Raw genomic sequence first — 72089 nt, 5'->3', positions numbered from 1 at the left:
GTCGGGAAGCCTGAGGCAGGAGCTACAGCTGATGCCAGCCCAGTTGCTGACCGGTGCGAACCAGCGGACAAGTGACAACACACGTGATCTACAATGGCCCCTCACTAAATGTAAAGAGCATAAAAAGTAAGATACCTGTTGTCCCACTTTTGCCTTCCAAACCTTATACAAAATATCTCTCCTGACTCATGATAACCCAAAACCATACAGGAAAAGGATTTCTAGAAAACACAATTTCAGGTTAGCTAAATCAACCTAATAACAATCTACACAGGCCATAGACAAATGGCCTCCTTGTTACCTTCCTTCTGAGTCTTTTAAGTCCAATGGTCCATCTTTAAGCAGTTCCTATCATTCTCATTTCATGGAGGAATGGCTGAGGATCAAAAGGACAATTGAAACCACTAGCCGCATTATTTCAGGGGTCCCTAGGAGCACCCCCAGTTTCAGTGATTCTCTAGGAGGGCTCACAGGTCTCAGCATAGTCATGTTCACAGCTAAGAGTGAATACAGTGAAAGGATACAAAGCAAAATCAGCAAAGGAAAAGTATGGGAATGTGGAAAAACAGATACAAACTTCCAAGAGTCCTCTTCGAGTGAAGTCCCACAGGATGCACTCAATTATCCCAGCAATAAGTTGTGTCAACACATATGAAGGCTTGTGTGCCAGGGAAGCTCATTAGGGGCTCGAGGCCCTGAGTTCTTCTTGGAGGCTGGTCTTGTAGGCCCTCTCTGCCTAGATGTACCAAAATTTCAGACTCCCAGAAGGAAGGCAGGTGTTCAACAACAACCACATTGTACTGTTTAGGCACAGGGAACAACTCTTATCAGTTGTAGGCATGAACCCTCTCAACACCCAGGTTGCCAGAGGGTAACCAGAGGCCAGTCTTGCAAGCAGACCTTTTCAAGGAGAGCAGTCTCAGTGCTGCTATGTTAACTGCTTTCTGTGCATATTTCTTGACATGGCAATAATCATGGCTCCATTACAACCAACGTGTTGTTCTCTTTGAGTTTTGGCATACTACACTCCCCTGGGGTTTTGGGTTTGTTGTTGTTGTTGTTTGTTTTTCTTTTTTTACTTGTAAAAAAAAAAAAAACACCCTTTCTTCTCACATTTACCATAAGGAAGATTTTTCTCTAAACTCCCCTGTTCACTTCCTCCCTTTTCCCTTTACTCACACTGGTTGTGGAGAGGTGGAGTGCTTGGCCAGGACAGTGCAGCTCCTCTGACGTATCATGGGATATATCCCCTTCCTGGGAGGCCTCTTCCATCTAAGACTGCTGGTTTATCTGCCTAATTCTGGGGTTCAATATTAGCAAACCCAGGTGGTAGACCTAGAGTCCCTATGCCAGCAATACAGGTAATTTTTGGACCTCTTCTGCCTCACTTTTTGTTGTAATTTACTAACCTGATCAGAACCAAGTAGAGATGAGGATTTCTGTGTGTTGGACTCCCCTGGGAAACCTCAACAAAGAGAAGGAATGAGTATTTTGAAAATGGTACACATAAGTTGTTAGAGTGGTATTTTTTTCCTGTCTTTATATCCTTAATCTTCAAAAATGTGATCCTATTATTTTGTAACTATAAAATATCATTTTCACAATAAGTAAATGAAAATTTTATGCTCAGAAAAAGTTCCGGATGTCTTTAAGTCAGAGGGGAACTATGGCTAATCTTCAGTAAGCAGGGCAAAAATCACAAGAATAACATCAAATACTCCTTAAATCGTAATTTCATAAGATCTAGGATATATGTGCTTAACTGAATAACTGAATTACAAAGTTTTATGCAGGATGCCTGGGTGGCTCAGTTGGTTAAGGGTCCTACTCTTGATTTTGATTCAGGTCATGATCTCAGGGTTGTAAGATCGAGCCCCACTGTGAGCTCCACACTCAGCAGAGTCTGCTTGAGTTTCTCTCCCTCTCCCTATACTCCTCCACCCTGTTCCTGCATGCACACACATGTGCACTCTCAATCTGCCTCTCTAAAATAAATATATAAATCTTTAAAAAATAATTTAAGTGTTGTGTACCCTGAGGTTGAAGCAGATTTTAAAACATTTGTGCCCACTTTCATTGGCTTCGAATTCCTGTTTACCTCCTTACGCGAGAGATCGGAAAGCAAGAAGCCTCTGTAGAAATGTGTTGTTTTCAATCAATTCATCTTTGTGATTTAATTTTGTAGCCAAAAGTCCCGCTAACATTTTATCCAATACTTGTTTATTCAGCTTAGTATTTTGTAGAAAACCTCATATCATGTTTTGTTAAGGTTCTCTCTTCTTTATGTGGAACCATGTTTTATGAAAAGTATGGATTATTGAACATTGGAATCAGATTCATTGTGGTGAGGTTCCCAGGCTACGAGAGCACAAAGGAATAGATCTCCCCATCCTTTCCCATTACAGGTAAAGAAGTCTTATGGGTATTGTTATGTGGAATCATCCAAAGCCCTTCCACCCAATATTTCTCTTTCTCTTGGTTAGATTTGCATTAGCTAAATATTGTATGATGCTATTTCCTTAATAGAGAAAGCAATAGGGAAAACAAACTGCTTTTTTTTTAATATTTGATTTATTTATTTGACAGAGAGAGTGCACAAGCAGGCAGAGAGGCAGGCAGAGAGAGGGGGGGAAGCAGGCTCCCTGCAGAGCAGAAAGCCCAACATGGGGCTCTATCCCAGGAACCTAAGATCATGACCTGAGCCAAAGGCAGAGGCTTAACCCACTGAGCCACCCAGGCACCCCAACAAACTGTTTTCTTATTGGAACTTTCATGCATATTGCTGGCATCACACCCACTTCATACTTTCTCCATTTTCTTTTGCATTGACACAGAATGAAAGACATATGTTGATGGGCACTCATGGTTACTATAAAAGAAACTGGCTTAAGCAGAGGGTGATATAGCTTTAGGCAGGGATGGATTGAATTGCTGATGGAACACTTCATCAGGACTTTATCTTCTCCATCTTCCTGCTCTGCTCCTTCTTGCTTTGGCTTCATTCTCAGCATGCTTTCTTCCATTCACTGGCAATGATAGCCACCAGCAGATCCTGGTTTAAATGGTAATATCAACATACAAATTCAGAGAAAAGCTAAGTAACCTCTTTCTCCCAGAATCCATATTAAAATTTTAAAAGATGGTTGACTAACATTGCTTGAAAGTCATGTCTGGACTCCATCCTGAGCCAAGCTCACAGCCTGGAGGAAGGATTAAGTGTGGTCACAAAATATATAGTTCCTTAACATCACTTGGTATGAGAGAAGAAGTTACCAAAATACAGGAATACTGAAAAATTTTTTTAAAAAATTTTTAAGATGCTTATTAAAACATGGAATGGATATCCCTTCTCACCTTCCTCTTCACCAGATACGAAATGTTAACATACTAGACACCTCTTGGCTGGCTACCTATGGAGGTGGGTACCCAGTCATCTGACTGCTCCTTGTAGCTCTACTACCCAGCTATTTATACGCATGCTGGAGTGATCAACCAACACAAGCTGGGCCACTCAAATATTTGGAAATTTGGACTTAAAGACAAAGAGACATGGAGCACTTGGTTGACTCAGCCTGTTTAACACCGGACTCTTAATTTTGGCTCAGGTCATGACCTCTGGTTCGTGGGATCAAGCTTTGTGGTAAGCTCTGTGCTGAGTGTGGAACCTGAATGGGACTCCCTCTCCCTCTCCCACTGTACCTCCCCCCTGGTGGCGCACACACTCTCACTCTTTCTGTGTGTGTCCCTCTATCTCTCAAAAAAAAAAAAAAAAGACAAAGACAGTTGTTGGAATGGAATCATAGTAATGGCAATACACAAGAGAAGAATAATTAGCCAACTCCAGAACCTCTAGACCTCTTGTTACTTGAGATAATGAATGTCCATATTGGGTTAAGCCAGAAGTAGCTGGATTCTGTCTTACTTTCATGTTAAATCAAACTAAGCAATATCTAAGGCAATCTGAGTTCATTTCTGCTACTTGCAATGAAAGACCATAAACCCATAGACTATGTGTTCTGCATGTTTCCAGCCTCACCAGCCCGAAATGAGGTCAGCTCTATATTAATGCCCTAAATACTATTGCTCTGTTCCCACACGTGTTTGACTAGCAGGATACCCATCTTTTCCTGGCGTTTCCTCCCTTCAGTGTTTTCTAAAATCCCACTGGAGCTCTTAGACCTATTTTAAAAATTTTTACTAGTTTTTTCACCTGCAAGGAGGTAATTTCAACAATGATTTTCTCATTGGTCTTAGACGATAGGGTCTTTGATGATAAAAAGGTGTGTACATTTTGGGAAATTTGGAAAATAGAGTAAAATACAAAGACAAAAAACAACTATCATTTTACCTTTAAGAAATAATACTTTTATGAGTAGTTTATTTCCAATATTCCTAATATTTTTATTGTGAAATATAATACCTGTGTAGAAGGGCAAAATGTAGACTTTTGAGAAATAACTACAAAACAAACATCTAGTAACCATCATCCTGGTCAAGGAATAAAAAATTACCATCACTTCAGAATCTCCCAAACATCTTTGCCCAGTTATAACCCCCTTCCTCCCTTGTAAGTAACAACCAACTTAACTTCTGTGATTATTTCTGTTGCTTTTCATTATAATTTTATCACCCAAGTATATATCACCAAAAATTTGATTTTAATTTTGTCTGCTTTTAAGCTTTATATAAATTAAATCATATTTTTAATTTGATTTTTTCATTCAACAATACGTATGCCAGATTAATCCACATTCTTGAATGTAGCTGGAGTTTGTTTATTTTCATTGCTGTATAATCCACTGCATGACACAGAAAAATTTAATTTATCCATTCTACTCTAGATAGACATATTGGTTACATCCAGTATAGTTCTTGAGTACTTTCTTTCTATGGTAGAATTATACTAAGTCTAGAAATATATATTCTACTTTCATCATTTAAATTGTAGTGTATTTTCTCTTGATACTAGAAGTTATTTAGAAATATTATATCTAATTGCTATATCACATTTCATTATATGTACGTACTATAACTTATTTAACCATCCCTCTGGGGTTCTCACTTAGATTGTTTCCAATTATTTGTCACTACAAGTAATATTGTCGTTAACATTTTACACATAAGGATTTTTATCTGTACTTCAAAGCATTTCCTTAGGTCATTTCCCCAAAATAGAAATACTGTATCAAATAGTATAAATATTTTAAAGTCAAAATTCTCTCCAGAAGGGTGGTATTAATCAAGGTAGGAGTTTCACCTCCTCCTTGCCAGCATTAAATATGTGCTCACGTTCTCATGCATGCTTGCACTCCCACTTGTTCTCTCTCTCTCACTCTCCCTCCCTTCTTCATTCCCTCCCTCACTCCTTCTCTTCCTACCACCCTTTAATCTCCTTCAAGGGTTGTGATGCAAACTTTGCCCTAGAGCCTAGTCAAGTACAAAAAAAGCTGATCACATACAAGAAATGTGAACAGATGAAAGTACAAAGTATCTCTGTTTTCCTTGTGGCAGCCCAAGCAAGCAACAAATGGAGAAGATGGTGCCTAATGACAGAAAATGGTCAGTGCACAGTTTGAGGCTGACTGAATGCACAATAGGAAGGGCAACCAGGAGGATAAGGAAGTGTTCAAAGAGGTGGCCCCGTCAGGGGACACATGGACAGCAACTTGCAGCTAAGTTTCCGGGAGAAGTTGTCACAAGTTTCCAGTGACACAGATGGTCCACAGTAACAGGGATTCTGAGAGATGGTGATTGCAGCGTGCTAGCCATGATTATCTGGGAGGTGTGCTGTGCTCTGGTTGACTCATGAGACTACCAATGGGCAAAGAGAAGAGGCCAACACAAGACCAAGTTGCTAGAAACAGAAAGAAAACCCAAGTGAAGTTGCAGGAGTCTGGGGCATGACTTCTCCTGAGTCCCAGGACAAGTCGTGTCTTCAGGACAAATATGGGACCCAGAGATCAGAACTAGGACTCCTGTTCATAGTCCCTCAGGGCAACTAAGATCATCGTCAGTGAGGGAGGTGCAAAGGCAGTTTAAATACTATAGTTGACCCTTGAACAATGTGGGGGCTCCCAGTGCTGACCCCTGTGCAGTCAAAATCCACATATTAACTTTTGACTCCCCCAAAACTTAACTACTGATAGCCTACTGTTGACCAGAGGACTTTACTCATAACAGTCGATTAAACATATTTCTGTATGTTTCATGAATTATAGATTGTATTCTTATAATAAAGTAAGCTAGAGAAAAGAAAATGTTAAGGAATTTTCTTATTTAAAAAATCATAAGCAAAAGAAAATACGTAAGCAGTACTGTACTGTATTCCTAGAAAAAAATGCACATGTAAGTGGGCCCATGCAGTTCACATCCATGTTGTTCCAGGGTCAACTATGTACTGGCCTGGTAATAGGAATAGTACTAGGGCTTCTGGAAAGAGGCACAGCAGTCGCACAAAGGGAAAAAATGATGAGCAGGGCATGAGGGATGAGGCAGGACTGGAAGAAAACACTATAAACACACCGTGAACAGCATGGGCACTCGAGAAGTCATTTTACATCATCTAGTTCAAGACGGCAGTCTGAGCAGTTATGAGCCCTGGACACTATTAAAATGAAAATCAAGGCATTAAAAATCTCACAATAAAGAGAATGACAGGGAACCCATAAGCACAAGAGAAACGTCATCAGATTTCTAGGAAATGGAAAGCTGAAGGAAGAGTGCTGGCAGGTGATGAAGCCCTAACTGAAAATACACAGCCAAGAGGCTGCAAGTGGAGAGAAAGGCAGTCATGTCTGTGGCGTCCCAGAAAAGCGTGTGACACAGATATCAGGTAGCATGGAGGTAGGGTGACATGCAGGACCTAAAACGGAAGAAGTCATTGAAAATCTGCATATGAAATAAGGCTCATATAAACACTATACCCTGGAGCTCAGAATCTCTCTCACCAACTTCTACCTCTACCGTTAGCCAGAAAGGAAGGAAGGAAGGACTGAGGGAGGGAGAGAGGGAGGAAGAAGGGGGGCCAAGAGGGAGGGAGGGACGGACGGACGGACAGAAGGCAGATAGGCAGACAGGCATTAGACCTAGAAAGAAAAGAGTCAAATCAAAGGATGGAGCCTCAGGAGAGAAAACTCAGGAGGAGAAATGCGGGGAAGATGTCACAGACTTCCCGGAATGCTTGTGTTGTTACAAACATGTAAGAAGCAATAAAGGCTGCTATCATAAGGGCAGGAAATACAAGTACAAAAGGAGGGAAATGAAATCATGGAAGGCAGGTAGGTTAGTGATAGTTTGAGAATCTGAACTTCTCAATTTCCAAATTTTAGAATCAATAGACTGACCAATACAGTGGCCTAATTGGGATTATAGAACAGAATGTAAACAATCAGTGCTAACAATTTGAAAAGCAAAATTACAGGTGACAGAATTGGAAGATGGAAAGGAGAGGAGAGAGAAGAAACATCGAGTCTCTGCACTCTAGCCTTTCAAAATGAGGAGTCTGAAGATTCTTTCTAAAATTGTTGGAACAAGAAATAAAAATGTAAACATCTTGCTTAAAGTTACACAGATAAATACAAAAAAACATCAAAAAGTAATGTAAGGGGTGCCTGGGTGGCTCAGTGGGTTAAAGCCTCTGCCTTTAGCTCAGGTCATGATCTCAGGGTCCTGGGATCGAGGCCCACATCGGGCTCTCTGCTCAGCGGGGAGCCTGCTTCCTCCTCTCTCTCTCTGCCTACTGTGATCTCTGTCTGTCAAATAAATACATAAAAATCTTTAAAAAAAAAAAAAAAGCAATGTAAGCATGCTGAGAGGAGGTAGAAGAGATGATGGAATAGAGTAAATGACCTTACATCGTCATCTATTAAACCTGGAAGCCAATAGAAAAACCTGAATAAAGAAGGGGTAGTAGTTTTTATATATAACACAAGAATATGGGTGGAACCACCTGGAAAAAAGTTAGGAATTAGACTTCAAAATACCTTGGGGCAACTGGGTGATGGGTATTAAGGATGACACATGTTGGGATGAGCACTGGGTGTTATATGCAATTAATGAATCGTTGAACACTACATCAAAAACTTATGATGTACTATATGCTGGTTAGCTGAACATTAGGGGAAAAAAAAAAGATCTTGGGACAAAGGACAAACCAGTGCTTGGAGTGGGGGGAGCCCTAAACCCAGGAAAACAGGATGATTCTAAACCAAGTGACAGAGAGGTAATTAAAAAGAGGATTAAGCAGTCGGATCCCGGCAGCAGCTGCAGCGGCTCTCATCTCTCCTGACTCTCCTTGCTATCTCCTTTTCGCTTCCGGAAACATGGCCTCCGGCGTGGCGGTCTCTGATGGCGTCATCAAAGTGTTCAATGACATGAAGGTGCGCAAGTCCTCGACACCAGAGGAAGTGAAGAAGCGCAAGAAGGCGGTGCTCTTCTGCCTGAGCGAGGACAAGAAGAACATCATCTTGGAGGAGGGCAAGGAGATCCTTGTGGGTGATGTGGGCCAGACTGTAGATGACCCCTACGCCACCTTTGTCAAGATGCTGCCAGACAAGGACTGCCGCTATGCCCTCTACGACGCAACCTATGAGACCAAGGAGAGCAAGAAGGAGGACCTGGTGTTTATCTTCTGGGCACCTGAGTCTGCACCCCTCAAGAGCAAAATGATTTATGCCAGCTCCAAGGATGCCATCAAGAAAAAGCTGACGGGGATCAAGCATGAATTACAAGCAAACTGCTACGAGGAGGTCAAGGACCGCTGCACCCTGGCAGAGAAACTGGGGGGCAGTGCTGTCATCTCCCTGGAGGGCAAGCCTTTGTGAGCCCCCTCCAGCCCCCTGCCTGGAGCATCTGGCAGCCCCAGACCCTGCCCATGGGGGTTGCAGGCTGCCCCCTTCCTGCCAGACCGGAGGGGCTGGGGGGATCCCAGCAGGGGGAGGGCAATCCCTTCACCCCAGTTGCCAAACAGCCCCCCTCACCCCCTGGACCTTCCTCTTCCCTCTATTCCCTGACGGTTCTGGCCTTCCCAAACCGCTTTTGATCTTCTGATTCCTCTTGGGTTGAAGCAGACCAAGTTCCCCCCAGGCACCCCAGTTTGGGGGGGGCCTGTATTTTTTTTAACGACGCCCCAATTTCCCACCTGTTCCTCCCTTTTCCCATGCTGCCAACTTCTAACCGCAATAGTGACTCCGTGCTTGTCTGTTTAGTTCTGTGTATAAATGGAATGTTGTGGAGATGACCCCTCCTTGCGCTGCCTGGTTCCCCTCCCCTTTTTTCCCCTGGTCTTGGCCACCCGTGGAAGCAGGACCAGTAAGGGACCTTCAATTAAAAAAAAAACAACACACACACAACAATAAAAAGGCTCACTAATGGGGAAAATAAAATAAAATAAAATAAAATAAAATAAAAATAAAAAGAGGATTAAAATTTTGATTGACTTTTTGCCTGTGTGTTACAGTGAGGATGATTTTATAGGAATGTCATCTGATGCTGAAAACTTTTAACTTTTGCTTTTAAGAAATAGAAACAGTTTGAACGTGATGAACCTAAGTTTATGCCAACAGCACCACCCACTGGGCATAAGATAGACTGCAGCAGGCTTGGCGTAAGAGACTGGACACACACAAACTGACAAATTGGTTCTTTTTAAAAAATATATATATATTTTTATCTATCTATTTATTTGTCAGAGGGAGAGAGAGTGCGCGCGAGCGAGAAAGAGCAGTGGGAGGCCCAGAGGGAGAAGCAGGCTCCCTGCTGAGCATGGAGCACTATGCGGGACTCAACCCCCAGGATCCCAGATCACCACCCGAGTAACCCACTGAGCTACCCAGGCTTTCTGATAAATTAATTTTTAAACTTCTTATGTGAAACACACACAAACACACATACAGGCATTATGAGGAAGGAAAAATTTGTCCCTGGGGGGTTTCGATGATTGAAATTAAATACAAGTCAAAAAATCAAGTAAAGAAATGCTTTTCCCCATTTATGTCCTCAGATTTAACCGAGGCGTACTATCAGAGGCAGTGCTGTGTATAGTATAATACAAATCACTTCCTGAAACCGTCTGTAAAATGTCCCCCACCCGAAAAATACACTGTCCTTGTCTTAATCCTCAGAATCTGTGACCTCTGTGACAAAAGGGAATTTGTAGATATGATCCTGAGATGGGAAGATTATCCCTGATTATCCGGGTGGGCCCAATGTAATTGGCAAGGATCCTTTAAAACGGGCCAGAGTCAGGGTAAGAGAAAGAGATGTGAGGACAGAAAGCAGAAATTAAAGTGAATCAACTGCTGGCTTTGAAGATGGAGGAAGGACCCAAGCGCTAAGGAAGGCAGGGGCCCTCTAGAAACTGAAATAGACAAGGAGATGGGGTTCTCCCCTACAGCCCTTTACTCTAAACAGATGAGACTTGTTTTAGACTTCTGACCTCCAGCACTATAGGATAATTTGTATTATTATTTAAAGCCACTAAGTTTGTGATCTCTATAGATACATATTTGATGTCTATATATTAAAAATTATATGAAACATTATATATTTAAAATTATATGAAACCAGAGAGGGAGATAAACCATAAGAGAATCTTAATCATAGGAAACAAGCTGAGGGTTGCTGGGGGGAGGGGAATGGGGTAACAGGGTAATGGACATTGGAGAGGGTATATGTTGTAATGAGCACTGGGTATTATACAAGACTTACGAATCACAGATCTGTACCCCTGAAACAAGTAATATTAATTAATTGGATTTAAATTTTTTAAAAAACACTGACATGATCAAAATTGTCTTTAACAGCTGGAAATAGAGTGCAGAACATTTTAAGGCATCTTATTTCTCAACTATTCTGCCAACACCAAATGATATGCAATGATTAATTTTGAGATATATATTTTAGGAAACATTTCATTTTAATTAAAAAATACATATGTGGGGCCCCTGGGTGGCTCAGTGGGTTAAAGCCTCTGCCTTCAGCACAGGTCATGATCCCAGGGTCCTGGGATGGAGCCCCTCATCAGGCTCTCTGCTCGGCAGGGAACCTGCTTCCTCCTCTCTCTCTGTCTACTTGTGTCCGTCAAATAAATAAATAAAATCTTTAAAAAGAAAAAAAATACATATGCACTTGATTTTTCAGTTTAAAACCTTCCAAAAAAAAAAAAATTCCAGGCCCAAAAGTCTTCACTGGAAAATCTACCGAACATATAAGAAAATTTTCACACAAGACAGAATAGGAAGAAACACTCTCCACTTATTTTATGAGGCTAGCATTACTCTAATACCAAAACTAGACAAAAATATTTCAAGAAAGGAAAACTACAAGCCAGTATGATGCATCAACACAGAAAAAGTTCTCAAAAATATAGTAACAAAACAAATCCAGCAATATTTTTAAATGATAATACATCACAGCAAAGTGGAATTTATCCTGAGAATGCAAGATAGATTGCATTGGATAGATTGTGAACTGGAAAATCAATTCACTTCATCAATAGAAAAAAGAAAACTCATCTCCTTCCACAGACACAGCAAATCAACTATATATGGAATAATTTCCTCAAAAAACCAAAACAAAAACAAAAACAATGGGCACCTGGAGGACTCAGTCAGTTGGGCATGGGATTCTTGATTTCAGCTCAGGTCATGATCTCAGGGTGAGGAGACTGAGCTCCAATCAGACTCAGCTCAGCATGGAGTCTACTCAAGATTCTCTTTCCTTTCTCCCTCTCCCTCTGTCCTGCCTCCCACTAGTGCTCTCTTTGTCTAAAACAAAAACAACACACAAAAAAACTAGCTGAGTGACAGCTACACATTGGGCAAACTAGAAAAAAAAACCTCTTGGGAATGGGTAGGAGAGGCCTGCACAGTTTCACCATAAACCACACCCCTAATGCAATAACCCATGTATGAAAGGGAACACACCACCCTGAGCTTCTCCCCAGGAAACAAAGGGTTTGGACCCCACATCTGGCATTTCAACTTTTAAGCCCTGCACCTGAAACATGAGCTCCTAAAACACCTAGCTGTGCAAGCCAACAGGGCTCGCAACCACAGGACCTACAAGGCTCTCAGGAACTGAGGCGGTTCTTTTCTTTTCTTTTTTTAAGATTTTATTCACTCATTTGACTGACAGAGATCCAAGTAGGCAGAGAGGTAGGCAGAAAGAGGAGGAAGCAGGCTTCCCGCTGAGCAGAGAGCCCTATGTGGGGCTCGATCCCATTCTGGGATCATGACCTGAGCTGAAGGCAGAGGATTTAATCCACTGAGCCACCCAGGCACCTCCAGAGATGCAGTTTTTAAAGGCTCCTGCGGACTCACCCACTCCGGGACTGGGCGCAGAGGCGGCCAACAGAAAATCACCCAGACTTTCCGTGCAACAGGCCAATTTGCTTATCTTAAAGCATCAGCATGGAGGGGCAGGCAGCTAATTTAACACACCTAAGGCAATCATCTCCGAAAATGTAGGCCTGCAGGCACCGCTTTTGTGCTCTTCCGGTGCCAGGACCCCGTAACTCCCGGAAAGGCACGCGTCCACCCTCAGTAAGTCTCGATGTGCGCGTCTGCCACCCAGGGCATACTGCGACATCACCTGGCTCTGGCAGCTAGCAGGGCTTTTATGTCTGGTCCCAAAGGACTGCAGGCAACAGAGGAGTTCTTAACTGGGTTCCACCAACCCCACCCCCGGGGGGCAGTAGAGAGGCAACAGGCCCGGGAGGCTCCTCTGTGAAAGAGGCCTATTAGTTTATTGTCACAGCTGCACCCTGAGGAGGCAGGCTTGTAACTAAACACCCATCCTAAGGGCTGATTATAATCCTCTCCAAAGCACTGGGTATTACAGAAGACTGAAGAATCACGGACCTGTACCCCTGAAACAAATAAAACATTATATGTTAATTGAGTTTACATAAAATATTTTTTAAAAATCCTCTCCAGAGACCTCAGAGGATTGGCACGGTCTTCTCATTAACACCCCCCAAACCCCCTCAGCCTCCCCCCATCACCCACCCCCACCCACCCCCACCCCACCCACCCCGCTCAGGATCTCCTGTGCCCTACCAGAGGGGACTTGCGCATAGGCTAGTGCCATATTCACAGCTGCCACCCAGAAGACACCCTTCGATCACCTGGCTCTGGAGACCAGCAGGGCTTGCCGTGGTGGGTCGCTCGGGAGTGTAACAAAGGAAGAGCTGGTGAATGGCGGGCTACCACGCCCAAGCATAGCGACAGTGGGCTGAAGCCCACCCTCAGTCTTTTTGTGAAAGAGGCCTATTTGCTTCTCTAGAGCTTCAGCCTAAGGGGTGGGTTTCTGGTTTAGCACCCCCAGGCCTACCCAGATGCTCTCTGCAGATAGAGGCCAATGGGCACTCTTTGCACCTCCCTGTGCCTTGTTCTGGTTCCCTGGTGCTCCTGGTTAGAAGCTTGTGCACCCATCTGATTGTTACAGCGGCCCCCCAAGGGATACCTTTTGATCACCTGGTCTGGTGGCCCTCATGGCTTGGGCTCACAGGGCCTGAAGGGCTGTTATGAATGGAGAAATAGTTTCAACTAGCTACCCACCTCAGGGCATAGCACAGAGCTAGCAGAGTCAAACACCGTGGGCTATCATTCTGTGAAAGAGGCCTATTAGCTTATCTTTATATCCAAGGTCCATGGGGTAGCTTCTAATCTCAAACAGACCCAAGAGGCTGACTACAATTCTCTCCTACCAATCAGGAAGGCTGGCTGGTGCCATCTTCATTCCCTCCCTCTGCCCCACTCCAAGTTAACACTCCAGTGTCTCTCCAAGAAAGGAGTTTGTGTAGACGCCTGGTGTACTTGCTTTTATGGCAGCTGCCAGAGAACAAATTCCTTGATAGCCTGTCTCTGGAGGCCAGAAGGGCTTTGTTCACCAGTTTAATGGGACAGTACCAAACTAAGAAATAGTTCTTAGCTGGTCATCACCCTAGGACTCAGTGCAAAGACAGCAAAGAGGCAAACAGAAATGTCCATCTCCCCATCTTCCCCTGACAAAGGTATTTTTTGCATACCTTAAAAGCTGCTGAGACTCTGGATCCCAATCAGCCTGAATCTAGGCTGAGACTGAGATCTCCCACTTTAGGCAACTAATGGATCTTGGTGCATCTTCGACTCCTGGGAGCCACTAGGAATGAAAGTTGGCTGCTTGGACAATCACAAAGGTTTGAGAGACAGCCCATGTTCACTGTAGCATTATTTACAAATAGCTGAGACATGAGAGCAACCTAATCGTCCACCAGTGGATGAATGGATAAAGAAAATGGGACATACAACAGAGTATTACTTAGCCATACAAAGGAAGGAAATCTTGTTATTTGCGACAACATGGGTGAGACTTTAGGACATTATGCCAAGTGAAATAAGTCAGAGAAAAGATACTCTATGATCTCATATGTGAAATCCAAAAAACATCAATAAACCAAAGTTACAAAAAAGAGATCAGATTTGTGGTTACCAGTGGTAGGGGTGGAGAATGGGGTAATTGGATGAAAGTTGTCAAAAGGTACAAGCTTCCAGTTTTAAGATAAGTGAGTACTAGGGATGTAATATACAAGTTGATGACTATAATTCACACTATAGTATAGTGCAGTATTTGTATTTGAGACAGAGCCTAAGAGTTCTTATCAGGGAAAAAACAGTTTTTTAGTTTTTATGAGATGATGGGTGTTAACTAAATATACTATGGTAATCATTTTGTGATATATGTAAGAATCAATTAATTATGCAGTCTAATTTAAACTTACACAGTGATATATGTCAATTATATCCTAATAAAACTGGAAAATATATATACACAATTAATTCTCTACTTGACTCTGCATCAGAATCACCTAGAAAGCTTTTCCAAACAAACAAAAAAAAAGTCGCATGTACACACACACATGACTTTTAAGGTTCCATTCTGATGAGTAGCCAAGGTTGTGATAAGAACATTATATTTGAAAATTTTCGAAGGGAGTAGTCCATTTATAAAAATGTCTTATTAGTAGCAATCACATGCTCTTAAAAATATGCATATCCAAGGGAGTCAGTGAAAAAAGGAAACTGACCCCAATTCAAAAAGCAGTTTAAATGCAGAAAACCAAAAGGTAAACATTAAGAGAAACTGCTTCTTTCTAACAGATATTGCCTGCTTTTTTATCCCAAAGAACACAACAGATGAAACTGGAAAAACAAGTTGATAATAGGGAAGAGAAAAGTAGCACTCTGACTTTTTAGGTTGTTTTATTTATTTTTTTCATTTTTAGTTATTTTAAGATAGCTTTTCTACTAAGCACCTAGCATTGTAAGCATTGCCTTAACTGATGCCCAAATAAATATGCTACAAATAAACCAGAGACCCCTTTAACATCTCCTCCCTCGTTCCACACTGCAGAGGAATACAGCTGTATTTCAAGTTTATCACCCAAAAGCCAACTATAAATTCAGTTGTTGGTTAACAGCACTGTCAATAGACTGCCTTGAAAAAAGGTATCATTATTAATGGTATTATGCTTCGTGAAGTAAGTCACAGAGAAAGACAAATACCAAATGATCTCACTCATGTGTAACCTAAAAAAGAAATGAACGAACAAACAAAAACAGCATCAGATGTGGAAGTACTGAGAATAAAGGTCATGGTTACCAGAGGAGAGTGGGATGGGGAGGATGGGCAAGCTAGGTGAAGGGGAGTGGGAGATACAGACCCGCGGTGATGGAATGAGAACATTGTAGGCATAAAATGCAGCATAAGGACTCTGGTCAAGGGGCGCCTGGGTGGCTCAGTGGTTTAAGCCTCTGCCTCCAGCTCAGGTCATGATCTCAGGGTCCTGGCATCGAGCCCCACATCGGGCTTTCTGCTCAGCAGGGAGCCTGCTTCCCCCTCTCTCTCTGCCTGCCTCTCTGCCTACTTGTGATCTCTCTCTATCAAATAAATAATTAAAAATATTTTAAGGACTCTGGTCAATGATACTGGAACAGTATTATATGCTGACAGCTGGTGGCACTTATGGAAAGCACAGCACAGAGAAACTAAATCACAGGAAACTAAAAGTAACCTTGTATCAAAGTCCAATAAAAATAATTTTTAAAAAACGTTTTCTGAACACACACCCACACATGATTCAGCGGGAAGGAAATGTTTATTTCTCATTAATCTTTTGAATGCAACCACTGTTAACATTTCAGGTTTAGTTTAGTAGCAAACTTGATTAATCACACTTCCAGAGCTCATCATTTTAAAGCTAAGGTTCCGATTAAGGAAATACAGTTATCAATTTAATATAAATGAAGTTTTCATAAAAAGGCTAATAGCAGTCAGATCTTTTAAAAGAAAATCTAAATGACCCAGACTTTAGACTTTAGTAACATTAAGTACACTTCAGTACTACAACAGACGAAGAGAAAGAGCTTTACTGAACATCAGCAAGAAGCACCACTATTTTTCTTCTGTGACATGTATGTTTTGGTCATTAGCATGCTAGTATGAATAAGGCAATGCGTCAGGCACTGGCATACACGAAGTGCAGTGATATGCGAAGGAAGGTCATGGCGGCGGGACGGGCACCACGGCGCAGGATCCCCCCGCAGCTGCACCCTCAGTCGTCCTCTCCTCCACAGAGCCTCAAGAGGGCCTTCTTATAGTCCCCAGACGTATCACCCTGAAATCCAAATGTACTCCATTAACTTCCATGAGTCACAGAAGCCGCAGAAAATTAAAAAAAAAAAAGAAAGAAAGAAAGAAAGAAAGAAAACCTAAGAGTCTGGCAACAAGTTCTATTCGTGTGACTTTTCTCCCAAGTGGATAAGACTTTCACATCAGGAATGTTACACAAGGAGTTTCCTACCAACGTAACACATGTTTAATTTTCTAATTTTACCCCTTAAAAGCACAGCTCTAAGACAATGAAGTATGTTCTTCCCTCTGGTAATGCAGAGAAGAAGGAAGCTTTTACAGTGACATTCAAATCAAGTTTTCTAAACCTCTAAGTTACTATCACATACTACGCGTCTGGCCAAGGGAGACAATCCGGGGACTATGTGACTGCTGTGTTTTTGCTTCAGAGACGGAGGGCAAGATATGCTTTACCTCTGCTTGTCTTACACAGATTTGTGTGATAAATTAATGTTTCAAGTAAAGACTGAATGCGAGAACTCCCCAGTGCCCTTCAACCCAGCCACACCACACACACAAAGTTCAAAGCTTGCCTAGCGGAGATCTGATTTGCATTGGGCCCATTTTCCCTTTTATTAAAGGAAAAAGAGGCAGGGGAAAGGAAGGAAGGACGAAAGAAAAGAAAGTCAAAAGGCCTTAAGCCATATTTAAACATAGGCCACAATCTCCCTCGCTTTTAAAAAAGACAAAAAATGATAGTAATACCTAAACTCTTTTTTTTTTTTAATATTTTATTTATTTATTTATCAGAGAGAGAGAGAGGGAGAGAGCGAGCACAGGCAGACAGAATGGCAGGCAGAGGCAGAGGGAGAAGCAGGCTCCCCGCTGAGCAAGGAGCCCGATGTGGGACTCGATCCCAGGACGCTGGGATCATGACCTGAGCCGAAGGCAGCTGCTTAACCAACTGAGCCACCCACGCGTCCCGTAATACCTAAACTCTTAACTTATTTCTGATAGGACCGCATTGGTTCTTTCCTGAACTATGAACTAATACCAGAGACAAGGTGATAACAGACAATAAAGAAAGACCAAAGTGAAAGGAAGGAGGAACTAATAAAGATAGCTGGAACTGATACAACAGAGAAAGAACACACACATTATCTTTGGGGGTAGGGGCTGGGTTTGATGATTCATCTGTCACCGCTTCTAAATAATGCTCCGAAGCTCACTGAGAGCCAATCTTTCACTTGGGAGCCATCATCTGTACTTTAGGAACATAAACCAAGCTTTGTAAGTCCTGGCTCTAATCACGCCACTAAAATTTGAAACTTTACATAACAAGTGGGTTCTCCCATCTGTGTCTTACATGCTATTTATCTGGTGTGCTCTGGATTTCTGAACATAATTTAAAGAAAGGTTCCACTACCTTAATCATGGAATAAAGAGAGGTGGAGAAATTCTTCCTGAACTCCTTCCTAATGTTATACAAATCAATCTCACTCCTGGACACCACGACTCTGATGAGGGTATGATCATCAGTCCCCGCTCCCTGTAAGAAAGAAGAAAAGGGAGGCACGTTGTTTCTCGATGTCAAATACAGCATCAAACTCCCCTGAGTTGGGATGAATCCATAAAGTAGAACAATTTGGTAGAACTGAACTGCATGTTTTTTTAAATCCAAATAATACACAGGGGAAAGATAGCTAGAAAGATAAATTAGAAGATTCAAGGTATATACTTGCCTTCATGGCATAGTAGAGGGTTTCTGCAAGGTAGGCAGGTATACTTCGAATAGATTTCACTAAGAAAATAAATAATATGATGGTCAGATGCTGTACTGATAGGAAAAGATTTAGTGATTAAAAATAAAATCTTGCTTCCTCCTTATTGCTCTACTTATTTACAAGCATAAAAATAACCTCAGCTAAAAAAAAACTGCTCATTTGCAGGCAGATCTGATCTCCTTATTCACCAAGTATTTCTTTAGAAACCAGGCTGGAATTTCCTGAAGTTTCCGAGTTCTGCAGAGAGAGCTGTGTAGGACGGGCATGTGAGGTTTTAACACCCCTCTGTTCTGAGCACCTCTCTGCGACTACCTACCGTTCGGCAGCCTGGGCTGTTACACCACAACCTTCCTCACCTTCAGGAAATGATACAAACGTCCTGGAAGTTTTCGATCCACACACTCAAGCAAATAGCACAAAGTATCCACTCCATCTAATCTGTGACAAATCTTGGGCTCTTTCCGTAATCTTACCCCAGGCAGTCTCTCCGGACTCTTATAATCCATGATTCGCATGGAGCAGCATAAGATTTACCCAATTCAGCAGAGACACCCAGATAAACTGGTAACCAAAAAAGTATCTTCCCTGAACATGAATGTATCTACTCTGTGTTAGGGCTGCTCAGACCTCAGTCAGCTCAGCTTCAGAAACTATCAATAGAAAAGTTCCTTCATATACAGAAATAACAATCCATGATTGGGGGGTGGAGTTATCCTCTGTCTTCCAGTGCCTAAACAAAACTCAATAGGAACTAAACATGCCATTATTTTAAGTGTATTCTAAGGAAGGGGCTGTCTGAAAGTTTCCTATTAAAATTCATTAACTGTGGAAGTCAAATCAAAGGCTACTATTAGTGCCGGTTCATGCACCTCTTTATTCTCCAGAAGACAGCACAAAAACTTGAGCTCAATGCCAAATACTCCGAAGAAACAGCAGACAGAGGTTCACTCCAAACCAATATGAAAACTAGGGTCCCTCGGAACTCACAGACTAGATTCGCGCTGGATTTGGATAGTATGTAACACTACCATAAACTGCATGAACTCGGTTCTCTAATTTTTCCAGATCATTCTAACTATTTAACTAAAATAAATTTCCAAAGTAATCTGAAAACCACCATCATTATATCTTCCATCATACAAAAGATACTTTTTCTACCTCAGATGCCAATTTCTCAGTCTGCCTCAGAGCTGTGAGGACAGTATTCAAAAGGATACTAAAATTCTGGCCAGTATCAGAAATAGTATTTACAAGCCCCTGAGATACTGCCCACACTTCAGATTCATAATGTGTTTTTAATACAGCTTCAAAATGATTTTTATAAACAGTTGTTTTAGTATTTCCATAGGATTAGATGAACTAACCAGATAATCACATATTTCCAACATTAGAACAGACTTTGAGTTGAAAATGTGGGAGTGTGCTTCACTCAAGTATCATAATAAGCTCTTCATAAAGCAAGAAGTGGTTATTTTCAGATATAGCTTCAACTGAATAAAATACTTGAGCTCTTAACAACATAAATATTAGATTCATTATAAAACTACCTACCAACCGCAAGGAGTAGTTGTTCCAAATTACCAGAAGTTTCCCGGTCAATGGTTTCCTCAATCTGAAATCCTGATATAGTCATGTATTTATCAAACACTATAAAAAAAGAAAATAATTTCTGAGTCATGTAAGGATCATTCTGTACAGAAAGAAGGTACTTACTCTAACCAGGTCTTGTCCCATGGAACACAAATCTCCCCTCTGTCCTTGCTGACAGAACCCTGACTTTGTGGCAGAGCAGCAATATACCAGGCCCTAAACAGTTGATTATAAATGTTCTTTGTTCACTGAGATCCTAGCCTCTGGTTAGTTATAACCAATGAGACCCAAAGGTAAATGTGCTACAGAGGATTCTGAGAAATCTTTCCTTAGTAATAGTGATAGATAGGATTAGTTAATCCCTTTCTTTTCTTCTTGCTGTTAATGTTGATAAATTTGGAGTTACGGTAGCCATCCTGCAACAATGAGGTACAGAGCACAAGAAAGAAAATCCCGAAACACCAAGGGCAGTGGCGCAGAAAAACAGAAAGAGCCCACTCAGGTCCTCCTGAATCAGCCAAGGAATCCTTCCTACAGGAAAGTCAGTCTTTTTAAAGCCCCGATTAGTATAGGGTTTCTTGTCACTTGAACTCATTCCCACCGATACCACAAGAACCCAAAGAGGAGATCGTGGGTGCCACTACTTAGGAAGAAATGCTTGAAGTGAGCCGTAGCTAAGTGATTAGTGACTATGAGAGTCACGATCTAGAGGCCCAGCTTCCTCATCACCCTGACAGTAAAGGGGGGAAACTAAGGATCTCTAGTTCTGTAAAAACTGCAATAGCAGTGAAGAGAATTGTGAGATTTTTTCAAGGCTACCAATAGGAAGAAATATAAAACCTGACTCACTCAGCTAAGTGCCTGTTATAAAGCACATATTTTGGCATACTGGCTCCTGTATTTTCAAAATTAACCGAAGTACGCACATTCCCGTCACTCACCCCTTCTCAAGTGAGAAACACTTCGTGTCCCAAAGATGGTGATAAACTTTTCTTCATCTGTCCCCCATTTCAATTCTCCAGCCTGAAACAAAGCCTGTGAAAATTTCAACTTCGATTAGTAAACTGTTTCTCCACCTCATTTCCAGGTTCTGAGGTACGCCGGTGTGCCACTCCCTGTACATAAGATTCATCTCCTTATACTTTTCGATCCTGTTTCCTGAACTCAGTGAGGTGAGTTTGGAGCTACTCTGGAGCTCACCACAGAACTGTGCACAGAAGATTAATGAGTCAAAGCAATAAATCACAGCAATGGGGCAGTATTAAATGTTACCAAAATGTCTCCTGTACTTCTAGGCTTTTGGGGTAATGGTGTGGTTGGTGGAAATTTCGGATGACCTCACTGTTGACACATCCGCTTACAAACTGGAAAAGAATGTAACTAGGAGCTAAACTATGTTTTCTGTTTTGTTTACTCGGTAGCTATTCAGCAACACAGGACAAAATAAACTCCGCATTTTCTCTTTTCAACTGTAGTTAAACAAAAACTAGCTACAAAGAGTTTTCACATTTCTAAAAGATCATAACGAATTTTTCAAAGGTTGTGCATACAGCACAGTGCCTGGCACACAGTAGGCAACTAATATATACTTGTTGAACAGATTGAGTGTCCACATTTCCTTTTTTTACATGGAAAATACATGCTTTTTCGTGTTCATATATTGCTAAAAAAATAAAATTATATACACAAACACCATCATTAAACCTGACTCCACTTACTGAAATGTGGATAATTTATTAAAACCCAACAAATCAACCTTTAAAGATTTTATTTATTTATTTGACAGATAGAGATCACAAGTAGGCAGAGAGGCAGGCGGGGTGGGGGGGGGAAGCAGTCTCCCTTCTGAGCAGAGAGCCCAATGTGGGGCTCAATCCCAGGACCCTGAGATCATGACCTGAGCCGAAGGCAGAGGCTTTAACCCACTGAGCCACCCAGGCGCCCCATATCAAACTTTAAAATGTCTACATTACCCTTTTGTTCATTTCCAGGCAAATACACCTATTAAACCAAGACAAACGCAATTTGGTGAGCCTGCTACTTGGAAGTGCTTTTATGATCACAAGCAGCAAACCAAGTAAGGACAGAAGGTGATGTGATCGTAACATGTGTCTGGATGTGGAAATTTTTATCGTAGTGTGTTTGAGCATGTAGATTTTGGTGATGTATATCTATTTTTTGTTGTATTTCCAGGGCATTTTGAAAACATGTCACATCTTTATACTCGGTTTTAAAATTAATTTAATGATAAAAATAATATCAATCCTGGTCATGGGAGCATGTTCTTCAAAACTGAAAAGAACTCCTATGAAAGGCATGTATGTATCTCAACTTTAGAACTACCTTATGGTATTATAGACCTGTCTTAAAATAAATTTTTAAATCTAATAACAAGAATAACACATACACTGAGGAATTCTGTACAAGAGATAAAACACAAATAAGAAAAAAATTACCAGGAATGTTAATATTCTGAAGATACTGGTTGCCACCTCCAGTATGTTTTCTACACATAGGTAAGACATACACACACATTAACACCCAAAGGAGTGATTCAGCAAGCATTGCTTTCTTAACAACTACTCCATATTTCTTGAAATCGTCTCTAATAGGTATAGCAGTTAAGCCTGTTAGATGGAATAATTTGTGAAATGGCTATTTTAAACTATGCACTCTTTATTTTCTTGAAAAAATTATGTTTGAGATCAAGATCTATTCTAAATCTATTAAGTAAATCATATGCAGTAGTAATGATAATCTTCATGTGAAACAATATTTGAAAGTTTTATTTCATCTTGGTTTAAGGTAAGAGTGCTTTCTTCTCAATGAGAGTGCTGACTATCCCCAGAGCAGGTCCGGATGACGGACCCTCACACCTCCTCACCCTCCCCACTCCCCTCACAGGGGGCTGTATATAGTTGGATGATCTCTAGTTCAGTGCAAAGGACAGAGGTGCTGAAGTCAAAAAGATCCGAGCCTCGTCTTTATCTGTGAAATCTTAGAGTTACTTAGTCTCTTGAGGCTCAGCATCTTCGCCTAGAGTGAAGGAATGATATTTAATAATTAATACTCAATAATACCTAGAGTAGGAATAATATTTCTACAGAGTCATTACTGGAGATGATGTAACTTATATAATGAATGCATCAAACAGTGTCAGGAAATCAAGAGCTAGTACTCAGTAAACACTGATTGCTTTCTCCTTCCCTTTTGCCCCACCTTCCCCTTTAAGTTCAGGTTGTTCTCCAAGATCAGGAAACGAGGATTTGGAGGAGGAAGAGAAGGGAAAATCAATTTCTCACCTTAAAAATGTAAGAAAGTAAGAAAAAAACTATAAATAAATAAATAAAAATAAAAATGTAAGAAAGTAAAGTGGGTTATCTACAAAATGTTAAATTCCCAGGTAAATGACTCACTGTGGCTTATCAAATCCCTGAAATAAAAGGAATCCTCTTGTGCCAGGTATCAGTAGAGAAAAAAATTCAAAAGCTTACGAAAGAGCCCTTTGTCTCAGCTTACTCTCAATTAAGAAATCTGAAATTCCCCTTAGTGATAACAGGCCAGCTGCCCTTGGTACAAGAAAGAAATGGTTGTATACCTTTTCATAACATCAAAAGGATAATTATTTTTAACCAGCTGAATTCATGCATAATAGTACTTTTTCCCCCAAAGATTTATCTATTTATTTGAGAGAGAGATTGTACGAACTTGCACAGGTGAGCGTGAGAACAGAGGGGATGGGCAGGCCGAGAGGGAGAAGGACAGAAGCAGACTCCCCACTGAGCACGGAGCCCCAGGCCCTGAGGTCACCCATCTCAAGACCATGAGATCAAGACCGAAGTAGAAATCAAGAGTTGGACCCCCAAGTGACTAAGCCGCCCAGGGGCCCCAATAATACATTTTAAAGAATCCAAGACTAATAGCCAGCATAGCATATTCTAGGTTGTTCCTGCTCAAGGAAAGGGTAAGGAAAACCAGAATTCTATTCAAGGGATATTTTAAAGTAACTTCATAAAACAGTTTTCAGATGTATAAACTTTCCCCTCCACAGTCCTGAACGGTCATATCCTCTGCACAACAGGTAAGTGTCACCTGTACATCGCTGGTACTCTAAGTGTGGTCCCCAGATGCCAGCGCCAACACCTGAAAGCTTGTTAGAAATGCAGATTCCCTGGTCCACCCAGACCTACTGGGTCAGAACCTGCAGTTTAATGAGATCCCCAGGTGATTCACACGGACTTGAGAAGCACTGCTCTACACTGAGTGCTCTGAGGACAGAAATCAATGAGAATGAGGTAACAAATGCACGGTTTGCACTCCCTAGCCTCACACTGCAGCAATGCTCTCATTGTAACACCAGCTGGGCTGGGAAATCGTCTCACTGCCTACTAATGCAGACCACCCTGCAGTCATCTGAGACTACTAGAGTTGGCTTCTTCTACTGTGACCACTAAAAAGCATCTAGAACTCCCACTCTTAAGAGTTCAGAGTGTGAGAATCACAGCTTCCAGCAAAGCCCACGAGTAATTAATGCTTGGAAAGCAATAAGGTTGTCTCCAATAGTTGGGAGTATAGTTTTGAAGAGCTAATCTACCACTTTCTCTTCAAGGAGGCAAATTTCTTCTTCCAAGAAGGCAGAGTTGGTCTGGATCTGTACTTCCAATTTATATTTAATAAACATTTTATATGGTATAGGCAATGGGCAAGAGGAACGAGCAGGAAACACAGACTGCTGTCTAACTGAAAGAAAAAGGGCTTTGGGGACAGACGGCTCAGGTATGAATCCCAGCCTTACTACTAGTCAGTGGGGGCCTTGATTGTCAAATCCCTGAGCCTCCGTTTCCTTATCTGTAAAAAAGAAATCATCCCCTGTTCTTCAGTTATACACTAATCCACTCACCAGTTAGACACTGAGAAACTAGTACATTCTAGATCCAGAGGCTACAAACTGGACAGACAGCTCGGAGTGCCCTGGGCAGGCCGTCAGGTAAACAGACAGCTTCGGTATACGGCAGCTGGACTGCCTCCGGAAGGGGCGCCTGACGTACTCTTGGAGCAGTCAGGCAGGGACACCTGAAAAATAACTAACCCCAGGGCTGACTCCTGAAGGGGAAGCAGTCAGGTGAATGGGTGGAGGAAGGGGCAGGTGGAGAGAGAGCAAGAGAGGCTGGAGGCATAAGAAAGCAAGGGACAGGTAATGAAGGGGCTTAGAAATCACATTTAGGGGCTTGAACTTTATTCTGAGACAATGGGATCCACTGAAGTTTTAAGGTTGTATATAGGGACATGACACAAGAGGTTTGAATTCTATGGAGGATGGTGAGAGAAGCATCAAATACGGCAGACAGTCCTCAGTATAGTGCGTCTGCCTTCCTTCTGTCTCCAGCTAGGTACAGAGATGACAGCATTCTGCAACCATGATAAAAGCAACCCACCCAAAAGAATAATAATGATCTCTCTTCCTAGTAACAAATTCAGATTACACAGACAATGGTTGTTTCCTAGAGAACAGTCAGCTGGAGCAGTGAATATGGCTCTTCCTTTTCCAGTGGTGTATGACTAACTATCAGACTTCTACATTACTTGGGGCGCTAGGCTGGCACAGTTGGTTAAGCGGCTGTCTTCGGCTCAGGTCGTGATCCCACAGTCCTAGAATCAAGTCCCACCTCTGGCTCCCTCCTCCAAGGGAGCCTGCTTCTCCCTCTACCTCAGCCGATCTCGCTCTCTGTCTCTCATGAATAAATAAATAAAATCTTTTTTTTTTTAATTGTTAAAAAAAAGAACTATATATTACTTGAAACATGTGACCAGAGACCGGACTTTAGTATGTGATTTTATGAATGCAAATAATTCCTTTATTACCAATTTCCAGTTTTCAAGTCTCATGTTTCAAATTTCCTAATAATTATTTTCCACATTTGACTATATACGTTTTTATGGGTTTTAAACATATTTTAATTCCAGTATAGTTAACAGTATTGTATTAATTTCAGGTGTATAATATAGTGATTCAACAGTTCTATACATTAATCAGGGCTCATCATGAGAAGTGTACTCTTGAACCCCTTCACCTATCTTACCCACCCCTCCACCTGCCCCCGCACCTCCACCCCCCTTCCCTCTGGTAACCATCAGTTTGTTCTCTATAGTTAACATTTGATTACTTATTAACCATAGTGACACTATACTGTACCTAAGCCACTTAGGTACAGAATTCCATTTGGAAGTCACTAAAAAGCAGCTAACAAGAGAACAATCCTATAGAATTCTATCAAAAAAAAGGTGGAAGAATTCCCAAATACTACAATAACTATTATAATCTACCACCTATTAAAACACCATTTACCACTAAAATACCTTATATCCTTTCTTCTTTATCCTCTTCTGCCAAGACACCTACTGCCTCACTGGCAGTGGAATCAATAATACCTTTGTTTTTCGGTAATAATATCTATTTTGTGAACTTCCATAATCACAAAAAATATATATCTAGGTAAAATTCACTATTTAGATATAACCCATTTTATTTAATTTCCCCTTGGGGACAAAATATTTAGCTGGTCAGATCAAAATGAGAAAAATATATTTACGTGAGTGTTGTGATTTGTAAAGGGCCCATAAGTAAGATTATTTGTAGATGCTATCACAATACAGATTATGATTTCCCATTAGCATGGATTCTTTTTCTCATTCGTACGTCATCGTAAAGTCCCTCATATTCCATCTCACCTGAGCATCCTGTTCAACCTGTGCTTCATCAATTCCAGCATCAGGGTCTCTATTCGCCTGTAAGAGATAACGTCACATCATTGAATTACATGAGCATTTTTATTCAAAAGGAAAACTGGTTCCACCTGACGGTTGTGCACATCAAGCTCTTTCTCTTAGGAATAAGATGATTTTTAAGACAGCAATTCTACAATATTCCACATCATCATACAGCACTGCTCAAAACCAATCTGACCCTCTTAATTTTAAATCCTTTGAATGAAAGAGAATAGCAATATCTAAAATAAAAAACAAACCAAAAAATCCCAAAAGTTAGCTAGCTATTAAGAGTTCAGGTCAGATATTCTGAAACACAAACCAACACAGGCAACAGGCAACCACAATCAAGCAAGTATGAGAAATGATTAAAGAATTTTAAATGACCTTACTTAACTAGATTCAGACCACTCCAGCTTCAGACTTTTTAATCAGACTCTAAATAGTCTATACCCAATACCTGAAGGAGAACCACCAACATCCTCTGGTAGTACCCTGACGTGTCCCCCACCACGTCGTCTTCCAGACTTGAGCCGTATTCTGCAACAGAATAATTTCATACTTATTTATAGCTTCTTTCAACTAAAAAAAGATATCCCACCCTATTAATCAAATGGAAGAGATGTAAAGGAAGGAATACTTGATTAGTATAAATGTTCTCTACTTTGTCTCTGAGGGCTCTAAAGACTAAAGGCAAATGCTTATATGAGTGGCTGGTAGAAAACAAATTAAAGTCTCCAAAAAGCATTCAATTCCAACCTAAACCAGATTGAGCCATTTAGAAAAGCTCCCAACCAATGCAGTTATTACTCTGGAGACGTGTGATGGTACAGGAAGGCCTCTAACATATAATTGATCATATCTAACTCTATAATGCTATCTTTCAAATGTTTTACATCATGATTAGTTTCTGAAGGTCTTCTGTCCTCTAGAATTCTGAGTTTTTCTGTCTTTAGGCATAGTTATTCTTTCCCCTAATATTTTTTTTCCTCTGCAGCAAATAAAGTTAACTCTGAGAGAGCGGTGCGTTTTAGAATATGCCCCTTCCCACTTCTATTTCCAGTTATTACACATGAGGCCACAGCAAAGGGGAGAACTGGTATCTACAAAGGTCTACAGGCCCTCTTCACTAAGTCTCAAAAAGCTGCTATTGAAGGCAGCTCTAAGACATTTAAATATTTAATCATTATTTGAAAGCAGACAAACTTTAAAAGCCTGACATTTCTGTTTTAAAAGGTCTAGAAGAGCTCCATCTTGATTTCAACCAGTTCCCCAAATCCCAAATGTTGAAGGAATCGTCTATCTCTTTGTGTACTACAAAACCTGTATCTGATGAACGATCAAATCCCTTCAAATCGTTCTGCTCCCTCTCATCTATCCCTGTCACACCTCCCACCTAGGCTGGGCCATAACTGCCTAGCTTACCTCCCCACACTATAGCTTACTAATCAGCCACCTGATTCAATCGCCATCCTCCTTCATTGTCCCTTGAATACTCCACCACCCATTCAGGAACTTACACCACCTCTGAATCAAGAGCAAAGCTCTCACCCAGTCACGTAAAACCATAGACAACACAGCCTGCATTGACTCGTTTATCTCCACACCAGACATGCACACAGCTCCCGTGACAGCTAGCTTCTTCCCACTCCTTCCATACACTGTTCTCACTCCAATCCCCATGCCATTGCAGAGAGGAACACACATGCCAAAAATGTCTGCCTTTTTTTTTTTTTTTTTTGGTCTTGAAACCTTGTCTCATGGCACCACAGAGCCTGTCCTAACATCAAAAGCCTTGATGACCTCTCTGCTCTAAATGAATTCTTACATTAAACATTTTTGGGTATTTGACTTTAGTTTGGATTTTACTATCCTTTAACAGCTGCAGTCAGTTTCTAAATCCCATCACCCCAGAGACACTGCAAACTCCTTGAGGACAGGAGCTATGGTATGGGCACCTTTTGTGTCATTCGTGACAGCCTGTGCACCACCAGACACACAGCTAGTGCATAGCACGGGATAGCACCCCGTCTGTCACCCAGCAAACAAAGGCTCCTTCACACATGTCAACATCCCCGGAGAAAGGTCTCGGAACGTTACATCAACTAAAACTCAAAGGTGATCCTCTGCAGTTAAGTTACATGTATCCCCTCTGCCTTGCTGGTGGGGACCTATCCAACTATAAAAAGAGACGCAGGAGAGAAAGATTCATCACTTCAGAAGGTAATTATTTAAATTTTACACTGTTCTGACTTGCTGAGTTACAAGGCCATTTCCAAGATGAATACACTAATACCAAGACAGGGACCCATTTTCCTAGCTGAAGGCACTCAGCCTGTTGGTCTGAGGACTGAGCAGACAATCTCAATGGTCTGCTCCTCCTCAGTCAGGTAGGGGAAAGAGTCTGGTACAGCAAATGTGATGAGGAAAGAACACTCTATCTTGACTTTTTATTTCATTTTCTTGGCTCCATTCACAGAATATACTTCAGACTGAAAATAATAGATTTCCTTTTTTTTTTTTTTTTAAGATTTTACTTATTTATTTATTTGACAGGAGGAGATCACAAGTAGGCAGAGAAGCAGGCATAGAGGGAGGGGAGGAAGCAGGCTCCCCGCTGAGCAGAGAGCCTGATGGGGGGCTTGATCCCAGGACCCTGGGATCATGACCTGAGCTGAAGGCAGAGGCTTTAACCCACTGAGCCATGCAGGCGCCCCTGAAATAATAGATTTCTTTTCACACAAAAAAGTAAGGCACACCAAAGAGAAAAATTAAACTGCAGAGTGTTCAATCAAGTACTGCCATTAACTAAAACGAACACATGTTTTCTCAAACATTTTCAACTCTGGTTTGGACACAGTGTCCTTTCCCAAATTCCAAAAGGGCCTTTTAGATAACTCTTAACTTCTACCAACATAAATTGATTTTTTGTTTTTTTCTGGAAGAAAAACCACCTACATCTTGAAGTTCATATAAAATAAAAATAACCTGTATGTCTCTCCACCAGTTGCAAATTCTACGTTAAAGTAAACTCCCATCTTCATCAGAAGCTCCCCTTAAGGATCACAAGAGATACACGTCTAGCAAAAAGCAGTCTTTTTGTTACTGAAGGATTAACAAGCTCATTACACATAAACGTTGCTTATTCATTCATTTGCTCCTTCGTTCATTTAGCAATCCCAAACGGCTTATTCATTCATTTGCTCCTTTATTCATTTAGCAATCCCAAACGGCCTGCCTCATAACTATGAACTGCACTCACTTTACAAAAGTAAGAAGTGACAGTGGAGATGAAGGGGAAATGTAATTCCAAACATTTACCTTCTTCATAAACTTGTTTTATGGCTCTCAGCTCTTCAGGTGTCCTTGAAGCAATAATTTCCGTCAGTACTTTTTCATCTGTCCCAGCTCCCTGTTTGGAAATTTGTTTTTAATGAGAACATATGTCAATAAGATTAAAGAGTTATTTTCCTAGAATTACCCAAATTGCCTAGTTACATAAATATAACATATAAATTATCCAAGTTAATATTCACTTCTTTGTACACAAGTTGTATTAGTTACAGAAATAAAAAATTTCCAATTAATTTGCTCTCCAAAGACAATTTTATCCCTTTTTGTCTAATGAAAAATATTTATTATATGTACATGATATATGACACATAATAGATCATATAAATTTTTAATTTTATCAGTTTCACTCTAAATAGTTTAAAAGTAAAACATGTTAATGAAACATGAAATTAAAAAGACTGAAAGAGTAAAAATGAAAACTATAGAAATTTACACAGAGAAGCACTGATACTTAAATAATTGTATCTCAAAGAATAAAGCCCCGGCCCTCAAATTAAGTCTTCCATGGAATTTCCAGTTCTGTGCCAAAGTAAATAATAAATGTAGCATTGCTTAGTTATTAGGGACTAGATCAATACAGAGGAGTTGAAACATGCCTGCTGGATTTTTGGAAAGTATAGCTGACCTTTGAACAATGTGGAAGTTAGGGGCAATGACCACCTTCCAAGTCGAAAATCTGTATATAATTCTGGATTCTCCAAAAACTTAACTACTAAGAACCTACTACTGTTCATCAGAAGCCTTACTGATAATATAAACAGCTGACTAACACATATTGTATAAGTTATATGTATTACATACTGTATCCTTAAAGTAAGATAGAGAAAAGAAATGCTATTCAAAAAATAATAAGGAAGAGAAAATACAGTAACCATACTGCGCTGTAAAACATCAGTATATGCACAGTTCAAACCCATGTCGCTCAAAGGTTAACTGTAATTTTAGTTGGTTTTCTTTTTTCTGATGATAAAAGTCTATCTACACTGCTAAATTAGAAGCTACAAGCAAGGATAGAGCTAAACTTAATTCTTAAAAATGGCATATTTAAGGCTTACTCTCTTTATATCTCTTTCTTTTTCAAAAATCACTGAAAAACCTATGTTTATGCTCTGGCAGATTTTAAATTACTACTGACATTTCAGAAGTACTCCACAAAAAGCCCCTTTTCAACAAGCTGAGGTTTTGTTTATTCCAAAAGCAGCACTATAGGAAAATGAAGAGAATAAGCACAGAAAAACTCCTAACTTGATAAGCTCTCTTCTCTTTTCACTCCATAAGTAAGAATCCCTGTTGTATTATCTCCTTGTTGTTGAATCTCATTTTGCCCGTTCTACTACTTCCTGTCCCATAAGTCTAAACAAATGCTTCAATGTAGTCATAGTTATACAATATTCCAAACACCAGTCAAGGGAATATATATTTAGTTATTTGCTACAATGAAATTACAATAAGACTATCAGCTACTATTTTAGTATTATATATACTATTTTAGTATTTAGAAGTACAGGAAAGACAGAAAGGGTATTAGAAAAATCTTTCCTATCTGAAAATTCTCTCTGTAGAGTTTTTTTTTTTTTCCTAAAATGATGAACAATATTACTGTGTCATAATCGGGCAACTTTCTATTTTAAAAGATAAAATACTTAACCTGTAACATTTTTTAAACACATCTCAAAAATCAGAAAACAGGCATGAAGATAAAACATAAAGAGCTACAAAAAAATATTAAAATTTTAAACAGCCACTATTACTGAGTTAACTATACAAAAAGATTATATCATGCACTTGTCATTTTCTCCCTCCTTTTTTTCTTATTGCCTCCTACACAATTTTGTCCTCAAGAAACCCTCACAGAAATTACTCAAAAAATTTTAAGTGTAATTACCAACACAAAATAATAGTTTTCATGACAAGAATGCTCCTTTTACTAATTCTTTTACCTTCAGAGCATGCTTCAGTTCATAGGCATCATAAAGCCGAGAAGGTTTCATCAGAGCCACGATTAATTTTTCAAATTTTCCAGTCAGTTCTGATTTCAGGTCATCCAGAAGGTCCTAAATTACAGAAAACACAAATTTGTTAACCAAGCAGTAACTTCAAGGGGAGTATTCTTAAATATAAAGCATAGCCCTTTGCACAAATGAATTATTTATGTTGCCATCTCCAAGTAGAAAAAAGACATGTAGGTTAAACAAAAACCCAGGTTTGAATAATGTACTTTTGACAGCTGACCTAAAGCTTTAGCTAAAACAAAGACACTTATGGGTCAAGGTATTCATTTTTAAGAAACGTTTTTCTGAACTTCAACAGTTAAAAAATGAACAAAAGTCAGTTAAAGATAGTTTTAAAAACACTGGTTCTGAGAAACATGTATCTTTAAAAAACAATTTTCCCAAAATAAAATCATAAATGAATTTTTACAAAACAATTTTTTCTCTCAATATCTATTGCTATTCCAATACACAATGAATTATGTTTATAATTACGCTCCTGACTACTGAGAGACAGCTGCTACCATGTAGAAACTGTGTAGAAAATTATGAGAAGAAACGCAGTCTGCCCGAACCATTTCAGTTTCAACACAGAGGAAACCAGAAATTATGTTCAGAATACTCTTTTTATTTGTTAGTTTGCTGTGCATTTGTTTCTTAATTAAATGATGAACACAAAATTTCAGAATAACAAGACTATGTTTAAGTTTTTCATACACACAGTAATTCATTTAAGTAACAAATTTTATTTGAGCTGTTACTCAAATAAGAGCATTTAAATCAATGAACTAAAAACTCATTTATTAAAATACCATTCCACAAGGAACCAAGACTGTAGCTATGTCACAATAAAACAGACTAGCATACAGGTCTGCATCTAGAAAATAGCTAATAGCACAGTCCTGAGCAGGAAGCAGGCAAGAAGACAGGCAGCTATCACCAGGGGATTTTCTGGCCCTTCTGTAGCATCAAGCAAGGAAAAACAATTATGGGGCTAAGCTGGGTGAGCACTGGAAACCAACAGCTGATAATTAAGAAGTTTAAAAAGAGAAAAGGAACAGTAAAATCAGAATAATAGAATAAATAATGTTTACAAAAGAATACTCATAGAGTTCCAACTAATCTTACAGCATATCAGGGCTCTCACATTCTAACTTAGGATGAAGTGGAGTCTTACCCTGCCAAATAGAGTTTTAAAAGCCACGGCGATTTCCTGGCGCTGAGCATTACTTCGGGAGGTCAACAGAGTCAAGATGCTGTCCTCATCAGTGCCTGCAATTTATGGTCGAAGAATTATATCTTGGCTCCCACGTGCCCACTGTCTCAATAGCCTTTGAGACCAGCATCCCGGTCACTTTGATTCCTTACTGATAAAATAGACTTATTAAATAATTTATTGAACTATAAAATGTCCAACATATAACATGTTATATTTTTAATATAAGGTATCCCCTGTTCCTGATGTACTGTGAAATAGGTAGAAAAAAACATTCCTGACTTTTTAAAAACTTAGTGCTCCTAGCTTTTCTCGCAACAGAGAGTTACTCAAACAATGGATATTCACAAGGCAGGTGTTAAGTGGGAGATTAAGAGAGAAGAAAGAGATCCTGACTTCAAGGTACAATTTAGCATAAAAAATACAAAAACACATAGTCAACTCTGAACTAAGGCAGAATGTTACAGGTGCCTCAGGAGAGGCCCAGGTGCTGAACAGGGTTTCAGAGGAGGTTCTCTTAGCTAACAGGTGGAAGGAGTTTTGGTTAAGGCTTCATGGAGAAGGTGACACCCAAAAGAGACAGGAAGGATGGAACGGTTTTATCAGGCAACGACAGAGGGAAAGAGGATAGGCTTTTAAAATGAGAGAAAAGCTCAGCAGAGGAAAATACAGAGTTTTCATGAATAGCAGATAACCTACCATGTCCGGGTCAGAGAATACACGGAGCGGTAACATGAGCGAAGTTTGACCATGTGGGCTGGATACTAAGGAAGGGAGTGCACAGCCAGAAGCTAACACTAATCCTGCTACAACAGGAAATCTCACAAGATATGCAGAATGGAGAGAGAAGGGGTCAGAGCCAAGTTTGAAGAAGGTGGATCACCATTCATGGACCCTAGTATAGAAGCAGCTTAAGGACAGAGGACCAGTTCTCTGTAAAAATCCTCAAGATGAGAGATATATCTGTGGCTAGAAAGGAGACTGGGGGGCGCCTGGGTGGCTTAGTGGGTTAAAGCCTCTGCCTTCGGCTCAGGTCATGATCTCAGGGTCCTAGGATCGAGCCCCGCATTGGGCTCTCTGCTCAGCAGGGAGCCTGTTTCCTCCTCTCTCTCTGCCTGCCTCTCTGCCTACTTGTGATCTCTGTCTGTCAAATAAATAAATTTTTAAAAAAAAAAGAAAGAAAAGGAGACTGGGGAAAGAGAAGAGACTGCAGAACTAGACTCCTGATCGGGCAAAAGGGACAAAGCCCTGCAGAGCTGCTCACTCTCAGGAATGTCTGCTTATCTACATGGTCAGCTACGTCCCAGGGAAAGCTGAAAGCTAAAAAACAAAGAGGGCAAATCTAACTTCCTGTTCAATTCTAGACATTGAATATTAGGGATGATAAGTCATACTCTTTTGTTGCCTTCATATATCTTCTCTCTCTTTATACATTTCAGATAAAATATTCTAAAATTAACCTTACTGTAAATCAGTGAATTTTGTTTGGAAAAACAAACATCATTTGTTGTGACATTTGTTTTGACATTTGTTTTGTTTTGTTTTATTTTTTAAGAACAAAAGGAGGGTTGACTTTACCCAGGCCTTTCATGGCCTTCCGAAGAGTTTCCGCATCAGCCCGCTCATCAAATCCGGGGAAGGCAGCCACGGTGCCTCTAAGAACCTGAGAAAGGAAACACAACATGGTATTATTCATGGTATCAAAGCAAATAATAACAAAGCAAGCCATTGTTCTATATCATGTTCAGTCTTTAAATAAATTTACAATTTGATAACCCCATTTGAAATGGAAAGAGGACCGCTTACAGTTTCGATTAGCAGAACCAATTCAGTGCATGAGCTATTCTGGTCCACCTGCAATACCATTAATGGGAAGGTCTGGCTCCCAGGGCCTTCATCCCTTGGGCATTGCCCCCAGTGTCCACAGCCCGGTGACACCCCCAGACTCACAGAAGTCACTTCCTTGCAGGATTTCTTCCATTTAAGTCTCTTGCCACTTTGATCAAGGAGCATGCTGAACCTTCACTGAAACCTGATGCACTGCCCTAGGCACTCAACTCAAAGCAGTATTTTTACTAAGTAACTTTTCATCTAGTCCTGTTTCCTTATATTTGCTTAGGGATTTTTAAGATAACCTGGTAAAGCCTAAAAAGATATTTGGTAATTCACATGCCAAATCTCTGAACTTAGAACTTTATAAAAGTAGGGACACTTGGGTGGCTCAGTTAAGCGTCTGCCTTCAGCTCCGGTCATGATCCCAGGGTCCTAGAACGGTATCAGTCCCCTGAGCAAGGAGCCTGTTTCTCCCTCTGCCTGCCCTTCTCCCTGGTTGTGCCCTCTCATTCTCACTCTCTGACAAATAAATAAAATCTTTTAAAAAAAAGAACTTTGTAAAAATATATTGGAAGACATTCTTCATAAGGTTTCCTGTTATGCTTATTTTATCATACATGTAGTGTTTCTAATCATCAAACTATTTTAAGACTTTCCCCTCAAAATCTGCAGTATCATTAGTTCTTGAGAATCAGAAGACTTTATGACTACTGAGTCCTAAATTTTTATCTTATGATAAAAGGAGGATCCCAGCATAAACTTTCACTAATAAATGCTTTTGAAGTCCTTCAAAGCTCCTGTTACAGAGGGGAGCCTGGGTGATTCAGTAGGTTGAGCATCCTACTCTTGGTTTTGGCTCAGATCCTGATCTCAGGGTCACAAGATGGAGCCCTAGGGCAGGCTTGGTGCTCAGTGAGAAGCCTGTGAAGAGATTCTCCTGCTCATTCTGCTCCTCCCCCAGTTCACATGGACTCACACACACACTTTCTCTCTCTCTACAATAAATAAATACATCTTTTTAAAAAAAATTTTTTTTAAATAAATACAACTGAGGGAAAAACAGCTACAAGGTGGAGAAGGGCTGAGAACACTTGTCTGGTTTATAATCACGTGTGCTTTATTATAAATGCATGGAAGCAAAGTGACCTACAAGGAAAAACTGTCTGGCAATTTCGTATGGTTCAACATAATCAAGAGGAATAATAAATCGAGAGAGAAATTGATAAGATTTGAGAAAACTGTCCTCCAAAATTGGCACGGATCGGGAATGTCATATCTCTCAGGTCAAACTGCAGTTTCCCTGTTTCGTAGGACCACTTCAAATTGATTAGGAAGACACCACCAATATGTCATCATGAAAAATGAATAAATACCACAGGTCCTCTCAGTGTGAGAACCTAGAACTGACACAACAGGTAACTCAGTGCCTTGTCGGTTTATTCATTCACTCAATAATCATTTTTTAGAATGCTTTCCACATGCCGAGTATTGTACTAAGAAAAAGTGATGATCTCTAAAAGTCAAGAGAACATGATAGGCACGTAAATAATCAAGTGCAGCAGAGTATACACACACACAGGTTTCATCAGGGCACATACACACATAAAGAAGGGTCTGAATTGGGAAGAATGGAAAGAAAAGATACCAGAAAAATTTCCCAGAAAATGTCTTGAAAGTTGCCTGTGATTTTCCAAGGCAGGTTCAAAAAAGTAGGTAAGTACAGGAAGGTATAATCCAGCATGCATTAAAAACATGAAAAAATGAAAAATTCTAGTGCTCTGAACAAAGGATTAAGAGTTCGAACAGACTGAAACAAACATTAAGTATGCATAGAAAAGCAAATGGTGGTCATGGAGGGAGGGGAGGAGTAGCTGGACAGCCATGCTAAGAAGTGTGAACTTCGGGACGCCTGGGTGGCTCAGATGGTTAAGCAACTGCCTTTGGCTCAGGTCATGATGCTAGAGTTCCAGGATCGAGTCCCGCATCAAGTCCCGCATCAGGCTCCCTGCTCAGTAGGGAATCTGCTTCTCTCTCTGACCCTCCCCCTTCTCATGCTCATGCTCTCGCGCTCTCTCTCTCTCTCTCTCTCATTCTCCCTCTCAAATAAAATCTTAAAAGAAGAAGAAGAAGTGCCAACTTCATCCCATAGGCAAGGGAAGTCACTGGAGGACATTTCAGTAGGGAAGAACAATGTCGACTATGCACAGTAATATTACTGGGGCAGCAGTGGAGACAACGGAATGGACTGGGCAAGAGTGGAGACAGTAAGGCTGTTGTAAAAACACTAACATGGGAAGAAGACAGGACCTGATCGATGTCAGGAGCCTCAGTGGAAATAGAAAGGAAGAGACAGAGAGTAACAGAACCAAGGCAGAAGGGAACCAATTAGGATGACTCCTTTTTTGGATGGGGAACAGAATGACTAGTCTTACACTTCTCCCAGTAGGCATACAGAAAAGAACCAGGCTTTGTCAGTTACCAGAGCACATAGGTGGTCACTGGAGCTGTATGAGGAGCCTATCACAAAAGGCAATGTTAGTCAGGAAGAGTCAACAAAGAAGGGAAGGTCCCCTACAATCAGAATGGCAGCTAAGGGGTATCTGGGTGGCTCAGTCGATTAAGCATCCAAACTCTTGATCTCAGCTCAGGTCTCCATCTCAGGGTCAAGCCCCTGGTTTGAGACCCTAATATTTGCTCAGTGTGGCAATGAGCCAAGCATGGTGTTCAGAGCTTCCCACAGATCATCTCGTTCTACAGATGAAGAAACATTGGCTTAGAAAGATTTGGGGAATCATCCAAGCAACCATGAAGCAAGCAGCGGAGCCAGTACCTGAAGACAAGCCATGGGACTGCAGACTATTGATCATGATGCTGCACAGCCTCCCAAAAACAAAATCTCCAAAGAGTGTGATGGCATGGAGAAGCCAAAGGGGGAAAATGTTCCAGGAAGAAAGGAAGAAAAGCCAGTATCACAGAGAAGTCAAACAGGAGGTAAGAGTGAAAGGGTCCACTGGACTTGGTAACGAGGAGGTCTTTGATGGTGGTAAAAGCCTGACTGGGGAACACCAAAAAAGTCAATTGTGAGCATCTCCATGAACTCCGATTTTACAAGTGATGGTTTGTTTGGGCTTTTTTTAAACATCCTTTTAAAAACTCACTTTAAAAAAACATACTTTCTCCAGCTTACAGGCTATGGAGTTGCTAGTATATCAAGAGGTTAAGAACAGGGGGGACTAGAGAGATTTGCTTTAAAAAGACATCTGACCACTGAGACTGAAGGAAATGAGGTGAAAGATGGAAGGAAGAGGCGTCTCCTCAGAATCTCAGTGACTCACTATGAAGAAGAAATAACTGCTGATTGTATTTTTGAGAGCTTTCTAGAAACTGTGAAACACGTGCTACATTCCACATGATCCAAGTCACCGTCCAAGCTAGCCAAAGCCACATAGTAGTAGTAAGGGACTAGAAGTGAATCACAGTCATGAGTCACAAGGGCAGAAACCTTGTTTGGACATCCTGTCCAAACCCCATCCTGGCCCACATAAAATTATCTGCACTGGGCAAATGTGACTTTCCATGACTCATACTAGAGGGCTTCTCCTTTTTCCCATAGATCCACTTGCCTCAAGTTAAACATTTATACCCTGCCCAGGGTAATTCCAACTATGAGTAGGTACAGATCCCTTCACCCATGCTGAGGTCATCTTCAGTTACCTTCATTCCCTGCCACCAAGGCCTTTTCAAAGGCATTATTATATATTTTCAGGCCATACTTGGCCAAAACATATAATTCACTCTTTTAACTCTCACCTTCAAAATTATCCACTCTTCTAGCTCTATAATTTTGTTGGCTTTTTTTGTTCATTTATCCTAAATGAGAAAGTTCTTTACCACCAAGGACTAGGTATGCCAAAATAAAATGAATACAATTAAGCCCAAAAACATGTGAAGGGTTGCTTTTCTAGACAGAACTTAAAGAAACAGGAAAACAACAACAGAAATAAGAACTTCAAATTTAAAGATGAGAAAACATTCACCTGTCTGGAACCTTTTAAACTGAAGCTTTCCTGAAGGTACAGAAACCCTCTTTGAATCCGTCTTCCAGTTTAATGAAATCAATACATTGATTTCATTTAAAAAATTAAATCTTTGCTCCCACTGATGAGCAAAGTAAAAAAATTAAATATCACTGTGCCAAGAAAAATAAAATGAGCAAGAAAAGAGGGCAAAACCAGCATGATATGATTATGATCTAAGTTGCAAAGTAAAATAAATATCGGGGGAAAAACCCCTAGAATCTCCAAGAGGACTGAGGGGTACAAACACAAATGACAGGGGGTCAGAAATAAGATCTCAAGACCTAATTCTTACCCTTGCTCGAAATCTATCAAAAAAGGTGAAAGTTAAGTTCAAAGTCTTAAAGTCAAATTGGTTTTTAACCATTATCTGGTCCCTTTTTTAAAACCAAGCATCAGGGGGAAAGTATCACTATAAACATTTAAGTTAAATGTGCAAAGGTAGAAAAGAAGTTTTGATAACAAAATAAAGATTTTGTCAGTATGATTTAGGTTTTTGTTGTTTCTTTAATGCTCCCATGACTATGACACCCTGCCACCATAAGAATCCCTTTCTTTGGCAAATACCAACAAACGTTAAGTCCGGCGGTCCATGAATAATGGTGATGCCTTGAGTTAGTTAAGGTAGGCAAATGCATTAGCCTTCACATTTGAGTACACATTTGAGCTGGGGTATGAGTGGGGGGGTGGGGGTTGCAAGGGGTTCTGTTTTACATAACTGTTCAACTGGGCATTCTATGAATTGTACTTGAAAAGCTGTATCACTAACCAATTCATTCACCAATGCTTCAGGAAACAAGCTTATAGATTTCTCATATTAGAGAAGAGTGTGCAGGGATTCACAACTTTATTTCCTTTTGTATCTAAACAAGAGACAGAAATCTAATAAACACGGCTGGTCCTACACAGAGGTAGAAACGTTAGCCTCAAATCAATTTTAGTTGTGGGAAGAGAAATAACCATAAATAAATGACCTACGGAGATGAAAGAGGTTTTAAAGATCATATATACCCTGCTGCTTACTAAGACAGCACCTCCTAAATGTTTTGTAAGGAACTCAAATTCAACAAGTCCACTACTAACTCAATCTTTTCCCCGCACCTCAAACCTGTATTCCTTTGTCAGAGAAAAACACAAATCAACCACTCAGTCAAGCAAGCCATTCATCTTGACCCTGACCAGACAGAGCCTTCATCACCAACGACCACCCCACTTCTGCACCCAACCTGCCTACTGTTCCAACAGTCCCCTCCTATCTGCAGTCCCAGTCACTGCCTAGTTTGTCTTTAAGATTTCACTGGGATCATAGCAGCAGATTCTTAAGTGGTCTTCCAATATCCAGCTTCTCTCTCCTGCCTTTCCCCCCACCCCCACAAACCTCCCACACCACCATGCGATCTCTTCAGCCCTCAGAAATGCAACATCACACTGGCACCAGGGTGATCTTGGTTAAATGCAAATCTAACCATGGCACACCCCAACTTAAAACTCTTTGACAGCTCCTCTTACCTACAAAATGGGTCATATTCTTCAGCTCTTTCTGGCATCCTTTTCCAGGCAGGGCTCCATCTCCCCACCTGACCACAGCTTCACTCCATCCATACCGTACTGTCTGCAGCTCCTGGCCAGGCAAAACACCTTTATACCTCTGAGCATTCACTCTTGCTGGTGTTGCCTCTACATATAATGCCTTTCCTCCTTGTCCCATCTGACCACTGCCACGTAAGTCACTGACCGCAATTTCCTCTTCTGTGAAACTGAAATAGTAATACTGATTTCTAAAACTGTATTGTAAGCACTAAATAATGCATACAAGAGACACAGCAATGCATCTGTTATACCAATAAACTGTTGTCCCATTTCCTTTTTTATTTTCCCGGTCTAACAATACCTGATGCATAGTGGGAACTCAAAAGCTTCATATATTCATGACTGTACCCATGAATGGGAAATAAAGAGAACAGTTAGGAACAGGTGTCCAGAGAAATGATACCAACTGGAATACACATTCATTCCACTAAATCAACTGCGTACAGGTTTACATATTATATAAACTACTAAACTGAAAAGATGGGTTCAAAAAAAAAAAAAAAAAAGGTCCTGCGAGCACTAATTTTTGTAAAGATCAACTAATGCGTCTGTGAAGTTTTGTTAATACTATACAAGTCATACAAATAAAATTTATTTCAGAAATTGATCTATAATATAAAAATAAAATTTATTTCAGAAATTGATCTATAATGTAAAAATATATTTCTATGATGTTAAAATTTCTAAGTCACTGAAAGAAGAAAACCACAGATCGCCCAACTCTCACTAGCTCCCAACCTATGTCCAAAGGGACCAGATCTAGACAAGAGAATTAAGATTTGCTGAAAGCCAATGAATTGTTCAGTGGCTTGCCAAGCAGCCAAGCGGTTTTGGATCTAGTTCTTCCTCAGCATTCAAAATGTAAACAAGACTCAGAGGTATCAGGAACTGAGAGACACTAACCCAAAGCAGTATAGGTAATCCTGATCTAAGATATCAAGAGAGATCTCTAAGGAGAGATTTGACCTTAAAGTGAATGGCATGAAAAGATACAATCAATATCTGGTCAACTCCTCTAGAATGAACCTCATCTCAAATCTGTTTATTTACACTGATCCTGCTTGTTCTGCACAGGCACTTTATAAATTATCACAGTACAATGATTTCAAACCAACCAAAGAAATTCCTAATCAAACCTTGCACAGTTTATGTATGGAGGAGAGAAATCTGATGTTCATGAAGTTTCTAGTGAAAATTATGTTGCCTGATTTTGCTTCATGACATTCTTGCTGATTTAAATACATTAACTCTATAAACAATATTATAAAGCTAAAATCAGATTGCCCAAAATCTATCTAAAATCTCTCTCTCTCTCTCTCTCTCTCTATATATATATATATATATATAATTTATTTATTTAAGAGACAGAGACAGAGCATGAGGACAGGGAGGGGCAGATAGATTCTCCTCTGAGCAGGGAGCCCAAAGAGGCAGGGCTCCATCCCAGGATTAGGTAATCATGACCTGAGCCGAAGGCAAGGCAGACACTTAACCAACTGAGCCACCACCCACGTGCCCCACCCCAAAATCTATCTTTTTAAAGTTTTATCATAAAGAAAATTATACAGACTGAAATGAATTACCTTTTTATTTTTTTTAAAGATTTTACTCATTTATTTGACAGACAAAGATCACAAGTAGGCAGAAAGAGAGGAGGAAGCAGGCTCCCTGCTGAGCAGAGAGCCCGACTTGATCCCAGGACCCTGGGATCATGACCTGAGCCGAAGGCAGAGGCTTTAACCCACTGAGCCACCCAGGCACCCCATGAATTACCTTTTTAAAGTTTTGTTATCTTAAAGAAAATTATACAGACTCAAATTGAATTAAAATGTATTAAATGGATCATTCATCTTTGAAATACAGCCAACTCCTGATTTTTCCAAACCAAATACAGAAGTACAGCATGTACTTTTATGTACCTAAAATAAATTAGAGTATCTGCAAAATAATTTGGCTCTAGCTAAATAGTGAGATTTTAAAAACCTGCATGAGCAAGTTAAGCAATAAGAGAGAAATAGGTCAGAATTCAGTTTAAGAAATCCAACCCAAAATATGGTTAAGTCAGACTGAGAAAAATGACCCTAAAAACTAATTTTTTTAAAAAGTTACATTTATATAATCACAGCTCTGAATTATTTACTCACCATGATAATATAAATCACTTTTTATGTAGCTCACAGTATGTTATGACTTTGTCTCCCTATACTGACATCATCAAAGTAAAATTTTAAGAATTTATATTGATATGAATTATGAGATTTTAAAATGTATAATTTATATAGCAAATAAGCAAAAATGTTATTATAAATATACACAGGAGTTTAAAATATCCCTAATAATATTTTTGTATAAAAATAGAAACTCTATCTATCAAAGATCAGTAAGTCAATGCTTTCTCTTTAAATTCTTAACAAGACGGTCATGCCCAAGAGCTACATATATAATTGATTGATGGATCTTTGTAGACTCTGACTAGCAGGATGGTCCCAAGATCAAGTAAAAAGACAAAACACTGGTATGGAAAGTACAATTTATAAACATGAAGAATTACTGCTGTGGGAGTATACATTGTCATTCTTCAATAAGTAAGAGACAATATTTAATGATACGGTCTAAATGGCTGAAATGTGCACCTCTAAGTCTGAGGCATCTGATTTCACTACTCTACAGAGGGCCACAGAGTGGAGGTCTCTGGTTCCCATAACCACAGGTCAACAAAACATACTACCATAGAAACCATCTGAAACCTAACACTGAAACTACTTCAACTTTCCTACCATTACACTGGGGTCCAAGGTATTTTTTGACAGTAAAAGTACAAGTTCTTAACGGGGGCATTCTGCATCCCATCAAATGTGTGAGTATAAAAACAAAACTCTATCTTAATGTTAAACATTTTAACAAAATGTTTTACTTCCATGGTTTCCAAGGAGAACTAATAACAAAGTGCAAAATTCAACACTGTATCTATCTTTCTTAACATTACTTGCAACTTCTATGATGACTAAAAACTGTGGTTTTGATAGGAAACAATACTGGAGTTCTACTGTGATAGAGATTATGCCCCCAATTTTATAATGCAAACCACCATTCTCCAAGGTTTTGTGTATATAATAGCCTTTATACTTTTCATTATTTGAAATAATTAATGTCCATAATTGGAAAACATGTTAATTTGTGCTATCTGGAGTCTATATAATTGAAAGGAATTGATTGAAAAACTTCAGACATCACTGAGTCAACTTAGGAAAGAGATACAAGAAACACCCAAATGAGCAAGGATAAAGGGAATTATTCTTTGATGCTTGTTCAATCATCATTCACATCACCACACCAGCATATCAAGATAAGAAAAACAACTCAGTGAAGGAAAGTTAGTTCCACATAAAAGTATCCTTTATGAGGGGAAGAACCTACACCAAAGTTTCCATTTGAAGTAATATGAGAACCGGTTTATTGTAATATTTCCTAAGTTCAAAAGAGGAAGTAAGAATGGAAACACTGTATAAATTTAATAAAGTTACCAGGTCTTCATAATATTCCCATGTTCTCTTGGAAAGGACCTTGAAACCTTACTCAATTTTGATAAGTCAGTCATGTTTGGCGGGGTTTTTTTGTTTATTTGTTTTAATCTGATTTAATAAATGAAGAGTATAAAGAGAGGACACTATCTGAGAGTTAAAATACTCGTTTTAAATTTTTATTTATTTATGGAGAGAGAGAGAGCACACAAGCAGGGGAAGAGGCAGAGAGAAAGAAAAGGAGAAGCAGACCCCCGCTGAGCAGGGAGCCTGATGTGGGATTGGATCCCAGATCCCGGGACCAGGACCAGAGCAGAAGGCAGACAACCAACCAACTGAGCCACCCAGGAACTCCAAACTACTGGTTTTAAAAAAATTATCTGACAAGCCAGATTGATTGCCAAGATCTGTAAAATTAGTTTTGCGTTGGAGTTGTTAGGACTGATATTTTATTCACAAAATGCTGTACAACACGGTCTTTGTTTTTAAAGACTACTATATGAATGATTTTTCTTTCCTGTATTTTTGACAAAAGTCAAGAACAACAACAACAACAACAACAACAAAAAAACCAATATTAGGTAATCACGTTCTGAAACAATCCCAAGGCAAATTCAATTTAGAACTCGTTCCACGAGTTACTTAAGAAAAGCAGCTATTCTGTTTAATCTTTTGCGTGGGGCGGGGGGCAGGGGGGAGGACGCGGTGCCTACAGGAACAGTTCCTTTCAGTAAAATTGTGTTGAGCAACTGGAAAAATCTCAAGAGCTCTACTGGAAAAAGCCATGCCCACTCGTAGTATGGAAATAATACAAGGAAAGATAGGGAAAGGAGAGGAGGGGAGGGGAAGAGAGGAGCAAAAAAGAGAAGGGAGGCGGGGGGAAAGGAAGAGGAGAGCAAAGAAGAAAGGAAATAAAGACGGCAGGCGTGGAAAGAAAGAAAAAGAAAGACACGGAAAAAAACGCGTGCGGCTCACTTGACCGCTAAGAGCTTTTCCTGTTCTGGTTCTAATTTTAGGTTCTTTGGATTTTACACATTCACTCACAAAAAGGGAGTGCACACAAATCCGGCCACGTCACCGGCTGCTGCGCCCCACCGGCTGCTTCGGAGCAGGTTCCGGCGGGCACTGGACGGAAAGAAGCCAGCGACACAGGAAAGGGAGGGAGGGGGACTGGAGGAGAAACAGGAAAGGTGTAGCAGATTTCTCGAAGGCAGATTTCATTTACTCCTAAACTTTGTTGGCTTTCGGACAAATTCTAGAACTCCCTTGACGCAGCTTACAAAGTTGGCAAGTGCGCGCGCGGCGCGGGGGGCGCGCGGTCATACCTGTGCCATGGCGACTGCTCAGGTCAGGAGAAGGTGATGCCAAACTGCAAGACAAGAGAGACACCGCCGCTTTAGCGAGCCGCAGACCGAGCCTCCCCGCGGCTCCCCTCTCCGGACGCAGCCCCCACCCCCGGCTAGACGAGCACTCACCCAAGGGTGAAAGAGGGACCTAAGTGCCCCGAACTTCCCAGGGAGCGGCAGAGCGCGGGGCGCCGGCGGGGAAGGTAGTGTAGGGATGCGAACAGAAGTGGCTCCAGGCAGCTGCGCTCTGCCCACTCCAGGCGACGGAAACACCTCCCGCCCCGCCCCGCCCCTCCCGCAGCCTGCCCCTCCCGCAGCCTGCCCCTCCCGCAGCCGGCCCAGCGAGCCCGGCCCGCCCCTTCCCCGGCCTCAGTGCGCCTGCGCGGGGCGCCTCTAGTCCTGGGTCCCGAAGCCTGGGTGGGGCGGGTTTGCAGCTGCTTTGGAAACCGGAGAAGGCTCGGATCCCGAAGGACCGCTGGGCCTCCTTGTCCTCGCGCAGCGGGAAGGGCGTGGGGACTCTGTCCAGGACTGTGGGTTTTGGGTCGCTGGGGCTTCTCCTCTCACCGTGGCCGCAGGAACGGTGGCCTGGCAGAGCTACTCGGACACAGCGTGGCGTAGCCGACTTTTTGCAAGGCGAGACAGTCACTGCAGCCAAGGACAGTGCATCTTTGACCGTCCTCTGGAAAAGAGAGTGAAGCTTTGAGTGGGTTTCTAAGTAAACAAACAAAAAAAGTGCCAGTGGTTACTTCTTAGAGGGCCCTCCCTGAAATGTATAGAGCCCTTTGTTGCTTATGTAGGAAATTTCAAAACCTCTGTCTGGGTCAGTTCCTATTTTACAAAGGAGCCTAGAACTTTAATAAAACTTAAATTTGAGGTATACTCAAATTTACTCATACTCAAATACACATTAAGCATGAGTATGAAATACGTAAGTATATGAGAGAGGGGGAGACAGAGGCTGAGAGACAGAGACTGACTCTAGGATATTTTATTAGACTGATAGAGAAAAAGCAAAGATAGTGCCCTTCATAGGCCTCCCAAAGTGGGGGAAGAGAGGTACCAGGGCAGGGGCAACAAGGCAAGAGGAGAAGCTTGCAACACTAGACAAGAGCCCATACTCTCAGATGAGAAGAGCAGTGCTGTGGAGATTTCAGGATAAGAGATTAGAATCTAGTCTGCTCTGGGGAATAAAGAAGTCGTCTTGTCAAATTAAATGGAGAACTAATGTGATTCTTGGGATAGAACATTTTCATTTGCTTTCACATGTGAGCCACGTGCTTAATCAAGCCCTGACAAAGTCACAGCAGAGTGGTTGTTTACTGGAAATGAAGGCAAAATCGAAAAGTATGTGGAGCTTGCAACATAGCCTCCCCTTTCAGCTTGCCTTCCCTCTTCTCTGGGAGCTTTCCTCCAGCAGCCCAGCATCGATGTAGGTCATCAGCTCTCCACTACACAGCTCCCCCAGCATTCTTGACATGCCCCTGCACCTGAACACAGCCCTTTCTCTGCATCTCTCCTTGCTTACACTCTGTGCTTTCTATCTGCCTTTCACCAAGAGCAGGCCCTGTAAGCGGCCTAGAGCATTCTTTTTCCATGCATAGCTACCTGAACTCCATGTATTCATTGCCTCTCTTGCTTCCTACTCTCAGAGGAATGAAATGACATCAGATCTAAGAATCTTATTGGTTCTATAGGGAAATGCCCATTATGGGTTAATGACTTGCTCTATGTCCTGCAGCTAAGTACTATACAACTAATGAATGATCAGATCCAGTGTCTTGATATATCCCAGTTAGTATTTCTTTCACTTCCATATACACTGATTTATTCAACCCCTACTCTGGACCAGGCATAGTTCTAGGTGATGGGGAAATAAACAAAGTAGGTCAGAAATTGTGGTGGAGGAGACAGGCAATAAACAAATATCTATTATGTCCTATATGTTCTATATAGTTCTGTTGTGTCCTATTATGTTCTATAAGAAAAATAAAGCAGGGCTACACTATGGGTATACTAGGGTATGGGCAACACTATTTTGCAAAGGTGGTCTGAAGGCATTTCTTGAGGAGAAACCTGAATTGTTACAATTTAATTATATTTGACAACTATTTACTGGGTACCCCAAAACTAAAGTAGGGGACAAACTGTACATCATAAAAGAAATGTAATCAAAATGCAACAGGTTTCAGAGAAGAGACCACTAATATTTTGTCAGGGGATTCTAAAAATTGCTATGACATTTGCATTAGGCTCTAAGGGAGGATATTTTATAAGACAATGAAGAAAAGAAAGGATGGTCCCTGGTTAGGTGAATAGCAAAACCAAAAGGAAAATGCTCTTTTGTGCACGGAATGAAAATAGAAACTGCCACTTGGATGCTGTTTTGAATGGCATATTTAATTGATGGATTTTAACAACAAATATCTATTATCCATTTCCAAAAGTCCCTGATCAGTGTCCAAAAGCCATCCTCAGAGTCTCCACCAGACCCTCCAGTTAACTTGCTCATCCACTGTTGTACAGTTCTTGGGTACAAATAATGATTTCAGCTCTTTTCTGATGAGATAATCAGGTGGCATTCCCACCTAAAATTTTCTTTTCATTGAGGAAATATACCAAATGTCAAATAATTGATTTACAAACTAACTTGTGAAACTCAATTTATGTAAACTCAGGATTTTCCCACTGTCGCTCTTGCCCTCCTTTATTTGGATCATTGAACTAGCCAGTTTATTCTAAATGCGTCACTAGGCTTCTTTGTGTTCAGTTTCTACATCTTCCAACTGTAATATTTTGATTATACATCCACTGACCTGTTTTCCTTAAACATAATGATTGATAGAGAGAGAAAAATGGGTAATAGGCTTTGCATAAGTAAGTACAAGACAAGCTTTCCCTAATTACAGAAGAGTGGGAATCTTTTGTTTTAAAAGACAATAAAATTTTCAACTACTCTAATATTAAATTTGTTTAGGGAGGCCTGAGTGGCTCAGCTGTTTTAAGTGTCGCACTCTTGATTTCGGCTCAGATCATGATCTCAGGGTCGTGAGATCAAACCCTGCATTAAGCTCCATGCTCAGTGCAGAGTCTGCCTGAAATTCTCTCTCTCTCTCTCTCTCCCCCTCTTTCTCTCCCTCTGCCCCTCCCCCGCCTATGCACACATGCGCTCTCTCTCTCAATAAAATCTTTAAAAGAAATAAAGCAAAATTGGTATGTTTAATAAATATAGTTGCTACAAATTGTAATTACTTAAAGAAGAAAGAGAGAAGACAGGAACATGAATTGCAATAAGCAGAGGAAACAAGAGAATGCTTGAGGAGGAAGATAGGGGATAGATACCAAAGGAAAGCAGGAATGCCAGGCCTCTCAGACTAGAGCTGGAAAGAACACATCCACTGAAGTCAGGGAGAACTGGGTTCAAATTCCCACTGTGCTGCACTCTGGGAGTGTGACCCTAGGTTTCCTTATCTAAAGTGGTGGCTAGGATTAAATGAGCTAATTTGTGAAAATGCCTAAGAACATTTTCATTCCTCCATGGTTCTTCCTCCTTCCAAAAACTTTATGATTCTCGGCTCCTATTCTGTTGACTCAGCCCCCACTCTCACAGGGAAAACAAAATTAACCTCCTGTAGTTTCACTGCTCTACGGCAGCAGGCCTGTCTTATCACCAACCAATTCACACCTGGCAGCCCCCAACTTCTGGGAACCAACCTGATGATTCCTGGTACCATTTCCCTTCTACCTCCCCCTCTCCCACATCTAGAGTCTTCCATCAGAGGTGCCTATTGATGTACAGCTAAACTAGACTCTGCTCCAGATGCAGGCCCACACGGTCCCCATCAGATGGTGCCAGGGAAGCCAGAAGCACTACTTGGAATTTGATTCAAGCCACCTACCTGGCCTCAGCTCATCCATCCATGACCTATGGAAGTGAGAAGAGGAGGTGCATCTCTCTGCAGATTTTGCCCTGTTTCTCCCACCACTCCAACATCCCAGCAGTGACATGGGGGATGCCGCCAGCATTCTGGTGGCTCCCTGTCCTTGCGCTTTAGATTTAAAGTGATCATAGCGTCCTTAGGGAAAATAGATCCAAATTGACTTTCAGAACCTTGTCCTGAGCCAACAGTGCTAAATCACTAGAAGATCCTTTAATTTCCCCTTATTGAGATCCATGTGCCTGCCAGAAATTAAAAACAGAGACTTCCTATGAGATGTTTAGCTTTAGATGTCCTTCCACTGTTTTTATTCAAAACACTATTTCTATTTATCCAGTAAAATGTAAATCAATTGCCTTAGCAGGAGACTGGAATGTAGGTCTTAGGTAAATAATTACGTAAAGGAGATTCTCATAGGAATCTTTCAGACAGAATGTTTTAAGCTTGACTGAAATCTTCAGCACTATTAGCAATAACAGACAGTAAAAATACCCAGTCTACTTATAAAAGCACAAGCATCTTGACTCTCTTTTTCTCTTTAACTACTGCATCCCCTGCCCCTAACACGGTACCCTGCACTTAGTTACTGCACATTGAATATTTGGAAAGAATGAGTGAATGGATGAATGAATCCATTGTGTGCTGCGGGGTTTTTGTGTTTAATGATAGTTGCTATTAACTGAAAACCATTGATATTCAGAATGATGAGGAAGATTGAAAAAAGGTTAAAAGGAAACCTTGGAAGATAATTTTGCCAGAGAAATAGATAATATTCTTAGACAAGAATTCTGAATTCCGGAGAGATCTCGTCTCAGGATTGGTGAAGTTTTGTTTTATGACTTTACTAGCATGTGGCCTTGGATGTGATTTGATTTTTCCTAATATGGGGTGGTGGTTAGGATTACATGAGCTCATTTAGTTAATGCCTAAAAATAAACAGGAAGACTGGTTTTAATTTCTCATCCCTCATTCTCCTTCCAAAAAAACTCTCACCACTAAACCCCACCCTCATCTTCCATGCTCATGATTCAGTCCCCACCCATCCCACTCAAAAACCAAAATTAAGTCCCCAAGAATCCTTGCTCCACTGCTGCGGGACGTTCCAATTTCTCACTACTCAACCCCCAGCCCCAACCCACTCCCACTTCAGGGGTACGTCGATGGTCCTCTCGGCATTGGTTTCTTTATCTGGGGGTTTTCTTCAGTCATTCAACAAATTTATTGTGTCAGACCCTAGCATGCTAACTGCATATAAATTATTTTAATTTAAAAAAAAATTTTTTTAAAGATACACAGGATCTGTCCAGTTAGAGCACTCCGTCTGACAGATTAAATGAGGTGACACAGCAGAATTCTGCTAACATTCGGGTAGACATAAGAAGGTAGGAGGTAGGCTTATACAAGGAAACCCTTTGCAGGGTGGATATGTGCCCATCCCAGCAGTCAGTCTAACAGGGATCAAAGCATGTGATGGATGGAACTACAATATTCCTCTTTTTTTCCCCTTTATGCAATCTTTTTACTTGGATGAGATGAGAACATCTGGGGAAGAGTTACTGCGGAGGGATTTTGCCTGAGCAAGGGGAGGGAGAGGACCCACCCTCTGAAGGATGCTGTAATAGTCATCCTCGTGCCCCAGACACTACCATTCTCCTCTAAAATCTTGCGATCTAATTCCCATTCCCTGACTGCTTCTTCCTGTCCTCATTCTCGTACCATTACAGCCGTATCTTCTCTTACTCTTGGACATCATGCAAATCTCTCCTTCTCTTTTCACCCAGCCTACCAATCTTTCCCCTGCTTCCACTGTCTTCTCTGCTCAGCCCCCAGCCCAGCATCCCAGCCAGCCGGTCTTCGTCATTCTGCCCGCTCTTCTCTGTCCAGTCACTGTCGTCACATGACCATGGACCAGACCACACCATCGCCTGCCCCACCTGGGGGTTACTGAGTGTCACTGGACACAACCAATCATATCACAGATTGGCCCTGCAACAAACTTGGGTTATCAGTCTCAGTGGGATCCTCAGCATTTCTTAGCAACCCTTTAATATGTCCTTCCTCGGCTCTTTCTCCACCCCGCAGGATATTGATTTTAGTCTTTCGCTGTTCTCCTTAAGATCCAAGCCTTCCCATTTCTTCCAGCAGATGGTTTTAATTCCTGCTCAACAGGCCTATCACCCTGAATTCTTGTCCTTCTCCTACAAATACATTGTGTCCATACTCATTCTTACTTTTCTTCTTGCTCAGAGGGTGAAAAGATACCCTTCCTCCCTGAGGTATAAAATTCATCCTCTAGGATTATGGTCTTACTCTTACCTAGACTTATTTTTTTTTTTTAAAGATTTTATATATCCGTTTGACAGAGCAAGCAAAATCAGGGAGCAACAGAGGCAGAAGGAGAAGCAGGCAGGGAGCCTGTTCAGCAGGGAGCCTAATGTGGGGCTCAATTCGACCTGAGCCCAAAGCAGACACTTAACCTGACTGAGCCACTCAGGCACCCCTTTACCTATATTTAAATCTTTTCCCTTCACTACCTTCTTCCTCTCAGCCCAAATTAACAAAGCTGTTTAAATCAGGACTCCCTTTGCTGTGAAGTGTGTAAACCTGACGATTCACACACCCATATCCCTGGGGCAAATAATACATTATTATGTTAATTTTTAAAAATTTTTTAAATAAATAAACAAATTTTTTTAAAAAGTTAAAAAAAAATCTGGACTCTCTTAGTTTCAAGTGACAGAAACCCAACTCAAGCTAGCTTAGTTAAAAAGAGGGATTTTTTTTTAAAGATTTTATTTATTATTTATTTGACAGAGAGAGATCACAAGTAGGCAGAGAGGCAGGCAGAGAGAGAGGAGGAAACAGGCTCCCTGCTGAGCAGAGAGCCCAATGCAGGACTCGATCCCAGGACCCTGAGATCATGACCTGAGCCAAAGGCAGCGGCTTAACCCACTGAGCCACCCAGGTGCCCGGGATTTTTTTTTTTTTTTCAAAGATTTTATTTATTTATCAGAGAGAGGGGGGCGGAGAGAGCGAGCACAGGCAGACAGAATGGCAGGCAGAGGCAGAGGGAGAAGCAGGCTCCCTGCCAAGCAAGGAGCCGGACGCGGGACTCGATCCCAGGACGCTGGGATCATGACCCGAGCCGAAGGCAGCTGCTTAACCAACTGAGCCACCCAGGCGTCCCCCAGGATTTATTTTTTAAGGTGCCTGGCAAGATCTTTAACTGTAAAAAATAAGAACCCATCCTAACTATCATGAGCAAAGAATTACTAAAGGATTTTAGGTGCCTTGGCACAATGTCTGGCAAGACTAGGAAATCATCCTTGGGGGCACACAGGCTGGACAATGCCCAAATCACATTGCCAACTTCTCCAGTGAAGAAGCTACCACTGGGAAATGAATGCTGTGCATAAAATAAACTCACCAGAACTTGGCCCCTCTTGCCTCTGAAAGCTTAGATATCTCTGCGCTACTCGGCCAAGATCTCAGAGGGTGGATTCGGTGGAACGTTTGTGTCCTTACCTTGCTGAAGTGGTCACACCACGGTCACACCATGCACACTACTGGAGTGCTGGGCACCATCCACATCTCCTTACAAGCTCTCTGCTCCACTGTGGATGAAGAGCCTGGAACTGCATTCCCCAGAATCCCTTGCTAGAATTTGTCAATGAGAAGCATTTGCCAAGTTGTGGAAAATATCAGAGGTGAGAGTTGCATTCAGAGGCATCGGCCGGACGTGAAATTCCTGGCAAGTTTCTGAAAAGGTCTGGTGAACCAGTGGCTCCCAGTACTCGGCTACAGAACAAGACAGTGGACTTTTGGAGGATCGCAGCAGCTTCCTGACAAGCTCTTGAGAACCCCTACTGTCTTTGGCACTTCAGACTGAGGTATTCAGTGGTGGTGTCCCTGATCCGCCCTGCTGTCTTTCTAGCAGTTGGTGAAGCTTTCATAACTGTATTAAACAGAGTGGCCTTTCTTTCCTTAACTCAACCCAGACAGATTCAACTGAGCTGGAACCTGGGTAAAAACAAGCATGTTACTGCATCAATTCGGCAGTTACAGCAAAATAACATAAAGGAGATGCCATTGGCAAAACACACCAGGAAACATCAGTCTGGGAGATGTCTGGGGTGGAGGTGGCGGGGGTGGGGGTGGCTTCTCAGATGTCTCCAGGCCTCCTGGGAGACACACCTCGGTTCATGGTGATGGCAGTTTGTCTATTTAGGGCGAGGTCCTGGTAGATTGATTGAATCATATCCCTGTGACACCACAGCACGTTATCTTTCCCTTTCACAAACCATGTGGATCGAACCTCTAAGCTTGGCATGATTTCTTTTTTCTGCCACTATCATTATCCACAATTTTCCTATGAGATATGCAGTTGCTCTGCCACTAAACACAATGTTTAGGAGCCAAGGGGGACTGAGTAGGGTGGGCCTGACTGGTAGAACCTAATCTCATGACCTCTCTAACCTCAAGGTGCTTGGGAAGTAAGCTATAGCTTACTTTCTCCTTGTGGCAAGAACACAGCTACCATTACCTCAGGATCACATCCCTCCAGCTCTACAAAAGCTTTCTTTCCCAAGTTCTGCTTGGAAAAATCTGATTGGACCAGCAAGATCACAGACCCTACTCACACCCCCCTCTATAATCACACGACCTCGTGGAGAATTTCCTAGAAGGAGATTATTTTTGTAAATAGGGTTTCTCAGCCATGGCCCTATTTTTTTTAAGTTTCTTTTTTTTTTTTTTTTTTTAGTAATCTCTACAAATAATGTGGCGCTTGAACTCACAACCCCGAGATCAAAACTCATGTGCTTCTCTGACTGAGCCAGCCAGGCGTCCCTCAACCACAGCACTCCTGACATTCTGGCTGGATCATTATCAGCTGTGAGGGGAAGAGAGCTGTCCTGTGCATTGCAGGATGTTTAGCAGCATCTCCAGCCTCTACCCACTATTTGCCAGGAGCACCTCCCATACACACATTGTGACAAACAAAAATATCTCCCAACATTGGCAAATGGCCCCTGTCGGGCACTATTGTTCCCAGTTGAGAACCACCGATAAGGGATTTCTTGCTGAGCCACAGGTCCATGTTCCATTGGTCAAGTCACCCAGCCAGCAGCAGCCTGCCCATCGTCAACTGCACTTCTGAATCACCAAGTGAACTCTAGACTCATTTATCTACTGTCTGCTGCTCATATCTCAACCAAGACATCCCATAGCTAACTCAAAACCAACATGCCCAAACCTAGTTTATTACTTTTCCCCTTAGATTAAATCTTCGTTTCACATTCCGCGCCCTGGTTAAAGATATCAGGGCCAGTCACTCAAGCAGAATCCCAGCAGGACTTCTAGGTCCTTCACTGTCCCTCACCAGTCCCATTCACCATCACAGGTGAGGGGGCAGATGCTCACAACAGCTCTCCTTGTCTTACTTCTATCCACTCCCTCTTCCCACTTGCTATTACAATAGTCTTCTACTGGCCTCTTACTTTCTCCTCTAATTTACTTTCTAAATGCAAATCTGATTGTGTCATCCCATACTGAAAATCAAAAGATTTTTAGCAGATCCAAATTGCTTGTGGAAAATAGTCCGAATTCTTTAGCAATGTGCATAATGACCTTCCTGAACTTTTCCTCCAGCTTTACGCCCACCCTTCTGCTTTCTTGCTAACAAACTACTTAAAAGTTCCTGCTTTTGTATTTGATATCAACCCCCTCCAGCCCCCCCCCACCTGCCTCTACCTTTCCCTACATTCTCTTACTTCAGGGGGTGAACTCCTTTTCTTCCTTTAAGACCCATTGTAAGCATCTTTTCTCTTATTTTTCTTTCTTACCATATGTCCTGATATCTTGACAGCAACTTTGAGAGACCCCGGGTGACTTCTACCCAGCTAACCAGCTCCTAAATTTCTGACCCACAGAAATGGTGAGATTAAAAAATTATTCGCAATTTAAGCCACCGTTTTGGGGTAATTTGTTAGAGAGCAACAGCTGTCTAATTCAGAGTTTTGTTATAGAGGTTGACATGAATGAAATGCTAGATCCAAGGCCCAAGTTTAAGAGGCTCAATCCTTCTAAGTCAAGCTTCACCTTGCTTTTGAATTATACCTATGAATTGTTTTACTTCTCCACTTTCACTTTGTAACACAGAAAGAATAATTGTCTTAAAAAATGTGTTTGGAAGCGCCTGGGTGGCTCAGTGGGTTAAGCCGCTGCTTTCGACTCAGGTCATGATCTCAGGGTCCTGGGATCGAGTCCCGCATCGGGCTCTCTGTTCAGCGGGGAGCCTGTTTCTCTCTCTCTGTCTCTCTCTCTGCCTGTATCTCCATCTACTTGTGCTCTCTCTCTGTCAAATAAATAAATAAAATCTTAAAAAAAAAAATGTGTTTGGGTGGGGGCACCTGGGTGGCTCAGTCAGCTAAGTATTCAACTCTTGATTTCAGCTTAGGTCGGAATCTCAAGGTTGTGAGATCCAGCTCCTCCTGTGGCAAGCACTGGGCATGGAGCCTGCTTAAGATTCTCCCTTTCCCTCTCCTTCTGCCCCTCCTGCCTCTAAAAAATATGTTTGAGTGAATTAGCTGCTCAGTATTCGTACATTAACACGCAAAGGGAGAATTCAAAATTCTATTATTATTTAATATGGCTTTAAAGATTCAGAATGGGAACTGAGGGACCATCAAGACATATTTTCCTTTACATTCAAATTTCTATCTTTCAAAGAAAGAGTCTACAGAATAGGGACAGAGAATCTAATTCCAATTTTCTAGATAATCAGTTAGGAATGTAATTCTGACTTCATTAAAAAAAAAATTCTCCACCATAAAAAAAAAGTTCTAAACCTTTTTAAACAATTTTACTTATTTTAAAATTCAGTGTGTAGAAACAACTAAAATGGTCATCAAAGTGAGAATAGATAAACAAATGGAATATTCATGTAATGGAATGGTATTCAGCAATAGAAAAGAATACAACAGCATGGAATAATCTCAAAAACATGTTGAACAAAAGAAATGACACAAAAAGAGACATTCTATCTGAGTTCACGTACATGAAGTTCAGGAACATGAAAACTACACTATAGCGATAGAAATCAAGTGCAGAGTGCCTGGGTGGCTTGCTTGGCTAAGCAACTGCCTTCAGCTCAGGTCATGATCCTGCAGTCCTGGCGTCGAGTCCCGGATCAGGCCGCCCTGCTCAGTGGGGAGCCTGCTTCTCCCTCTCCTCCCTGCTCCGGCCCTCTCTCACTATTCCTGTCTTGCTTTTTCCAATAAATAAATAAAACCTGAAAAAATAATAAAGAGTGGGGGTTTTACTCTCTTAAAAAAAAAAAAAAGAAAGAAATCAAGAGCAGTTCTCGACTAAAAAAGGAACAGGAGAACTTTCTAGGAGTGATGGAAATGTTCTTTGTCTTGATTTGGGTGACCACTACATGGACGTATATGTTATCAAAACTCATGATATAGGATTTGCTTATGTTCATTTCACTGTATGTAAATTTTGCCTCATTCTAAAAAAGACAGCATTAAAAAATAGCACATATTACCAAAATCTAATCATGTTTCCCCATTAGGATAACCTCTTTTAGAAGGTGTACACAGGGGATTCAGAACACCTTCACATCACACAGTGAAAGGAAGTAAATATTCCCAAATATTTCTAAAAACTACCTTTGAGGAAAATAAACCTCAGCCACAAGGGCCATGATAAACACCCGCTGATTCTTTGCACAAGCCCTTTCCTCTCTCAAGCTAGACTTGGGTAGGAAAGCATTCACTTCTCCTGCATGTGAGACTGCCCTGTTCAGTGCACACACCGCAGACACAGGAAGGAGACCCTGCACACAGCAGAAAGGGACAGGGAACAGAGCCCAGCAAACAAGTCAGTCGCCGGCAGTGGGCAGGAGTGGGGCGCTCCGTGCCTGACTCAGCGTCCAGGAATCTCACACGTGTGAGAAGGAGGGGTTCTGGCACAGAAGGGAGACTAAAAGGGAAAAAACATACTGACAAAGCTTTCACAGTTGTGAACTGGGGCCGCAGAAGGGCCCATGGGAGCTGCCACTGGAACCGAAAGGAGCATTTGACACACTTGGCCCAGACCTGAGAAGACCAGGGGCATGCATGCCACAAAAGGGGAAAGCAATCAGGAACAAATGCACCATGTACCCATCAGCGAAGGGGAAGGCAGGAAAGGTAAAAACGGTAGGCTAGGTGAGGCAGAAGGCATCATTGCAGGGTGGGGGTGCTGCATGGGGGGTGCAATTTTGTATAGAATTCTAGCCTCTACCAATTATATACAGACCCCAGATTCCTCCCCTGTTCTCCCAGTATCCACTTTTGCCTTGCTGCTCAATAAGATTCACCCTTACCTGGGGATGAGAGTCAGACTCAGGGAACATGGTTTGTAGGGTCTTTGCTATTTTTCCCCAACACACGTATCACAAATGCCCCCCCCCCACTTTCTTAGGGAAATACAGCTCTACCTGCAGCCCCCCACCTCCAGCGTGCCAGTGCTTCCCTAAGGTGATAGCTCCCCTGTCTTTGCTTTGGGAAGTCTTTCCTAACCAATGTCCCTAGTCTGGGTTAGGTGCTTTTACTCTGGGCTCCCTAGCATCAAGGACCTTCTTCCGCTATGGTAAAGCCTGGCCTTTGTGCATTGCGGCTGCGTGTTGGTTTTCTTTTCAATTGTAAACTATCTCAAACTCTGGAGAAGTTTAAAATGATACATTGTTACTGACTAAAACCTTGTTACAGGAGTATCTGGGCGGCTCAGTCAGTTAAGCCTCTGCCTTCTGTTTGGGTCATGATCCCAGGGTCCGGGGGTTGAGCCCCACCTTCTTCTCTCTGCTCAAGGGGGAGTCTGCTTCTAACTCTCTTTCTGTGTGCCGTTCCCCTTGCTTGTGCTCTCTTTTTCTCTCCCTGCCAAATAAATAAGTAAAATCTTAAAAAACAAAATAAAATAAAAGCTTGGTACAATTAATACCTTATTAATTATACATATTTTAAATAAATAAAATGTTACACAGAATAGTACTACCACCGCTATTCCCTGCTTATATATCTTAGTTACTTATGTTTTTCTTTAAAGATTTTATTTATTTATTAGAGAGAGAGAGAGAGCGCGTGCGCGCACTGGCGCGCATGTGGGGGAGGGGCTGAGGAGGGGAGCCCCTAGTGAAGCCCAATCCCAGAACCCCGGGATCATGACCCTAGCCAAAAGCAGAAGCTTAACCAACTGAACCATCCAGGCACGCCAGTTATTTATGTTTTTAACCAAAAACAATAGATAGCATTTTTAGTATTTCTTGGTGTATTTCAAATTTAATATTACTAGTAAAGTACTACACATACTCTATTCTTTCACAATACCTTGTGTTTTGATATCATATTCATGAAGAAATTAAAACATCATAGAACAAATCATAGAAGAAAAACTAACCCATTTCACTGCATTAAAATTAAAAACTCTGAACAATAAAATATTATGTAAATGAAGTTAAAATGTAAGCTGCTAACTGTAATTTCTTCTTTTAAAAATAATTATTGTTTTAAAGATATTTGTGCTCATAATTCTGTAAGTCGTTTTTTAATATGCTTAAAATTTAAGTCTCTTCCCTTACTTGCTCCCACTATTAAGTTCCATTCTTCCAAAGTATATTTTCTCAACTCTCTAAACTTTTTTTTTTTGCCTCCGTGCTTTTTAAACATGTACTTTTTTTAAGATAGTACCTAATGACTCCATACCATCAAAGACAACAATTTATGAGCTTTCTTCACACACACACTCTCTTGATCCTCTTTCTCCACCATCTCAATGGGTAGAACTTCTGGGTGGAGCAATATTCAGTGCTCACATTGGCATTATTATGGAAATATAATTCATAGAAGAGCCATGTTAATGTCCCAATTTCATTCTCTTTCATCTATAACTTTTTGTTTTCCCTATTGTCTCCACTACCCTCATTGGTTTCATTGCCTTTGTACATTTATTGAGCTCTAAACTCTCCCCCAAAAGAAGAATTTCTTTAATATTAATATATTCAAATTTATCAGGAAATACACACATGTATGTAAGTTGGTATGTATGTGTTTTCCCCTGGATGTATTTTCTAGACCACCCTTCTGAAGCACGCTCTCCTTCCTATCTGGTCCATTCATTCCATGTCTGCTGCCCGAGACTTCTCCTCACTGTTTCCTAGACATAGGATGACCAACTCATCCCCATTCATCAGGGACCAGCCCAGTTTTAAAGCTGAAGGTCCCACATCTGGCACCCACCTCCCTCCCACCCCACCCCACCCCCAGGCCCAGACAAATTGAAACAATTGGTCTACCTACCTGGACATCCCTTTGTCTCATTCCTGGTTCAGGTCTTGTTTCCTGGATCCTATGTCTTCATGGTTTCTTTCCTTATTTTGCACAACCCATTCTCCAGTGTTTTCCTGAAAAGGGTGTGAATGTTTCTTCTTAATTTAAATTCAATTTAAGTAATATATACTGCATTATTAGTTTCAGAGGTAGAACTTAACAAGTCATGAGTTGCAAATAACACCCAGTGCTCATTATGTCAAGTGCCCTCCTTAATGTCCATCACCCAGTTACCCCATCCTCCCACACAACTCCCCTCCAGCAACCCTCAGTTTGTTTTCTATAGTTAAGAGACTCTTATGGTTTGTCTCCTTCTCTGTTTTCATCTTATTTTTTCTTTATTTTTCCCTTCCCTTAAGTTCATCTGTTGTGTTTCTTAAATTCCATATATCAGTGAAATCACATGGTATTTGTCTTTCTCTGACTGACTTGTTTCATTTAGCATAATACCCTCTAGTTCCATCCACATCATTGCAAATGGCAAGATTTCATTGTTTTGATGGCTGAGTAATATTCCATTATATATATATATATACACACACACACATATATATACACACACATATATATGTGTATATATATAATATGTATATATAATATGTATATATATGTTATACATACACACATATATATGTGTGTGTATATATATAATGGAATAAAGAATGGAATATATATATATTGGAATATATATATAATATACATAATGGAATAAATATATAATATATGTTTATTGGAATATATATATAATGGAATATATATATATATGAAATATATATATTGGAATATATATATCCAATATATATATATATAAAATGGAATAAATAAATAAAGAAGAGTGTGTGTGCGTATATATATATACGCACACACACTCTTCTTTATCCATTCATATGTTGATGGACATCTGGGCTCTTTCCATATTTTGGCTATTGTGGACATTGCTGCTATAAAGATTGGGGTGCATGTGCCCCTTCAAATCACTATGTTTTTACCCTTTGGATAAAGATCTAGTAGTATAATTGCTGCATCATAGGGTAGTTCTATTTTCAACTTTTTGAGAAACCTCTATAGTGTTTTCTACAGTGGCTGCACCAATCTACATTCCTACCAGCAATGCAAGATGGCTCCCCTTTCTCCACATCCTTGCCAACATCTGTCATTTCCTGACTTGTTAATTTTAGCCATTCTGACTGGTGTGAGGTGATATCTCATTGTGGTGTTGATTTGTATTTCCCTGATGCCAAGTGATGCTGAGCATTTTTTTTGTTTGTTTTTTGTTTTTTTGTTTTGTTTTGTTTTTTAATGCATCTGTTAGCCATTTGTATGTCTTTCGAGAAATGTCTGTTCATACCTTCTGCCCCATTTCTTGACTGGATTTTTTGTTCATTTGGGTGTTGAGTTTCATAAGTTCTTTATAGATTTCAGATATAGCACTTTATCTGACAAGTCATTTGTAAATATCTTAAGGAAGTAAAAAGTCTTAAAACTTGCATGATTATTCCACCAACTTTTAGCTTTCTATGGAGTAAGTGAGAATCTGGTGCTTTTCTGATTCTGGATCTTTTGTATGTTTTCAATCTCTGAGAATTTATAGGATCTTTTCTTTATCTCCAAAGTCCTGAAATGTAACATTGGCATGCCTTAGTGTGATATTTTTTTTTTGTCGTTGTATGCATTATGCAAGGCAAAAGTGTGCTCTCTCAACCTACAAACTCATATCATCTATCAAGTAATCTTCTTGATTATTTCTTCAGAAGTATCCTACCCTAATCTTTTTGTAGCCTCTCTTCCTAGAACCCCTATTTATTAGAGTGTTGGGACTCCTGACCCTAATCTTGTCCTTTCCTCTTCCATTTTCCATTTCTTTATTTTTGATTGACTTTCTAGAAGACTGTCTCAAATTCATCTTCCAAACTGCCTTCCAAAAATTTCAATTTAACTTCAAAGAGCAATTTTTTGTTCTGTGGATAGTTCCATTCTATGGCCTTTTCTCACTGTCATCCAGATGCTCTATCTCTTCCTACCATGTGGGGAGATGAATTATAAAGTTTGTTTGTTTTTGAAGTTTTCTTCTGCTTCATGCATAATTTCTTCAGATATTTGTTTGATTTGATTCTCTCTGACGTGCCACAGGCTTTCCTTAATTGCCTGGTAATCCTTGGTTGTCTGTTCATATTTAAAAATAAAGGAAGACAAGAACTTGACTGGAGCAGTCAGGTACACATTCCTACAGGGTGCTCTGGCTAGGTTAATTGATTTTGTTTGTGTCTTTGTTTTTGTATTTAATGAGCTTCCCCTAGCGGACTCAACCACATTCTCACCTGGAAAGTAGAAGTTTGGCTGACAATTCATTACTCTCACAGACCTGCTACTAACCCTCCCACTCTCAGCACCACCTCCACGCCTCTTCTGATATTTCTAAATCTTTCTGTGCTTCTGTAGCTCTCAGCCTTCTCAGCTTTCCTTACTGCCAGCTTTGGTTTTCATTGTTAATTTAGTTTGCCACTGAAAGCCATGTGCTTTCTAGTTTCCAATATACCACTGCCGCCATATCTTCTACTGATAGGTATTTCTCTCTCTCCTCTTTTTTCTTTGCCTTTATAGGTCTGTGCCAAACAAACAGACAAACAAACAACAACAACAATAACAAAAACCTTATGCTGTCACTTTTATGCAATTTGGGGGAAAAGGGAGAGCAAATGCGTGTTTACTTTGCCATATTTCACCTGAAGTCTTGAGCGTGTCTGTCTCATCTTTGTGGGTTCTGTGGTGGCCCTGGAGGCAGCCCAGCTGAGGACTGGATCTCTTCATCATTACAGTCTAGTGTCTAGCATTATCCATCAGAAGCTCAATAAGTAAGAGTTTATTGAATGAGTGTAACACAGTAATTTTTTTTTGAAACATTAACCAATGTTTTGCTTTGTTTTCTCACCAGTATTTCATTTTCCCCTTTCCAGGTAGACTACTGTGTTGTCATGATTTCAGGGAATGCAGGGGACCACAGAAAACAAACTGTTGCTAGATTTTGAGTTTCAAAAATTTCAGTATTTGGGAAAATTGAAAGGACTCATACTATAGACAAAAATATTGGGGCAACAGATTGTGAAGCATCCCTCTACCTTGACCCTGGAACTGGAAGACTGATCCAACAGAGAGTCAGAGCTGAGCTCCTGGGAGGCAGCCAGCTTTATAGAAAAAAATGGGTAGTGTGTCTAGATAGTCAGGATAATCTCATAATCAGGAGCACTGGAAAGTGTCTTGCACATTCAAGAATGAAAACAAGGTGAGTGGAGAAAGCCAGTAGATCTAAAGGGGCCTTATAAATAAGAGTGAAGGTTAAGAAACACCAGACTGGACCATGGAATGGAGAGGCAGGATGATGTTTGTGTCACTGGATACATCATGGACAGATGACACTGAACATCACATCCCTTTGTCACAATGCAAGTCCCTTGGTACTTAAATACCATCCTAGGGAAATCCACAAAGGAACTGAGACTACGTTTCTGCCACCCAAGTAGAATGGGAGCCCAAGATCAAAATTAAGTTGACTTACAAAAAAAAATAAATAATAACATTTCCACAATATTTCTACTGGCTAGTTAAAATTCAAATATACTAAACAAATATGGGGATGATGATCACCAGATTATTCACTGGAAAATTCACTTAAAAAGTCACAAGTATTTATACATGAGATGCTCAAATATGTTAAAGTAACACCATGCTGAATTAAAGCACAGATTTACTTGCAAATGACAAATCATCCATAAGATCAACCATGTGGTTTGTAGACTGGGTCGATGACTTCGCTAAACTGTTTATATTGTTATTAATCTTAATGGAATCACTAAGGAATACAGAAACATCTAGCATATGTTAGAACGTATGAAACATATGTTAGGATGGCCCCCTTCAGCCGAGACGAAGGCCAGCGCTCTCTCCAAGAATGGCTACAACAGCTGCCTAAAGTACACCAAACAGTATCTGCTTTAAGGCACTGAAGAACTCCTGGGGAAACTTGGCCTTGAGCAACGAGATTACAGAGAAGGAAGAAACTTGGAGAGGAGAATTGGCATTCTGCAATTGATTTTTTCCTCTGGGAAAACAGCATTTGGCTACTCTGAGCACTGGGCATGAGGCCAAAGATCAGGCCACGGATGCAGGCAGGAGGGGCCGAGAAGGCAACAGAATTTTTGGCAATTTGGGGATTTGGAGAGAAAAACTGGAATCTTATGAGTCTGGGATGCCAGTGAGAAGGGTGGGTGGAACATCGAGCCTGACACTTGACCTGTTTTCCCAGATTCCAATGCTGCCTGAGTAGGATATTAAGAAACTAAGCAGAACGCCTGTAAAAGGACAGCTGAGCCCCAAAGGACTCACCAGGAGGAAAAGTTCACAGTGGGTACCCTGGTCCTCAGGTGCAATTTTAGGAGGGTGTTTTGCTATAACAAAAATATTACACATGATTTCTCATGGTTCCAGAGCCTGGGAAGTCCAAGATCAAGGCATTGACAAATTCAGTGTCTGGTGAGAGCTGACTTACTGATTCATAGACAATCCTCTTCTCACTGTGTCTTCACATGGTGGGAGAGCTGAGTGAGCTCTCCAGGGTCTCTTCTCTAAGGCCACCACTCCCAGTCACGAGGGCTCTGCCCTCAGGACCTAATGACCTTCCAAAGCCCCACCTCATAGCACCATCTTGTTAGAGGTGAAAACTTCAACATACGAATTTGGGGGAGATAGAAACATTCAGTCCATAGCAGAGGCTTCTTTTCTAGAAATAGGGATAGATCAGAGATGGAAAAGAACCTCACAAAAACTATAATGCACTCTGTGACATTCTGGAAAACACAAAACCGCAAGGACAAAGATAGGATCTGTAGCTGCCAGGCGTTTGGGCTTGGAGGCAGGAATAGATGAACCACAGAGGATTTTTAAGGCAATGAAACTATTCTTTATGATACTATGATGGTGGATCCCTGTCATATACATTTGTGAAACCCCAGAAATGGGTTCACTCACCTAGGGTGAACTATAATGTAAACTACAGACTCTGAGTATAACCATGCATCAATGTAGAGTCATCCTTGGTCAAAAAAGAAATATAGGTTCCTGGCATAGGCTGTTGATAGTGGGGGAGGCTATGCATGTGTAGAGGCGAGGGCATACAGGAACTCTGCGCTTTCTGCTCGACTTTTCTGTGAACTTAACACTGCTCCAAAAAAATAAAGCTAAACAAAAAACCAAAAACCCTATAACATAACCTGCAGTCAGGTCTATCTTTGATTGGATTAAAGTGGCCAGCTCCCGAGCGGAGGAACGGGTAAAGCCTCTCTGGAGAAAGATTTCACCCATAAGCCTCTACAGTATTTAAAATACAATGTCTGGTCAATTCAGGAGACATTTAGCAGACATTCTAGGCGACGGAAACAATTACTAAAAACCATAGAAAAATAGAAATAGACATATTAATCTGGATATTTTAGTTATCAAAAACATTTAAAATAAGTATGATGAGTGTACTTGGGGAAAACAGATGAAAAGAATGTGTATTATTGGCTCAAATATACCTACGAACTGTGGAGTACAACATAGATAAAAAAAACTAGTAATGATAGTATCTCACATTTATTGAATGCTAATTTTGTGCCACGCATTGTTCTAAGTGATTCTTTAATTTCTCGCAACAATCCTGTGAAATAAATATTGTACTATTATTGCCCCCACTTTACAAATGAGGAAACCAAGGTGCAAGATGGTTAAGTAAATGCTAGTGCTCACATAACAAATCAATGGCTGAATTAGAATTTGATCTCAGGTAGTCCAATCCAGGAGCCCTTGCTTTGAGTCACAATGCTATCTTGATCCACCTTCTCCAGCTGTAACAGCCATAGATGATCATGTTTTGGTTAAAGAGATGCAGGGCCCTGGGGTGCCTAGCTGGCTCAGTCATTAAGCTTCTGCCTTTGGCTCAGCTCCCACATCAGGTTCACTGCTCAGCAGGAAGCCTGCTTCTTCCTATCCCACTCCACCTCCTATTCCCTCTTTCGCTGTCTCTCTCTCTCTCTCTGCCAAACAAATAAATCAAATCTTCAAAAGAGAGAGAAAGAGAGAGAGAGAAGTAGGACACTGACAGTTCAAATTATTTAGGTCACCAAAATGTTTTCTGTTTTCTCATGGCCTCAAACCATGAGAATGTGAGCAGTCCAGGCTAGCCAAAATTGCACAGAGATGTATTCTTGAAGCCATGCTCCCAATAGTGCTTGTCTGTGAGTGCTAGAAACTCAGAAGAAATGTGTCTAATTTTAGGAAGATAAAAAATAGAAAATAAAAAAAGTATGTGAAATTTGTTCTAAAAGAGTCCTCAATATCAACCATCCCCTAAATTACTTTTGTACACTTTTGCCTGGACACACTTTAATTATTATAATTGCCACCTATGAATTCTTAGCTGCAGAACTACAGTTAATTCATTTATCCCACCTGTGGGTAGATAATTTGGACTGAAAATTCCACCACATACATAGGTCTCTTCTTTTTCTAGCAGTACTCGCTGAATAAACCAAGTCTCCATTCTTCAGTACACACTGTTCTTGTTAACAGATGAGATGGTTTACTACCTTACCAGGTAAACATTCAAGAAATGTACTTGAAAGGGCAGTGGACTCCTCACCATAAAATCCGTCCCTCTCTCCTGCACTTCTTTTCCCAACAATGCATTTTCACCACCAGAAAAATTTACCATTTGATTTTAATTTTTCCAAGTCTCTTCTAAACAGATAAATCAAACCTTTGTCATCATTTTTACCTTAGTATGAATTAATGAATGACTCAATCTCATGGACAGCCAGCTGGGATCAGGGACATGGGAAGTTGGTGTTTTGACTGGGATGAAGTGAGTGCAAGTCATGACGGTTTTTCTTTTTTTTCTTTTTTTTCTTTAAAGATTTTATTTATTTATTTGACAGACAGAGATCACAGGTAGGCAGAGAGGCAAGCAGAGAGGAGGAAGCAGGCTCCCTGCTGAGCAGAGGGCCTGATGCGGGGCTCCATCCCAGGACCCTGGGATCATGACCTGAGCTGAAGGCAGAGGCTTTAACCCACTGAGCCACCCAGGCGCCCCATGATTTTTGAACATAAATTACAGCTCTACTATTTGTCTTAATCACCGCAAAATGAAGACAGTCATTAAGCTACCTCTTAGAATTGTTGTGAAGATTGCATGAGAGTAATAAACATAAATATGCTTTAGGATAGGATGAGGCACACAGTAGATGCCTAATAAATGATGGCTTTTATAATTATTAATGATTACTATGGCAATAATGGAAAAATTAAAAGGAATCAAATATACCTTAAAAGATGGCAAGACAGTTACGGCAGTAGATCTGAATAAAGTTTAATGAAAGAGTTAAATGAAGCCCTCAACTCACAGAGCAAATTTTCACTGTCCAACATCATTTTTGCTGCTTTGGATGATGTATGAAAGAGTAGGATGCATCTTGCAATCTCATTGTTTAGCACACAAACCTAAATATTTGTAGATTTATAAATCCATTTAATCATTTAAGAAATCTTGTGGAATCAAAATGTCAAGTTTAGGGTTAAATTATTTTCTTTCCATTTATCTAGTAATCCATGATCTCTTCATAGGTCTATTTATTTACTTATGAACAAAGCAATCCCCTGACATCATGCCCACCCACATAGGGTTAGGTGCACTCTTGTTTTTCTCATAGGCAAATTATCTGCCTGACTTATTATCGGCAGCATATTTCTGTTGAGCTATTTTTTTTCCCTAATAACAACAATAGATTACATATAAAACTCCAATACTTTCTCACTGAGTTCCATTTGTGACCAGAAAAAAAGCCCCTCCAAGGCTGTTCAAAGATTATAGAAATGCAGTTGGCTACAGATCCAAAATAAGCCAGTTGTCTCCCAGGGTGCAAGAATTCAGGAATTACCTCATTAGTGCCATGTTCTTACCAACCTGGCTTCTCAGAACGATTACACCTGGGCTAGTTTTCTGGTTAGCTTTGTGGGTGATGCAATGTTTACTCAGTCAGCTAAGAAGCATGTATATCCATGAATAAGTGTGACTGGAGAGAAAGATCTAGAAAGGCCGAAGCGAAGTCTCTGTTTACACAAGGATACCACATAGGGGGACAGGCCTGACTAGAGAATTCAGTGAGTCACTCACTCATCATTGGTCAGTGACCTAACCACTTACCAGGTACTGACCTTGAGCAAGTAATTCATGGGCATCTCGCCTTTCTCACAGGACAAACAATATTGTTAGAGTAGAGGGTTTCTCAATTCCCTTTCTCACTCTAACATTCTGCTACTCTTACCTATAGAAGAGGAAATTGAAGTTAAAGCCTTTTTCTTTCTTTTGAAAATGTTTTTAAAGATTTTATTTATTGAGAGAGAGCACCTGCGTGTACGTGTGAGCCCAAGGGGAAAGTGGGGGGCTGAGGCAGTGAGAGAGGGGAGAGAGAGAGAAACTTAAGCAGGCTCCACACTGGGCATGGAGCCTGATCTCACTACCCTGAGATCATGACCTGAGCTGAAATCGAGTTTGACGCTTAAGTGACTGAGCCACCCAAGTGCCCCAAGACTTTTTGTTTCTTATTAAGAGGTGCCACTTTCAAAGGCTATCATGATAACTACGTATGTGGAGATAAAGGATTTCAATAAAATTAAATTACACAAATAAGCGCAATAAAATAAAAGACAACTAATTTTCTCAAATGAACGTTCAATGTCACATAACCGCCCACAAATCTGGTTGACTTACTTTTACAAGGGCACAAAGGCAAGTTAATGGAGTAAGGATAGTCTTTAAATGGTGCTGCAACAAGTGGACATTCACATGCAAAATAAATAAATAAAACTAGACACAGACCGTACGCATTTCACAAAAATTAACCCAAAATGGCTCATGGGAGGTCGAGTATAACTCCTTATCCCTTAAGTGTGAGCTACATTTAGTTGTGACTTCCTTCCAAAGAGTACAGTATGAAAAGGGGAAAAAGAGGAACTTTATGGTGGAGAAACCTGACAAACACCAGCTCAGCCAGGTGATCAAGGTCCACGTCAACAGCTGTTATCAATAATGCTATCAATATGACAGCATATACTACAATTTGTTGTTGCTTTTCCTACATAAAATTCATAAGCCCTGTCTAATCATAAGGAAAAATCAGACAGGTCCCAAGTGAGAGACTTTCTACAAAATACCTCATCAATACCTCCCAAAATTGTGAAAACCAACAAAAACAAGGAAAGTTAAAGAAACTGCCATACCCGCACATACCATAACCTCAGAAGACATGATGACTGCATGTAATGTTATATCCTGGACTGAATCCTGGAACAGAGGAAGGATGTTAGATAAAAACGAGGGAAATGTGAATAAAAAAAAGACGTTGGCAAATAATAACGTATCCATATTAGTTCTTTAATTGTGTCATAGGTACCATTGGGTGCAGGGTACATGGAACTCTCTCTTGTACATTTGCAATTTTTCTATAAATCTTTACCTATTTTAAAATTAAGGCTTTATTTTTAAAAAAGGAACTTTCTGTGTATTTCCAGTCAAAATATTCACATCAGTAATATTGCTTTGCATTTTTTTTTTCTCTCTCCTTCCTTCCTAGTACATGATATGGCTGCTACATAGTATTATTTGGTCCTTTAAGGATCCTTCAATTTTGGAAATTAGTTGCATCCATAGAATTACATCTTTGAAGCTAAAATAATACCAACCAAAAATAAGAGAGAAAGCAGCTCACTCTTTGTGTGTATTTTATCAAACAAAACAATCATAACAAACCATTACGTGAATAAGAAGAAACCAATGGGAGCCCAACTGACTTGGGGATGATCTTATTATGTAAAATTAAATGATCTGGAGTGGGTGGAAATAGGCAAAAGCCAGTGCAGGCTGGTTTCTTCACTGTATAGTTAATCTTAGGTTAGTTACTCTTTGATTTGTTCCCTGTTAAAATGTTTCCCAGGAATGTCATCTGGCACACACCCTGCATACTGAGAGTTCAGAAACTTGCATTTTGGTCCTAATTTACCCACCAAGAACTTGTGTGACACAGAGTCTCCACTCTTTTCCATGGATAAAGAATATACCAACTTATGTCACCATCGACGGGGAAGGAATGAGCCCATTTTCCTTTACCTATGTCCTTAATCTACAAATGTGATAGGTTAAAGAAGTGATCATTTGTTGTTTTTATTAGCATTCATTTCGTTATTAGTTTGAGCATTGATAACTTCTCTTTCTTCTTTTGTGAGTTGCCCATTCATAGCTTGCCCTTTCTTCCTCAAGGGAATTCTTTAGTTCTTTAACAGAAATGGGCAGAGCTGACCTCCAAGATCTTTTCCTGGTTCTGGTTACAGATACAAGAGTAACTTATTACCACTGGCTGACACATTATCATGGATTTGATTTTCAGATTACCTGGCTTCACCTAGCACACAGTGGGAACCTGAGGAAGGGATGTAGGATGGGCAAGGAAAAAAAAAAAACAAACAGCTGAAGTTTAAACTGAAAAAGAGGAATGTCGGGCACCTGGGTGGCTCAGTGGGTTAAGCCTCTGCCTTCGGTTCAGGTCATGATCCCAGGGTCCTGGGATTGAGCCCCACATGAGGGATCGAGCCCCACATCAGGCTCTCTGCTCGGCTGGGAGCCTGTTTCCTCTTCTGTCTCTGCCTGCCTCTCTGCCTACTTATGATCACTGTCTGTCAAATAAATAAATAAAATCTTAAATAAAAAAGAGAGAGAGAGAAATGTGATGGGATCTGACTCCAAATAGTCGAGGAATAGTCATGGGGGAAGGGACAACAGCCATGTTCTAGGAGATTCCAGAGAAGAGACTTAAGGCCAACAGATATGTAGGAGCGGCCTACATCTGAACCAATATAATCTTTTCTGCCACAGATGTCCCGAAGGAGAGTGCCTCTCACTGGAATAGCCGTGGCTCCTCACAGCTGAGGATGGAAATTCCCACTTACCCACTGGGTTTGTTTTTTTAAAACTGACTTGCTTTCTCCATCTCATTACTTCCTGCCAACCTCATCCCTCTCCCCAGAGTTTCTGATACCCAACTCTGTGATGGTTTCTACTACAAATATTTCATGTCTGCCAGGGGTTTGGGAAAGAGAAAAAAGGACGGAGGAGCTTGAGGGGCATTGCCCTGGATCACCGAAAAGCCTTATGCAAGGCCAAGGCTTTTACAAGAGACCACATCAGTGCAAGTCACTTCCCCTCCCAGCAGCGCTCTAGTCCCCTGAGAGCCCCCGATCTTCCTAGGGGCCACCAACCAACACAACACAAGAAATATCGCCTTTCACAACCCAAGACCTCGTTTCATAATGAAGGCAATTCCCCCATGCTTGGAATCCTCTATTGGCGGCTTTTTTAAAATGCTTAAAACTCCTCCTACATATTTGAATCCAGCTACCCAAGAGATCCACGTAAGAAGTCTCCCTAAATTCATAATCTTTTTTGGTGAGGGAAAGGCCTGTTTTGCCAAACTGCAGCATTAGAATCCAGGGGAGCTCATTTCTTCCCTCAGCTGGAAGGAAAGCCCCAGGCCCTGAGTACACGTCCCAGTTTTTCCATCCTTTAAGTGATGTATTGGTTGAAAGCCACAATGCATTCATTACAGACGGGCGTTCCTAGAGTAATGGCTTTTTCTCTGAGACAGCAGTTTCCTCCCAGGCCATCAGGGAAAATTAGAAGAGCACACATATACTTGGTGGGCAACCTTCCTAAAAGTATCCTTCCATCTCACATTTTCCCTAACAACTCAGAAAACAAGCATATGAAACATAGAAGACGGCCTCACAGAAGAAGGACATAATCTGAAACGTTTCTTTTCAATTTCCTCCGGTCAGATCAAAGCTTGAGGTGACCCTATTGCAGTCTAATACAGAAAATACAGTCTTTACCAGAAGACATAAACATCAAAGGGCAGCACTTTTTAAATTTTTATAAAACAAGTTGAGTACCTGCCTCACAGTTTATCAATTTCATTGATACTAGGGACAAATACCAGCAACCGCCTCATTTCTAAGTCACAGAA

General features: G+C 40.8%; 3 protein-coding genes across 5 annotated transcripts; 1 reads left to right on the top strand and 2 right to left on the bottom strand.

The window, feature by feature from the left end:
* Positions 1–8236: 8236 nt before the first annotated feature.
* On the top strand, positions 8237–9359 carry LOC309863531 (cofilin-1). Its single transcript, XM_082728452.1, has one exon. The coding sequence runs from the start codon at positions 8322–8324 to the stop codon at positions 8820–8822; it is 501 nt and encodes a 166-aa protein (XP_082584578.1). The 5' UTR covers positions 8237–8321; the 3' UTR covers positions 8823–9359.
* Positions 9360–16119: 6760 nt separating this feature from the next.
* On the bottom strand, positions 16120–45976 carry ANXA5 (annexin A5). Of its 3 annotated transcripts, none has more exons than XR_014311170.1 (13): positions 45807–45970; positions 45657–45700; positions 34890–34974; positions 33273–33367; positions 32045–32158; positions 30072–30162; positions 27211–27290; positions 26715–26771; positions 20927–21020; positions 19947–20042; positions 18350–18412; positions 17603–18156; positions 16120–17376 (listed from the first exon to the last, which is right to left on the bottom strand). XR_014311170.1 is itself a non-coding variant. In XM_082728743.1 (13 exons), the coding sequence occupies exons 2-13, from the start codon at positions 45663–45665 to the stop codon at positions 16595–16597; spliced, it is 966 nt and encodes a 321-aa protein (XP_082584869.1). In that variant the 5' UTR covers positions 45666–45700; positions 45807–45976; the 3' UTR covers positions 16120–16594. The 3 variants fall into 3 exon arrangements, 2 of the variants coding, with proteins under 2 accessions (XP_082584869.1, XP_082584868.1); XM_082728743.1 differs by having other exon boundaries at positions 16120–16657; positions 18038–18160; positions 18354–18412; positions 45807–45976; XM_082728742.1 differs by having other exon boundaries at positions 16120–16657; positions 18038–18156.
* Positions 45826–68037, bottom strand: LOC309863115 (uncharacterized protein; the record flags this gene model as incomplete). The annotated part of the gene is made up of 3 exons (XM_082727592.1): positions 67979–68037; positions 59956–60059; positions 45826–46356 (listed from the first exon to the last, which is right to left on the bottom strand). Exons 2-3 carry the CDS (start codon positions 59974–59976, stop codon positions 45826–45828), a joined length of 552 nt encoding a protein of 183 aa, XP_082583718.1. The 5' UTR covers positions 59977–60059; positions 67979–68037.
* Positions 68038–72089: the final 4052 nt, after the last annotated feature.

This window comes from Mustela nivalis (genome assembly GCF_964662115.1).
Source record: "Mustela nivalis genome assembly, chromosome: 4".
In the NCBI taxonomy this organism is placed as follows: Eukaryota; Metazoa; Chordata; class Mammalia; order Carnivora; family Mustelidae; genus Mustela; species Mustela nivalis.
The sequence above is the reverse complement of the archived record's forward strand: the minus strand, read 5'-3'. Positions and strand labels throughout refer to the sequence as shown.

What these genes read in the sequence shown, in the direction of transcription:
- LOC309863531 (XM_082728452.1), top strand. Translation starts at nt 8,322, where the DNA reads ATGGCCTCCGGCGTGGCGGTCTCTGATGGCGTCATCAAAGTGTTCAAT.
- ANXA5 (XM_082728743.1), bottom strand. An exon ending in AACTGAAGCATGCTCTGAAG is followed by an intron (nt 30,163 to 32,044) that starts GTAAAAGAATTA and finishes ATTTCCAAACAG; the next exon opens with GGAGCTGGGACAGATGAAAA. An exon ending in CCCTCTACTATGCCATGAAG is followed by an intron (nt 18,161 to 18,353) that starts GCAAGTATATAC and finishes TCTTTCTTACAG; the next exon opens with GGAGCGGGGACTGATGATCA.